This window comes from Enhydra lutris, unplaced genomic scaffold (assembly GCF_002288905.1).
Source record: "Enhydra lutris kenyoni isolate GAN:26980312 unplaced genomic scaffold, ASM228890v2 scaffoldscaffold67, whole genome shotgun sequence".
NCBI classification, from domain to species: Eukaryota; Metazoa; Chordata; class Mammalia; order Carnivora; family Mustelidae; genus Enhydra; species Enhydra lutris.
The window spans coordinates 1,721,295-1,793,383 of NW_019154151.1; the positions used below are offsets into that span (position 1 = coordinate 1,721,295).

Sequence of the window (72,089 nt, forward strand, 5' to 3'; positions counted from 1 at the left end):
CCACACCCAGAGCTCCATGCAATATGTGCCCTCCACAATACCCCCCACCAGGCTGGCCCAACTTCTGACTCCCAACCCCTTCAAAACCCTCAGATTGTTTTTCAGAGTCCATAGTCTCTCATGGTTCATCTCCCCCTCCAATCTGTTTAATGCTAACTTAATAATTCTCATATGTTTCTACATTTAATCTCTTGTGATATGATGTTTTGGTTGAAGTATATGAAGAAAATAAGGCCTCATACAAATAACATAGTTGGAAAAATGAGAAACTTGTAGACCCCCTGGGAGTATCTTGGAGAACCCCATGGATCCTAGTATCCCAGTTTGAGTTATAGTCTTAGAGTAATATCTGTTTGTTGCTATCAGAAGTGTTTATATTTGTCCAATTTGGTCACGAAGTATTTAGAGATATGGATATTTATTCCATAGATTGTTTTAGATTGTCAAATTATTTCATAAAATTTACTCTCATATTTCTTTTATTAATTTACTCTGTAAATTTGAAAGCACTATAGAGATATAAAATTAGGAGCCCAGATGGTGGAATAGAATTTGTTTAAGGAAATTGAGTCTCAGAACAATGATTCCATTGAGGCTAGAGGAATTTAAGCAATGAGGAAGAATACATTAGATGACCAGTTATAGGTAGGAAAATGTGATCAATTTGTAGTTACTTATAGTAGTTATTTACAATTGATTAAATAATTATAATGGTGAGAAAGTGCTAATCATAACCTTTTTTTTAAAAGATTTTATTTATTTATTTGACAGAGAGAGATCACAAGTAGGCAGAGGCAGGCAGAGAGAGAGGAAGGGAAGCAGGCTCCCTGCTAAGCAGAGAGCCCGACGTGGGACTCGATCCCAGGACCCTGGGATCATGACCTGAGCCGAAGGCAGCGGCTTAACCCACTGAGCCACCCAGGTGCCCCCCTAATCATAACCTTTTAAGGAGGATTATTACTTTGCCTGAATAAAATAACCTTTTGTTTTCATCAGCATACCTTTCAAATTTGGTTATTACATATTTTTTAATTTAATTTTTGTTCTGCAACCTAAAACTTACTACCAGTTTAGTGCACAAACTTTAACAAATATTATTTTTAATTTATTTTTGACCAGTGTGAAAGAACCTGAAAAGGAAACAGGGAAGGAGCAGCTAGAATGTGAGAGGAAAACCAAAAGTGTGTTTAATCCAGGAAACCAACTAAAGTCAAAATGTTTCAAGGAGAAGGGAGTAATCCACTCTGTCAATTGATGTTGATTTGTGAAATTAAGATAAAAAATGAAAATCGATCATTAATTTTAGTGACATGGAAGTCATTAGTGACCTGGACAACAAATAGTCCTCGTAGAGTGGTTGAGGTAAAAGCCCCAAACTGGTGTGCATTCAAGACAGAATGGGAGGAGAGGAGTTGAAAACAGTGTATAAACATCCCTTTCCAGAGGTTTTGCTAAAAAAGGACAACAGAGAAATGAAGTACTAGATAATAGGAGAAATGGGGTTAAAAGAGGTGGTTTTCTGTTGTTGTTTTTTTTTTTAATTTTTTTTTTAAATTTTATCTGTTGGTTTTTAAATGAGACAATTAGCATGTTATATGCTAATGTTTTCTTGAAAGCTTCCCTAGTGAACGTAATACACATAGAATCCTTTCCTTATAGAACTCATAGTCTAGTGGAGAAAATGGTTTTAAACAATTACATAAATTAGATAATTATCATTGCAATGTGTATTAAAAGAAACACCACAGAGTTCTATCAGAGTATACTTGTCAGACCTAGCTTTTTCAAGGAAATCAAGTCAAGCTTCTCTAAATAAGTGATTTTCAAGTTCCACTTTCGGAGGGAAAATAGTATCTGCAAAGGTCCTGGGTAGGGTGTGTGTGTGGCATATCAGAGATACTATAAAAGGCCATTGATTTTGAGGTGCAGAGGGGGAGGAAGATGAGTGAGGCAGAAGGTAAGGAGGAAGAGATAAGCAGTGAGGAGATCATTTAGATTGGAGCCTAAAGACTCATGTAAGTCTTTGGTTTTTATGTTAAGGGCATTAAGGAGCCTTGACTTTATGTGTTGGCCACAAAAAAAGTGAACCAGCCAAAATTGAAAAGTTAAAGGTGTAATAGATAGGAAGCAAAATGGAAAAGTGAATTGCATGTTTACTATTTTTACTGCTGTAGACAGGACATATTTGCAGCTTCATAATCAGTTACTTCCCAATATATTCATTTTATTTGGTTTTCAGCAACTGAGTGATTTTTGTCTTACTTATCAAATCACACAGTAAGCAAGTCAAATTTGTTAAGATGCCTAAAAACAATTGATCCTATCATTCCCTATTTAATGTCTTCCAATCACTCACTTTTTGTCCTTTTTCTCTTAAAAAATAACATACAACTTTTTGTGAAATTTTCAAGAATGTAGAAAGCTTGTAAGACTTCTGTTGTGAATACCTATATGCCCACAACCTAGAGTCAAGAACTTTTATCATTTTATTGTGTTTGTTTTCTCTGTTTTGCTGCACAATTTGAAAGTAAGTTACAGACCTCATAATGCTTTAGATGCAAATTTTCAACATGCATCACCTAAAAATAAGGATATTTTCTTCTACACTTTCAATGTTATAATACTAAAGATAATAAAAAATAATTTTCTGATATTACCTAATACCCACCAATATTAGATACCTTCAGTGTCCCCTCAAAATATTTTTTAACAGTTTTTATTGGGGTTATTCATTTTGACTGTGTCAATGATTTACTGCAAATTTGCAAAAGTTGAGTATTCAGTATCACAATTTAATTTTAGAATATTTCATTTACTCCAAAAAGAAACCTCATATACTGTTTTTTTTTTAATTGAACCAGGATAAAATCAAAGTTCACACATGGTATTTAATTATGTCTCCTTAAATAATCTTTTTTTAAAGAATATTTACATTTTCCCCCATGTAATTTCTGGAAAAGACCAGCTGTTTGTTTTATAGACTGTCCCACATTTTGGACTTATCTGAGTGTTTCCTCATTGTGTCATTTAACTTGTTTCTTTATATCCCCCACACAGTGTCTTCTATTAAAGTCTCGATTAGATGCATTATGACATATTTGGAATAAAGCCCAAATTTTTAAATTGCCTTCCTCTTCTAAAATGTATGCCCCATGAAATCATTGACTTGATCTCTCTTGTTTAACATCAGTGCCTGTCTCATGGGTTATATATTTCTGCCATATAGATTTATAAACTATGTATACATAGGGTTATGTATTTCTGCCATATAGATTAAACCTTAGTTTAAGATATTTTAAATTTTAGTATAGTCAGAATAAACTTATGGATCCATGATTTATTTTCTATTTTTTAAAAAGATTTTATCTATTTATTTGACAGAGAGAGAGAGAGCACAAGCAGGGGTGAGCATCAGGCAGAGGGAGAGGGAGAAGCAGGCTTCCCACTTCGCAGGGAGCCCAATGAGGGGCTTGATCCCAGGATCCCAGGATCATGACCTGAGCCAAAGGCCAATGCTTAACAGACTGAGCCAACAAGTGCCCCCCATTATTTATTTTCTGAGCCAGTAATTTGAACCGGTGAAAAGCAGGTTTTCTTCCATTTTAGCATGTCATAAACATTTTAGATGTTCCTCTACTTTTTAAGGTATCAAGTTGATTTCCATGATAAGGAATTTCATGCTCAAATATTTTAAAATAAATTAAGCCCAATAGATTTAAGGTTTTGGTAGGACTGTCTATCATAAGATTTAAGGGATTTCATTAAATAATCGGTACAGTCATATTCAAGGCTGTTGAACAATTTCAGGTTAGATTGACTTTTTCCATAGAGAAAAAGTTATCTGGAGTTATTGAGTTTGGAGTAAATCAAGCAAAGTTACTCGAATCTTCAGATTTCTAATTTAGGCAATTATATAGGCAGATTATTTCAGTGTCACTCAAATGGTAAAAAAGATTCAAGGGAGTCTAGGTAAAAGCAGCTGACTTCCTAGTGTCAAACTTTGCTGTATTTCTGAATACCTGTATGACAACTGGCAATGATATAATAAATAGGCAAAAATAATGATATTAAATGTTGTTATGTGTCAACTTAGCAAATTCTTTGACTCAGGATATATGCCAAAGCAGTAAATAGAGCATGCTATGCCTTTATCCTTTATGGATCTTCAGTTCATGGAGGGAAAAAGAAATTAGAAATGACAATCTATAATGTTCATAGCAGCAATGGCCACGGTCTCCAAACTGTGGAAAGAACCAAGATGCCCTTCAACAGATGAATGGATAAGGAAGATGTGGTCCATATACACTATCAGTATTATGCCTCCATCAGAAAGGATGAATACCAAACTTTTGTATCAACATGGATTGGACTGGAAGAGATTATGCTGAGTGAAATAAGTTAAGCAGAGAGAGTCAATTATCATATGGTTTCACTTATTTGTGGAACATAACAAATAACATGGAGGACATAGGGAGATGGAGAGGAGAAGGGAGTTGAAGGAAATTGGTGGGAGAGATGAACCGTGAGAGACTATGGACTCTGAAAAACAATCTGAGGGTTTTGAAGGGGCGGGGGGTGGGAGGTTGGGGGAACCAGGTGGTGGGTATTAGAGAGGGCACAGATTGCATGAAGCACTGGGTGTGGTGCAAAAACAAGGAATACTGTTATGCTGAAAATAAAAAAAAAATTAAAAAAAATTTTAAAAAGTCAAAAAAAAAGAGAAAAGAAATGACAATCTATAAATACAAATGGCAGAAACATATATAGCTGTGCAAAGAAACAGAGATAAGTGATAAGTAACCTGTAATATAAAAGGAAGAAACTGTTAGTGGAGTTTATCAATTACCCGGGCTGATTTGGATAGTTTCCATTTCCTTTTTTGCTTCTTGTAGTAAACACTGTTCCTTAGGCATCCCCACACTTGCAAGTGAAAAGAGAAGGGAAAACTTGAATCAGTCCATTTTAACTGTTCTGGTAATCATCAGGTTGGGTAAGAAAAGAAATTGAACTTAATATCTTACCTGGTGTTTTTGAGTTTTCTATGCATTTCCAATTTCTCAAGTTATCCTTGTTATCATAAAATTTAGTTGTATCCAGCCACATGGTAATGCAGGAAAAAAAAAATGCTGATTAGTGTAGGCTAGGCTCCCATCCCCACCCCCACCCCAGGAGAGATTTATGCTTCATGTATCTGAAAATTTTAGATTGATTTGACAAATTAGTGGAACTCCCACTTCAAGTTGTTCTAGTTTATAGAAACTTATAGTATCAACCAATTTAAATTTTATTAACAGTAGATTTTTTTCTGTCCTTTGAAGTAAGTACTTGTCCTGCGACCTTCTAAACTTGAGGGATAGAAGAACAGCTACAAATAATAATCATATTTTCTTTTTTTAAAGGATTTTATTTATTTATTTGGCAGAGATCACAAGTAGTCAGAGAGGCAGGCAGGGAGAGAGAGGAGGAAGCAGGCTCTCTGCGGAGTAGAGAGCCCAACATGGGGCTCGATCCCAGGACCCTGGGATCATGACCCAAGCCGAAGGCAGAGGCTTTAACCCACTGAGCCACCCAGGTGCCCCTCATATTTTCTTTTTAAAGTTATTTTATTTTACTGTGGTAAATACATAACATAAAATTTGCTACATTAACCATTTGTAAGCATACAGTTCAGTAGCATTAGTATTTTCTCATTGTGTGCTTCTATCACCACTGTCTATCCACAGAACACTGTTCGTCTTACAGGGTTTTCAAAACATTTTGATGACAGTGATTTTGTTGCAGGCTTTAGTTTTCTCATGAAGCAGAGTTTGAGTTCCTTCTCATTATCTAAAGAATTTATACAACTCAACTCAAACACACAAAAACAAAACAAATAAAAATAAATAATCTGATTTAAAAATGGGCAGAAGACCTGAATAGATATTTTTCCAAAGAAAAAATACAGATGACCAAATGACACATGAAAAAAGATACACAGCATGACTAATCATCAGGGAAATGCAAATCAAAGCCACAAGAAGATATCACTTCCTACCAGTCAGAATGGCTACTATTAAAAAAAAAAAAAAAGAGAAAGAAAACAAGTGTTGACAAGGATGTGGAGAAAAAGGAACCCTTGTGCACTGTTGGTGAGAATGTAAATTACTGCAGCCACAATGGAAAACAGTATGGAGGTTCCACAAAAAATTAAAAATGCATACGATCCTGTAATTCCACTGTTGGGTATTTCACCCAGAAAAGAAAACAAAAACATTAATTTGAAAACATATATGCACCCCTGTTTATTGTAGTATTTTTTACAAAAGCCAACATATGTAAGTAACTTAAGTGTCCGTTGATAATTAAAACGTCCATTAATGGATAAAAAAGCTGTGTGTGTGTGTGTGTGTGTGTGTGTGTGTATGTATGTATGTGTGTGTGTAAAATGAAATACTAGCCATAAAAAAGAGTGAAGTCTTGTCATCTGTGACAACATAGATGGACTTAGAGGCTATTATGTTAAGTGAAATAAGTCAGAGAAAGAATACCATGATTTCACTTACAAGTAGAATCTAAAAAACAAAACAAATGAGCAGAAAAACCAAACAGATTCATAAATACAGAGAACAAACTGATGGTTGCCAGAGGAGAGAGTGTAGGGAGATGGGCAAAAGGGGGATTAAGAGGTACAAATTTCCAGGGGCACCTGGGTAGCTCAGTGGGTTAAAGCCTCTGCCTTTGGCTCAGGTCATGATCCCAGAGTCCTGGGATCCAGCCCTGCATTGGGCTCTCTGCTCGGCAGGGAGCCTGCTTCCCTTCCTCTCTTTCTCTCTGCGTGCCTCTCTGCCTACTTGTGATCTTATCTATCAAATATATAAATAAAATCTTTAAAAAAAAAGAGGTACAAACTTCCAGCTATAAAATAAATAAGCCATGGAAATGAAAAATACAGCATAGGGAAATAATAATATTGTAATAAATTTGTATAATGACAAATATTATCTACACTTACCGTGGTAAGCACTGCATGATGTATAGAATTGTCAAATCACTTGTTATGCACCTGAAACTAATATAACATTGTGTTTCAACTATACTTCAATAAAAATATCCTTTCCTACCTAGAATTCATAATATATATAATTACATTATGGTATGCTATATCACATTGAAATTTTTAATAAAAATTTTAGAAAGCATTTTACTTCATTAGAAAAAAAAGCTAAACAATAATGATTTGTTGTTCTTAATATAAAATACAAAATGTTACTACATCAACATAAATAAGTGGGTGAAATACTCGTTTCTTTAAACAGCTAAAATTTATACTTAGAAATTCTACCTTCTTAAAACCATTCCCTCCTATTTTATCTCTTGCATCTTCAGTATTTTGTTGCTGCTGTAAGCTGTTTGCTATCATCCTTAACATGGCAGAGACTGATATTTTATTATTTGGCAGTTCTATAAAGAAAAGAAAGAGTAGGCAGTATTTCATATTCTGTACCTTTTCTTTAGAACAATGAATGTTCCATGACACAAGTATGCTGGAGGGAATTCACACGAAGAAAATGGTTTCAACACAGTATAGTTTTCTTTTTTAATTTTATTTATTTATTTATTTATTTTATTTTTTGTATGTGTTCCAAAATTCATTGTTTATGCACCTTACCCAGTACTTTATGCAATATGTGCCCTCCTTAATACCCACCACCAGGCTCATCCAACCCCCCATCCCCCTCCCCTCCAAAACCCTCAGTTTGGTTCTCAGAGTCCACAGTCTCTCATGGTTCACCTTCCCCTCCAATTTCCCCCAATTCACTTTTCCTTTCCTTCTCCTATGTTATTCCTTATGCTCTGTAAGTAAGTGGAGCATATACTGACTCTCTCTGCTTGACTTAATCCACTCAGCATAATCTCTTCAAGTCCCGTCCATGTTGATACAAAAGTTGGATATTCATCCTTTCTGATGGAGGCATAATACTCCATTGTATATATGGACCATACCTTCTTTACCCATTTGTCTGTTGAAGGGTCTCTTGGTTCTTTCCACAGTTTGGCGACTGTGGCCATTGCTGCTATGAACATTGTGGTCAGATGGCCCTTCTTTTCACTACATCCATATCTTTGGGGTAAATACCCAGTAGTACAATTGCACAGTATAGTTTTCTATGAGGTTGTTCCCAGTTAAAATAAAGGCAGTAATTCCTCTCTCAAAATAGTCATGTTAAAAATTAAAATTGAATGGACTCATGCTTGAGTTTTACTGAGAAGAAAGGATATCATGTTACATACACTTCCTTGAGTTAGATATTTTCAAGAAATTGTGAAGCAACATTAAATTTCTTCATAAACCCTCTCTCTATCTTTTATTTGGCCTATGAATTAGATTGTTCTGTAGCTGTTCTCTCTATAATATTCGGTGTGGAATGGCAAAACATACTGTGATAATTTAAGATATTGTTAGCATGTATGTGTAGACTATTGTTTTTTTAATACTTTAGTAAATTCAATACTATCTTAAATCCTTTCAGTAACTTTATAAGAGGAATTTATTCCAGTAGCATGTTATTTCAATTTAGTTTAACTAATGTGGACAAAGAATGTAAGTTTATTTTTATTAGAACCTCATCTAAATGTCCAGACCTTTGCAGAAGAGTTGGATGCTTCAGATTAATCCTCAGAGTGATTAGCAACTAATTTGAAAAGGTTTTTCTATTGAAGTACATGTGTCTGTGGTAATTTGTCTGCAGTTAGACATATCACTGAAAATTCAATGAAATTATTTTTAAAATAGAGGAATTCTCTAAAGTAACTAGTTTTGGTGATATTTACAATATAAATTACATTGTGAAACTTTAAAATGTGCATTTAATTAACTAAAATTCATATCGACTTTCACCAGAACATGTTCATTGAAAAATAGTACAGATACAATCACTTTCAAGGAGGAGAAAATGATATGATTACTGATTTTCAGGAGTGTAATAATGTCAATATTTTGCATTGTATTTGGCCTTTTCTTTTTCACTTCAAGACCTTAGCATCTGTTACTCCTTCTGCTTGGAATATTCAGTCAACTTTGGCTTTTTTATTACTCACCTCCTGTTCAACTCTTTCATCTGGCTGGCTCTGATTTATCTATAAGGTCACAGATTATATGTTAGGGTCTGAGAACTGACCTTCAATTCTGAATTAGGTCCTCATTATAGCTTTCACTAGCATCCTGTACTTTTCCTTCATCATTCTAATCATGATTATAATTACATACTCATTTTGTTAAAATTTGTGTAATAGCTACTACTTTACTAGACCATAATCTCCATGACAAATAACATAGTGTCTGGTACATAATAGAAGATCAAAAGGGAATTATTTGTTTATGTTGCAAAATAATTTCTTTATGATTATTTTTTATTTCATTATTTTTATTTTTTATTAAAGTTTTTATTTAAATTCTAGATAGTTAATATATATAGTGAAATTGGATTCAGGCATAGAATTTAGTGATTCAACCCTTACATACAACACCCACTGCTCATCACAAGTGCTCTCTTTAATACCCACCATCCATTTACCCCATCCCCCACCCACCACCCTCTACCAACCCTGTTTATTCTCTATAGTTTTGTCTCTTTTGATTTGCTTCCCTCTCTCTTTATATTTTTCCCCTTCTCTATGTTTACCTGTTTGTTTTGTAAATTCCACATATGGGTGAAATAATATGGTATTTTCTTTATTTGACTGACCTATTTCACTTAACATAATACACTCTGGCTCCATCCTCATCACTGCAGATGGCAAGATTTCAATTTTTTTCATGGCTGAGTGATATTTCATTGTATATTCCATTGTATATTACACACACACACACACACACACACACACACACACCCCACACACATTCCAAACTCCTTTATCCATTCCTTGGTTGATGGACATTTGGGTTCTTCCCATAATTTGGCTATCGTTGATTTGTTAATAATGGCTGCTATAAACATTTGGATGCATGTGCTCCTTCTAATCAGCATGGTTGTATCCTTTGGGTTAATACCTAGTAGTGCAATTGCTGGATCTTAGGGTAGATCTATTTTTAACTTCTTGAGGAACCTTCATACTGTTTTCCAGAGTGGCTGCACCAATTTACACTCCCACTAACAGTGTAAGAGTATTCCCTTTTCTCTGCATCCTTGCCAATGTCTGTGGTTTCGTGAGTTAATAATTTTAGCCATTCTGATAGGTGTGAGGTGATAACTCATTGTAGTTTTGATTTTTACTTCCCTGATGATCTGTGATGTTAAGCATCTTTTCATGTATATGTTAGCCATTTGGATGTCTTATTTGGAAAAAGATCTACTTATGTCTCCTGCCCATTTCCTAACTGGAGTATTAGTTTTTTTTGATATTGAGTTTAATAAGTTCTTTATAGATTTTGGATACTAACCCTTTATCAGATATGTCATTTTCAAATCTCTTCTCCCATTCTGAAGGTTGCTTTTTACTTTTGTTTCTTTCCTTTGCTGTGCAGAAGCTTTTTATCTTGAAGAAGTCCAAGTAGTTCATTTTTTATTTTGTTTCCCTTGCCCCTGGAGATGACTAGTAAGAAGATTTTATGACTGATGTCAAAAAGGTTGCTGTCTGCATTCTTCTCAAGGACTTTGATGATTTCCTGTCTCATATGTAGGTCTTAAATCCATTTTGAATTTATTTTTGTGTATGGTGTAAGAAAGTGGTTAAGTTTCATCCTTTTTCATGTTGCTGTCTAGTTTTCCCAACACCATTTGTTGAAAGACTTTTTCCAACTGGATATTCTTTTCTGTTTTGTTGAAGATTAGTTGACCATATACTTGTGGATCCATTTCTGGATTCTCTATTCTGTTCTATTGATCTATGTGTCTGTTTTTATGCCAGTACCATACTGTCATGATCATTACAGCTTTGTAATATAGCTTGAAATCCAGATTTGTGATGCCTCCAGTTCTGCTTTTCTTTTTTAAGATTGCTTTGGTTATTTGGAGCCTGTTGTGGTTCCATACAGATTTTTAGGATTGTTTGTTTGTTTGTTTTTAAGATTTTATTTATTTACTTGACAGAGAGAGAGATCACAAGTAGGCAGAGTGGCAGGCAGAGAGAGAGAGGGAGAGGCAAACTCCCTGCTGAGTAGACAGCCCGATGCGGGGCTCGATCCCAGAACCCTGAGATCATGACCTGAGCCGAAGGCAGAGGCTTAACCCACTGAGCCACCCAGGCTCCCCAAGATTGTTTGTTTAATTTTATGAAAAATGGTGGTAGTATTTTGATAGGGATCGCATTAAATGTGTAGATTCCTTGGGGTAGTATAGTCATTTTAATAATGTTTGTTCTTCTAATCCATAAGCATGGGAAGTTTTTCTACTTCTTTGTATCCTCTTCAATTTCTTTCATAAGTGTTCTGTAGTTTTCAGAGTACAGATCTTTCACCTCCTTGGTTAGGTTTAGTCTTCGTGATCTTACGTTTTTTGGTGCAATTGGGAAATGGATTGATTCCTTGAGTTCTATTTCTGCTGCTTCATCATTGGTGTCTAGAAATGCAACAGATTTCTGTACATTGATTTTGTATCCTGTGACTTTGCTGAATGGGTATGTGAGTTCTAACAATTTTTTGGTCTTTCAGGTTTTCTACATAGAGTATCATGTCATCTACAAATAGTGAGTGTTTGACTTCTCCTTTCCTGATTTGGATACATTTTATTTCTTTTTGTTGTCTGATTGCTGAGACTATGACTACCAGTACTGTGTTAAATAATAATAGTGAGAGTGGACATCCTTGTGTTTTTCCTGACCATGGGGGGAAAGTTCTCGTTTTACCTCACTGAGGATTATATTAGTTGTGTATAATATAATATAATATATTAGTTGAGGGCTTTTATCAAAATGGATGCTGTGTTTGTCAGATGCTATTTCTAAAATTATTGAAGTTATCACATGGTACTTATCATTTCTTATATTAATGTGGTATATCACATTGATTGATTTGTGAATATTGAACCAACTCTGCAACCCAGAAGTAAATCCCACTTGATCATAGTGAATATTTTTTTAATGTACTGTTGAATTTGACTTGCTAGTATATTGTTGAGGCTTTTTACATCCATGTTCATCAGAGATATTAGCCTGTGATTCTCCTTTTTAGTGGGGTCTTTGGTTTGGGGATCAAGGTAATGCTGGCCTCATAGAATGAGTCTGGAAGTTTTCCTTCCATTTCTATGTTTTGGAACAGTTTCAGAAGAATAGGTATTAATTCTTTGAATGTTTGGTAAAATTCCCCTGGAAAGCCATCTGGCCCTGGACTTTGATTTGTTGATTTTTGATGACTGATTCACTCTTTTGCTGGTTATGGTTCTGTTAAAATTTTGTATTTCTTTGTCTTTCAGTTTTGGTACTTTATATGTTTCTAAGAACTTACCAATTTCTTCCACATTGCCCAATTTATTGACATATTATTTTCATAATATTATCTTATGACTGTTTTCCTGTGGTTTTGATTGTGATCTCTCCTCTTTCATTCATGATTTTATTTATTTGGGTCCTTTCTCTTTTCTTTTTGATAAGTATGGCTAGTGGTTTATCAGTTTTGTTAATTCTTTCAAAGAACCAGCTATAGTTTCATTGATCTGTTCTATTGAGGTGATTTTGTTTCTATATTATTTATTTCTATTCTAATCTTTATTATTTCCCTTCTTCTGCTTGCTTTAGGCTTAATTTTTCCTTCCTTTTGTGGCTCCCTAAATGTATGATTAGGTTATACATTTGAGACTTTTCTTGATACTTGACGTAGGCCTGTATTGCAATATACTTCCCTCTGAGGACCACTGTTGCTGCATCCCAAATGTTTTGGACTGTTGTCTTTTCATTTTTGTTTGCTTCCGTGTATTTTTTTATTTATTCTTTAATTTCCTGGTTAACCCATTCATTCTTTAGTAAGATGTTCTGTAACCTCCATATATTTGTGGTGTTTCCAATTTTTTTTTCTTGTCGAATTTAAGTTTCATAGCACTGTGGTCCAAACATATGCATGATATGATCTCAGTCTTTCTGTACTTGTTTAGGCCTGATTTGTGACCCAGCATGTGATTTCTTCTGTAGAATGTTCCATGTGCTGTCTAAGAATGTGTATTCTGCTTCTTTAGGATAAGGTGTTCTGAAAATATCTGTTAAGTCCCTCTGGTCCAGTGTGTCATTCAAAGCCATTGTTTCTTTGTTTATTTTCTGCTTAGATGATTTGTCCATTGCTATAAGTGGAGTGTTAAAGTTCCCTATTATTTTCTTGTTATCAGTTAGTTTCTTTATGTTCATCAGTAAATGATTTGTTTTATTTGGGTGCTCCCAAGTTTTAGGCATAAATATTTACAATTGTTAGATCTTCTTGTTGGATAGACCCCTTTGTTTTGATATAGTGCCCCTCTCCATCTCTTATTACAATCTTTGTTTTGAAAATCTACTTTGTCAGGGCGCCTGGGTAGCTCAGTGGGTTAAGCCTCTGCCTTTGGCTCAGGTCATGGTCTCAGGGTCCTGGGATCGAACCCCGCATTAGGCTTTCTGCTCAGCGGAGAGCCCGCTTCCCCCTTTCTCTCTGCCTGCCTCTCTGCCTACTTGTGATCTCTCTTTCTGTGTCAAATAAATAAATAAAATCTTTTTAAAAATCTACTTTGTGTGATGTAAGGATGGATACTACAGCTTTCTTTTGATCTCTATTAGCATAATAAATGGTTCTCTATTCCCTCACTTTCTATCTGCAGGTGGCTGTTGGTCTGAAATGAATCGCTTGTAGGTAAAAGATAGATGGGTCTTGTTTTTGTTTGTTTGTTTTTTGTTTTGTTTTGTTTTATCCATACCAATACCCTATGTCATTGGTTTGGAACATTTAGTTCATTTACATTCAGAGTATTGATAGATATGAATTTAGTGCCATTGTATTACCTGTAATGTCATTGTGTCTGGAGATTTTCTCTGTTCCTTTCAAGTCTTTGTTGTTTTTGGCCTTTCTTTTGCACTCAAAGTGTTCTCTTTAATATTTCTTGCAGGGCTGATTTAATGTCACAGCCTCCTTTAGTTTTTGTTTGTCTGAGAAACTCTATCTCTCTTTCTGTTCTGAATCACAGTCTTGAAGGAGAAAATATTCTTGACTGTATTTTTCCCACTCAACACGTTGAATACATCATGCCACTCTCTTCTGGCCTACACAGTTCCTATACAGAGATCTGCTGCTAAGCTTATTTTTTTTTTCCTTGTAGAGTAAGGATTTCTTTTCCTTGTGCTTTCAGGGTTCTTTCCTGATCTCTGTATTTTGTAAATTTTATTATGATGTCTTGTTGTTGGCCTGTGTTTTGTTGATTTTGATGGGAGTTCTCTTCCTCCCCATATTAGGGACATTTTCAGCTATATTTGCTCAAATAAACCTTGTGCCCCTTTTTTTCCTTTCTTCTTTTTCTGGGACTCCTGTGATATGAGTGTTATTATGTTTCATGTAGTCACTGAGTCCCCTAAGTCTACGTACATGATCCAGTATTTTTCTCTCCCTCTTCTTTTCAGCTTCACTTTTCCCATAATTTTATTTTCCATATGGAAGATATGCTTCTTCTTTTCTTGTAGTCATTACATCCAGTCTGTTTTGCAGCTCAGTTACAGTATTTTTTGTTTCAGCTTGACTAATTTTTAGGTCTTTTATCTCTGTGGTAATTGACTCCCTGGTGTCCTTTATGCTTTTCTCAAGCTTAGCTAATATCCTCATGATTGTTGTTTTAAATTCTTGTTCAGACATTATTTGTATCTGTTTAGGTTAGATTCCTGGCCATAACCTCTTGTTCTTCTGGGGTGAATTCCTCCATCTTGGCATTTTTTTGTCTAAGTCTGTGTCTTCTGTATGTTAGGAAAGCCTGTTATGTGTACTGCTCCTGAGAGTAATGACTATATTAAGAAGGGGTCATATACTGTCCAGGGCCTGATGTTTCAGGAAACGTTTCTGGCATATGTGGTGTACACTCTGCTCTTATGTTTTGGCTGCTGTTTCCCTTATGTCTGTCCTCTGCAGAGTTTTTCCTTGCCTGCAGTGGGGAGTGTTTGAACCTTATCTACTGTGTGGTGAGTTTTAACTAGGTGTGTTTTGCTCTGCTTGTTAAAAGAGGCTTGATCATATTTCCCCTAAAGCTGAAGTTTTGCAGTGCTCTATGATGAGTAGACTTGACGAGTGTGGCGGCTGGTGCTATTATTCTGGGGGAGGGGCCTGCTGCTACTCTGACTCTCAGGCACACTTGCCCTAGTAAAAAAGCATCTGCAGAATGCAGGGAGTTGGAGCTTGATGTAAGCAGTTCAAGTCTCCACTGTGGGCACTCTGCTGCTCACTGAAGTCCTTCTGTGCTGGTGGGCAGGGGTAAAATGGCATCAGCTGTGTTTCTCATCCCCAGATCAGGGAGTTTATGCCTGCCACTACTCAGGAAGACCTTGCAGAAGAGTGAAGAATTCATCCCTTTTCTGTCCCAAGCTTCCCTCAGATCCCTGTCTTCTCCCTATTTGTGTCCAAGCCATCTGCCCACAGAGTGCCTCAGTGCTCTTATATTTTATGTGAGGCATGCTAACATGCTAGCTGGGTTTCAAAACTCCAAATTTTAGGGACCTGGCATCTCACAGACCTATGCTGAACTTCTGGGGGAATGCCTCGCTGCAGTGTGGCTATTGTTGACTTGTCCCAAAAGGGCAGTTGCACTAATATGTAGGGCCTTAGAGTTTACAGTAAAGTGCAGCAAAGACCTAGTGTCTAGATTACCTGCCCTCAGCAGCTGCCTCTGCTCCTGTGCTAATGAATTGGGCAGGTCAGTAGTGCCTATCAGCTCTCTTGTCCCCAGAAAGGCAGTGCCACCCCCAAGAAGGGGAACTCTCTCTCCCAGTGTGTCCCAGGGGATCCTCAGACCATGCTTTCCATTCCTAGGCCTCTGCCCTCTTCCACTGGAGCACTTCTACACCTGCCAGGCTCCACCCTGGCAATGGCATGGACTTCTAAAACGTTAGACTTTGAGCTCTGCTGTTTGTAAAAACCTGTGATTATCATCCCCTCTTGTTTTCCCTGTCAGTGGTTTTAGGGAAGTGTTTTTTGTGTGTGTGTGCAATGTCCTCTCTCTCTCTCTCTCTCTCTGTATGTCTCTCTCTTTCTCTCTCTTTCTCTCCTTTCTCCCTGATCAGATCTCCCTCCCCTCTGAAGCACCAGCCATTCTTTTCTCCCCCAAATCCCATCTTCACACCTACCTTTTATGTGGCCTTTTTCCTCCATCTAGTTGTGTATTTTGTTCTCTTACTTCAGATTGATTCCCTGGGTGTTCAGAATAATTTGGTATTTATCTAGCTGTGTACCAGGGATGAGACAACTATAAGGTCCTCCTACTACTCTACCATCTGAACTCCTATCTAGATCAAAAGGGAATTATTTTGACAATGAATGAACATTTAATTATTATAATACTCAAATTATCAGCAGGACTGTCACAATTTGTATCTAATCTCTATACAAAATTAGCATACTTCATACAGATAAATAGAAATTCAGAAAATCAAGTTTCTCTTCTGGAACAGAAACAAAGTATTTTAAATTCTAAAGCAAAGATTATTTGAGCCAAGAGACTTTGTTGGTGTGACTTTTTCTTTTTTCTCAGTGTGCTTAATCTTCTAAGAAAAGTGTATGAAGCCCTCATACACTTATCTGGTATCAGCACCCTCTCTCATTCCCCTCTGCAGTTTTTCCAAATTTTAGTTATTGGTCTCAAAACTTACCTCGACCTACTTTAATTTTAGTAGATGACCTTGTCATGTACCACTGAGTGAAAATGAAGGCCATTATGTGAGAAATACTTCAACTTTTTCCCTTTAATTTCTCCCTCCACAAAAAAGAAAAAAAAAGAAAAGAAAAAGAAAAGCTCAGCACCCATACCATTTCTTTATTCTTTGCCTCTGTTCTTGCAAGAAGAGGCATCTCTTATCTATGACTTTGAGTCCATTCTACTTTCTCTATGGTTTTGCCACATTAATTATTCCCTCTCTTTTCTATCTTCTATTTTTAAAAAGATTTTATTTATTTATTTTACAGAGAGAAAGAGATCACAAATAGGCAGAGAGGCAGGCAGGAGGGGGGGAGGAAGTAGGCTCCCCGCTGAGCAGAGAGCCCTATGTGGGGCTGGATTCCAGGACCCTGAGATCATGACCTGAGCTGAAGGCAGTGGCTTAACCTACTGAGTCACCCACTTGCCCCTCTTTTCTATCTTCTTAAAACTCTCTCATTATACTCCATTCTTCTTATCACCCTGTGAATATGTTCAAGTTTCTTCTACGACAAAAATTTTAAAAAATAAAAACATTTTCTTTAATCCTACATCTTTTTTTTTAACATATTAACCAGACAGCTTTATTATTTAAGGAAATGGCTTGCCCCTTTAGATCCTTCTTGTCTGGTATTTAATCACTGAACCGAGCATTGCTTCAGTGGTAAACTATGTCACGAAACTTCGGTCCCAGAATTTTTTTTTTAATTTTTTAAATTTATTTTCAGTGTAACAGTATTCATTGTTTTTGCACCACACCCAGTGCTCCATGCAATATGTACCCTCTCCAATACCTACCACCTGGCTCCCCCAACCCCAACCCCCCCCCCCCTTCGAAACCCTCAGATTGTTTTTTAGAGTCCATAGTCTCTCATGGTTCACCTCCCCTTCCAATTTCCCTCAACTCCCTTCTCCTCTCTGCATCTTTCATGATAGTTACCATCTTTTCTCTTTATTTTTTCTTCTCAAATGAATATACTCTATATCTCTACCTTCTCACCTCTCATTTAGTCCTTAAAGTCTTTAAACAGTGGTCTTCTGGCTTCTTCCCTCAATGTTTAATTGAAATTCCATTAGAAAAGTTTACTAATGATTTCTTCATAGCTAAATATAATGTATACTTTCAGTTTTTCTCTTACTCAATCAGTCTGCTATATTTAATATTGTCCATGATATCTTTTCTTTTCTGGATTTTTAAAAGTAAAGATGACACCTGCTTATTGTAGAAAATGTAAACATTATAGAAAAACATACAAAAGGAAATGATGCCTCCCCAATATGAAGAGATAACTGTTTACATTTGACAAACTATTCACTCAACAATATGTTGTAGATACAGTATTCCACTGTATATGTATACTATAATTCACATAACCTATTTTTAAATTTTTAATAATTTTATGTATGTATGTATGCATGTATGTATGTATTTAGAGAGTGCATGTGAACAGAGGGAGGGGAAGAGGAAGAGGGAGAGAGAATCTCAAGCAGACTCCAAGCTCACCACAGAGCTCAATCGTAGGGCTCAAATGTGGGACTCAGTCCCTTGACCCTGAGATCATGACCTGAGCCAAAATCAAGAGTCAGACATTTAAATGACTGAACCACCGAGGAGCCCCAAACCTGTTTGTTATTGATGGACATTTAGGCTTTTTCCAAATTTTTTTATATTTAAAAATTGCTCAAATGAAATTCATGAACACATACCTTTGAAGATTATTGTCCTCACCTTGAAACTTTATTCTCCTTCTGTGTTTTTCTGTAACTCTTATTTTTTTTTTTCTGATAGCAATCTGGCTCTTAACATTCTAGCTAATTTTCTGAAGTCTTATTTATAAGCTTCACTCTCTCTGGCAACCTCTTGCTTCTTGTTAAATTGGATCCAATGCTCAAGTCTTTTTTCGTTTGAAATCTCCCCAAGGTAATTTAACTTTCTCTCATGTCTTTAGCCTTCACTCAGTGACTGCCAATCCTACATGGCTAACGCAAGTCACATTCCAGAACGCCAACATCCATACATCTAATTTTCTATATGCAGCTTCATTCAGATGTCTCATAGCCACCTCAAACTTTGACTCCAATACTGAATGTAGACCTTTCCTGAAAGTCTGTGCCATTTCCTACATTATCCAGTCATTTGTATTGCCTTTTATCTAGTCTCACAAGCCTGAGTCTTGTCCTTTCCTATTCTCACCCTTTGTATGCAATTAGTCATTAATTTTAGTGTAATCACATCAACATTTCTCATGTATATTCCCCTCTCTATTCAAAATTCTGCTGATTTTATTTTAGACCCTTTCACTTCCTGTCTGCATGAATACATAAGTGATCTCATTGCCTTCATTCTTACTTGCATCCAATCCAACTTCCATGCTATAAAATTGTTTCATAAACACTCAAACATGGCCATATCATTCTATTTAAAATAAGCATTATCTCCCAATTAACTTCACTTTAAGTCTCATAGAATGAATTCCAACATCCTTAGAATCACATCCAAAGTTTTTATGAACTTCTCTTTGCCTGTCTTTCTAGATGATGTCAGGACTAGGTCGGTCTCAAGGAACTGAAGTTAGAATGAATTATGCTATTCTAAGTGTCCAGTAGCAAGAGAACCAGCAAGCTGAATATGAACCAAAGTTTTTAAGGGCTTTTTATAAGGTCAGGGAAACAATAATATCTGATAAATATTTAGAGTATCAGTCAGAATGAAAATGACAGAAAGAACTAAGAGGAGCTGGACAGAACTGAAAGGGAAGGAGAATAATATCATGAACACAACAATTAAATGCAGGAAACTATCACCAAGAGTCCTTGTAACATCTGTGACGTTGAGCTTATGATGAGTAGATATGTTTGGTTGATTTAAAGGGTCAGAATCAGGATGGAAACTGTCCAGAAAAACTATGATATACCTGATCATCTTTTTCTTTTCTTTAAAGGACTTTGTTGGCTTCCTAACAACTATATATTTTAGAGGGGCTCTGTGATAAGGCTATTTCCTCTCTATGTAGCCTTACTTTTAGCCATTGCTTTTTTTTGAAATTTAGACTCCATCAACATGAACACATGGTGCTCTTTCATATTCCTGTTTTTTTTTTTCCCACATTGTGTTTGCTCTGCCTGGAATGTTCTTCATGTCTTCATTTCCAGGGTGAACTTTTATTCTTTAAAACTCCTGTACAGACATCACCAATTCTAGGAAGCTTCTCTAAATGCCCTTTCTCCCAGAGCCATAAACCCATCTATCCATGTTTTTGTTTATTATTGAACCAATATTTATTGAATACTTAATGTTAGCCACATGGCATGCTAGATACTAGAAGCACCATGGTGAATAAGAAAGATTAAACATGGCCTTTACTCTTCTTGGCCTTATATTTAGTGGTGGACACAAACACACATACACACACACACACACATTCAAATAACCAGACAAATGAAATAATCACCAGTTTGATAAGTGTTGTGCATAAAAGATATGAGGAACTGTAATACAGAATAATGTGTATGGGGAAAGGTACAAAGGCAACATGCTTTAATATAAAGTTGATACTTATGAAGTGGCTGGTATTTAACTGTTTCTGTCCCATATAATTGGCAATTTTATGTAGTTCCACCTAATAGTTTCTTTTCGGAGGAATTGACATTTAGAGACCTGGGCACCTGGGTGGCTCAATGGGTTAAGCATCCAATTTTTTTCTTAAGCATTTTATTTATTTATTTAGTTAGTTAGTTAGTTCAGTTAGCTAACATATTAGTTTTTGATGTAGTGTTCAATGATTCCTTAGTTGCATATAACACCCAATGCTCTTCACATCATATGCCTTCCTTAATACCCATCAACCGGTTACCCATCCTCCCACCCCCCTCCCTTCTGTAACCATTCCCAGAGTCCAGAGTCTCTCATGGTTTGTCTCCTTCTCTGATTTCTTCCCATTGAGTTTTCCCTCTCTTCCTCTTTGGTCCTCTGTGCTATTCCTTATGTTCCACATATGAGTGAAACCATATGATAATTATCTTGCTCTGCTTGACTTATTTCACCTAGCATAATACCATCCAGTTACATGCATATTGATGCAAATTGTAGGTATTCATCCTTTCTGATGGCTGAGTAATATTGTATATATGAACCACATTTTCTTTATCCAGTTCATCTATTGAAAGACATCTTGGCTCCTTCCACAGTTTAGCTATTGTGGACATTGCTCCTATGAACACTGGGGTGCATGTGGCCCCTCTTTTTGCTATATCTGTATATTTGGGGTAAATACCCAGTAGTGCAATTGCTGGATCCTGCAGGCTTATGCAGCCATTTGGGAAAGTGTCCAGTTCTTGATTTCAGCTCAGGTAATGATCTCAGGGTCATGAGATCAAGCCCCACATTGGCCTCTGCTCTGGGCATGAAACCTGCTTAAGATTCTCTTTCTCCCTCTGACCACCCCCCCCTCTAAAAATACATACATACATACATACATACAAATAAATAAATAAATAAATAAGCTGAGACCTGAAGAATGGGGTAGCATGGGCCATGATGGCTAAGCTTGGAGCTTATCATGTTCCAGAAACCAAGAGAAGAAAAGATAGAATTGAGTAAAGGGGTGATGAAAGTAAGAGAGATGGGTACCTGGGTGGCTTAGTTAAGTGTCTGCCTTCAGCTCAGGTTATGATCCCAGGGTCCTGTGATGGATCCCCACATCAGGCTCTCTGCTCAGCAGGGTGTCTGCTTCTCCTTCTCCCTCTGCCTATTGCTCTACCTACTGCTCCACCTACTTGGGCTCTCTCTCTCTCTCTATCTCTCTTTGCCAAATAAATAAATGAAATATTTTTTTAAAAATTTAAAAACTAATAAAAAGAAACAAAATGGATCATATAAGACTTTTATAGGAGTCTGGATTTTATTTTCATTAAAATATAAAACCACTGTATTATTTTAAGACCTACTGGTTGTAGTGTGGGGCTGGAATTGAAGAGAGTAAGGGTAGAAATAAAGGTATCAATTAAGAGGTTGATGTAAAGAGACAATATAGTGTTACGTTAGGTGTTCGGGATTTGGAGTCAGGCTGCCTTGGTTTAAATCCTAGTTTGGACATTTTTTAGTTGTTAGTTTATGCAAGTTACTCAAATTCTCTAAGATTCAGTTTCTTCATCTGTGAAATAGGGATAATAATATAATCATCCTCATAGAATTAGTCTAGAGATTAAATGAGATAATCTGTTACAAAACACTAAGCAGTCCCTGGCAGATAATACTTAATTGATAATAGAGATTAATAGTCCAAGTGAAAGATGATGGCATCTGTACTAAATTGGTGACAATATATTTGGAAAAAAGTGAATAGATATGAGACCTATTGTCAAGGCTTAAACAACAGGATATAGTAATGGATTAGATATAAGACTTGAGGGACAGGATTTTTCAGGTAAGACTCCAGGTTTCTGTCAGAGTGGATTGTACTGCACTTTGTTAAGGTGAAGGAGATCTGCCTCATATAGAATTCAGCTGTAGAAATTTATTTCTTTTTATACTACATAAGGCCAAATGAAAGAAAGAAAAGCAGTATCATATAAAATGAAATATTTATTTAAAAATTAAGTAAGTCAGAACCTTACATGAGGTATAAAAAATACTGTATGTTATATTCATACCACAATATCTTAAGTATGCAAAAGTCTTAAATGTGCATATTCTTTTTTCCAAAGGTCTAAGATTTTGAAAATTTCTACTATACTATACTGATAGGTACTGATGAACAATTGAGTTTATGTGTTTATTTTGTCTCATATTAAAGGCATTTTGTAACCATTCCTTCTGCTTCTCTAACAGAATGGAGCCTGCTTGATATACCAGCAGGTGAAGAACCAAAGGATAGTTTATCTTTACTCTTCTTGGCATTGAGAGTCTGCTCTTGGAACGATCAGGCACCATGGGGAAGCGAGATAATCGAGTGGCCTATATGAATCCTATAGCAATGGCCAGATGGAGGGGCCAGACTCAATCTACAGGCCCAACAATACAAGATTATCTGAATCGACCAAGGCCTACCTGGGAAGAAGTGAAGAAACAATTAGAAAATAAAAAGAAAGGCTCCAAGGCATTAGCTGAATTTGAAGAAAAAATGAATGAGAATTGGAAAAAAGAATTAGAAAAAAGTAGAGAGAAATTATTGAGTGGAAATGAGAGCTCTTCTAAAAAAAAAGAAAAAAAGAAAAAGAAAAAGAAGAAATCTTGTCAGTCTTCATCTTCTTCATCAAGCTCTGATTCTTCAAGCAGTTCTGATTCTGAGAATGAGGAAAAAAAACAAGGAAAAAAGAGAAAGAAAAAGAAGAACCATTCATATAAATCATCAGAAAGCTCTACATATGAATCTGAATCAGAGACCAAGGAATCTGTGAAAAAGAAAAAGAAGTCAAAGGATGGCACAGAGAAAGAAAAGTATATTAGAAGTCTCAGCAAAAAAAGAAAGAAGACTTATCCTGAAGATAAACCCTCATCATCAGAGTCCTCATCAGAATCAGATTACGAAGAGGAAGTGCAAGCAAAAAAGAAGAGAAGACATGAAGAGCAAGAAAAATCGACAGAAAAAGCAAAGAAGAAGAAGAAGAAACAGCGCAAGAAACACAGTAAGAAGAAGAAAAAGAAGTCGGGTTCAAGTCACAAGTCAGGATAACAAGAAAAAAAATAAGATTTTCCTGTTTAATAAAGCAACAATTTAAGGAAATATCAACTGTGAATGTTAGGGAATATTTTAAAAAATGCATGAATTTCCCTTTGTTTGTAGAATTATTCCTGACTGAGTGCCAGTCATATGCCACTGTGCCAGAAAGGGCCATAACCATTGCCTGGAGCATAAATATATAATTTTGTTTGTGTGTGTGTTTTCCCTTCCAATGGTTAATTCTTCTGAGAGCTAAAACCCTGTTGTTCCTACTAGTAGTTAAAACATTTGGAATTGAATTAAAATGTTTTAGATAATAATTTTGAGCCCCCAAATATATCTAATTTTAAAATATCTAATTTGGATATATCTTTTTTTTCCCAAGGTTTTATTTGAATTCCAGTTAGTTAACATACAGTGTAATATTAGATTCTGGAGTAGAGTTTAGTGATTCCTCACTTATGTACAATACCCAACAATCATCACAAGTGCCCTCCTTAATACCCATCACCTATTTAACCCATCCCCTCCCCTCCTCCCCAGAGTATCCCTCAGTTTATTCTCTACAGTTAGCATTCTCATTCCTGGTTTGTCTCTCTCTTTTTTCCCTGTATGTCCATCTGCTTTTGGATATATCTTTAAAATATAATCAGAAATATCCAGACAGCTATAGTTGACATTTTTGAAGCGTATAATTAATGATGTCTCAGAATCCTTACTTTTGAAGTTTAGTTTATTTTACTTCTTAATAAACTTTAGTTTACACGGGGAAAGGGCTTGTGGGGGAAAAAGAGTTCGCTACCACTTTGGCTAGCTGAATAGTGTGCCTTTGATATTTACACATCCTATTTTTGCCAGTGCAGCAGCCATTCTTTTCTTATTTAGTGAAATTCTGGAATGTTGTATGCTGCTTCAAGTGAACAAGAAGACAGGAAGGAAAAGTAAGCCCCCAGTTCTATGAAATTTATCTCCACTTCAACAGTACTGAATAATGTTTAGCATTAGAGTGTTACCTTATTTGAATTAACTTTGATACCCTTTGGAGGGGAATCATTTTAAATAAACCCTGGTATTTTTTGATTAATAAAGATTCCAAAATATTTTGCATGTTTTATACTATTAATTTTTGATTATCCAGGGATATTCTACATAACCAGTAATCCTTTTTATATGATTTATGCTTAGGATACAAGTTTGTAATTTCCTAATCTTACTATATTTCATTACTAGGTTTAATTGCACACTTGACAAAATACTTAGCATGTAAAAAGAAGGTTTTTGAAAAAATATTTAATGCCTTCATATTGAAGCTTGTTTATTGTAAGCAAGTTAAGTGCCAGACCTCTAGTACGCTATGTGTCTTGTTACATAAAACTACTGCCAAAATCTTAGTAAGTATGCTGTTTAAAAGCTCAGTGTGTTAAGCATTAGTATTGGATTAAAATAGGAATTCAATTTAGGACATAATGACACCTTTGATCTTCCTGTGTCATATTTTACTAAGATTTGGTGCCTCATGCTTGTTTACCACTAATGCTGAAATGAGTTGAAAGAATTATTTTTATTTTACATATTGATATATCAGAGTAATATGAATCAATTGATGTCTCAGAAAGAACTACCTGTTACAGAGGATGTGCTAATTGTAATGTCATATTTACAAAGTATTTTGGCATGATGAGAGAATCAATAAATTTTTAATAGCTGATTTCACATCAGCTCCCTTGAATCAAAGGTAAAGTTATTATAAAGATAGAGAATACCAAGTAAATAAATATTGGCTTCCCAAATTTTTGCAGTTGAAATGCCGGAATCTCTCAGAAATGCTCTTGAAACATTATAAATGTAATGTCATGTTAGATCATCTTAAAGTTTCATAATTTTACTTGTTTGCTAAAAAAATAATTGCTGATAAAAATATATTTAAGGGATATTTTATATCCACATAGAGTTTTCCAAAATTGTTTTTCATTAAAATATGAAAAAAGCTTATATTATTTGTAGAATATGGCAAAGACATTAACAGCTTACCAAATATCTGTGTGCTCCCATTCACTTCCCAGCCTCTTGTAGTTAGGCAGTGCCATTTGACTACTTCTAGCATAGGGATTGCAGAAATTGTAAACAGAAATAAGGTATCATTTCATAATGGAGCAGCGAAATGTCCTGCATGACCTTCCAGCTCTCTCAGTGTACTCCAAATGGTATACCTACAAGATGGATGCAGACTGTATCTCTTAAGTTACTGTTTATTAGGGACCAGGCCTGGAGAGTTGATGGACTTGCTGTGAACCTTTAGAGAGTAAGAAATAAACTGTTATATGTAAAGCCACTGAGATTTGGGGTCTTTTTTTTTATTACCATAGCATCACCAAGCCTAATTTACTACCATAGCATTCTAGAATGTCTGTTTTGTTATTTACATAAAATAATTCATGGATCTTCTCTCACATCTTTCTTCAGATTGTTTTAGAGGTGAACATTTATGCCATAGTAGAAGGAAATGTTATTTTGTTTTTTGGTTTTTATGTAATAACTGAGGAAGAGAGAGGTTTAGCATAACATTTTATGCTTATCAGCAATGCTGACTGTTGGAAAGTAAGACTATTTCATTATTTCTCTGATTACAGCCAAAATAATATTCCAGTAAATTGTTCAGGGAGGAATTTTTAAAAGCACTCTTGGGGACTTGGTAAGGAAGAGGAATGCTATTTTTTTTTTGGATATAAGTATAGATGATATGGTAAAGCAATATGGAAATATGTAGAGGACAATAGATTAAATAGATTTATGTGAACACTTAATATGTAGCCTCCATATTGAAAACAAAATAATCTATCCCTTATGTGAAAAGCACTGAAGTTTTTATTAGTGACTTGCTTATATGATTCATAAGAAAGTTAAAAATAGAACTACCTTATCCAGCAATGGCTCTACTACATATTTACCCAAAGGTTACAAAAATGCTAATTCAGAGGGGCATATGCACCCAAATGTTTATAGCAGCATTATCTATAGTAGCTAAATTATGGAATAGCCAAAATGTCCAACTGATGAATGGATAAAGAAGATGTGTGTGTGTGTGTGTGTGTGTATCATATATAATCATTCCATTATATTCCATATATATTCCATATAATGGAATATTACTCAGCCACAAAAAAAGAATGAAATCTTGCCATTTACAATGACATGGATGGAGCTAGAGTGTATTATGCTAAGTGAAATAAGTTGCTCAGAGAAAGACACCCACATGACTTCACTCATACATGGAATTTGAAAAGCAAAACAAATGAGCAAAGGGGAAAAAAAGAGACAAACCAAGAAGTAGCCTCTCAATTACAGAGAACAAACTGATGGCTACCAGAAGGGAGGTAGGTGAGGGGATGGTTAAATAGGTGATGGGGATTAAGGAGTACACTTTTGATGAGCACAGGGTGCTGTTTGGAAGTTTTAAGTTACTATATTTTATATCTGAAACTAATATAACACTGTATGTTAACTAACTGGACTTGGATTTCAAAAAAAAAAAAAAAAGGAATATCTTTAGCCATAATATTCAACTAACTTTGGCTATGGGAAGAGAAACAGTGAGAAAATCAACAAGACAGTAGAGGGGAAAGATCAATACAATCTAGTTTAGGAATGTAATCACGAGCACAAAAAGAATTTTAAAGATCTCAGGCTGAAGGGACGCCTGGGTGGCTCAGTGGGTTAAGCCACTGCCTTCGGCTCAGGTCATGATCCCAGAGTCCTGGGATCCAGCCCTGCATCGGGCTCCTTGCTTGGCGGGGAGCCTGTTTCTCTCTCTGCCTCTGCCTGCCACTCTGCCTGCTTGTGTGCTCATGCTCGCTCTCTCTCTCTGACAAATAAATAAATAAAATCTTAAAAAAAAAAGATCTCAGGCTGAAGACAAGGGATTAGATTGAAATTAAGAAGAGTGAATAAAATGCGTTATCTGGTTTTGGATCTTGTAATAGTTTCTTTGTTTATTATAACTTTTTCTGAGGAGAAATTTGCACCTTTGAAAGTTGCACATTGTAACTCTGTAGTCATTTTCCGTTTGATCTTATTTATTTTACAAAAAAATATTGTAGTGTAGGTTTATAGCTACTTTATGAGTCATGAAAATTGTAGTCAGACATTCAAAAACACATATGTATTTTAGAACTGGACTGACTGCTAATTTTTCCTGAGCTGCAAACAGGATGTGTTCTTCAAATGGCTCATCACTTTTACTTGATTCTTTAATAACACCTTAATCTATCTTGTATTAAATAATTATGTACTTATGGGCTCTAGTGGTTTAAAGCACTGGCTTTTGGCTAAGCATTACTTTGAAATTCTCACTCTTCATTTCTTGATATATGACCCTGAGTTCACATCTTTGTACCTCAATTTTCTTAGATACAGTGTCAGAAAAATAATAACATATATCTCTAGGATTGCAATGAGAATAAGACATAATTACATTTAAAGCATTTAACACAATTCCTGGCATATAGTAAATGCATAGTGAGTATTAATTCCCCTTTTCCTCCTCCTACCATCATGATCATCATCATCATCACTATAGTTATTTTTACTATATCATCAACCCCCTACTGTGTTGTAATCTCCTTAAAGGTAGAGGCTGTTTAATCTTTTATCTCTTGCAATGATGGTGCAATGTGTATTGCATATGACAGATGCCTTATGACTTTCATTGAATTGAATTAATTCATCAGACCCTGGGGGATTGGAGAATGTCAGTGAATGCAATGCAACACTATGAGCAGTTGACCTCGGACAACCTGGGGGTTAGTGGCACCAACCACTGTGCAGTCAAAAATTTGTGTATAACTTTTGACTTTTGACTCCCCCAAAACTTAACTACTAATAACCTACTGTTGACCAGAAGCCTTACTGATAACATGAATACTCGATTAACATATATTTTTATCTTATATACATTTTATACTGTATTCTTACAATAAAATAGATATTAAGAAAAGCATAAATTAAAAAATCTTTTAAAAAAAGCATAAGTAAGAGAAAATACACTGTACTTATCAAGGAAAGTCTGTGTAAGCAGACCTGCACAATTCAAACCCATGCTGTGCAAGGGTCAACTGTCTCACTTTCTAACTGCTTTTATTGAGATGTAACTCACATATGATATGATTCAACTTCTTAGTGTATACAATTCAACGTTTCTAGTATATTTACTGATACATGCAATCATAACTACAATCAATGCTAAAACATTTTAATCATCTCCAAAAGAAACTCCATATCCTCTCCTCCCTACTACCCCCAGCCTCTTTATCCTACCCCGCCCTAAGCGACTACTAAATACTTTTTGTCTCAATAGATTATCCTCTTCTGAAAATATCATATAAATGGAAATACACAATATGGTCTTTTGTGACTGGTTTCATTAATATAACAGTATTTTCAAGGTTCATCGGTTTTGTAATATGTAACAAGAATATTTATTTTTTTAAATTTTTTATTTCTTTTCAGCGTAACAGTATTTAACAAGAATATTTATACCAAGATAAAATGAAAGAAAATCTAGTACATCCTACCAAGTCTCTGCTAAAACCAGAGAAACACCACATTCCATAGACATGCCTGGCATCATTAATATCACTTGCACTGCTTTAAAAATCCTGAATATACAGTATACTATTTGAGGGATTATATTTTCTGGATGTAAAAGTGTTCAAATAAGGATTCATAAGAAGAAGTTGGATCAGTTTTTGTGATGGAGTCTAATAACAATGATACAATATTAGTTTGACTTTGTGCTCAGAAACTTGGGAAGCATAGAATTGTTTTAAGGAGAGCTTGCATATGGTAATACTCCCTCCAATTAGCTACTACTTTGAATGGTTCAATCAAGAATTCTACATAATATTTTTAGATGTCTTTTCCCAGAAGCTGTTTATTAAAATTAAATGATTACATTATTAGTGATATTGCTATTATAAATCATCTAATTTCCAGTTATTTTTAGCAACTTGTTGCTCATGGGAAGAAAGTAAATCTCTTACTTTTTCCTTGCATTTGGGCTGGAATGAAATTTATAAAATTACTTTATACACTACAAAATGGTCACCATGTCCCCTATCTTACTGAGAATTCAAAATGTTATATAGCTCTATGGAAATTTACAAAATAGAAATAGAAATTAACTTATTAACCATTAAAATAACCACTTGTAAAAAAAATAAATAAAATCTTAAAAAAAAACCACTTGTATCACTTGAAATGGTTATAGTAAATCATCAAATATTTACAGACTTCATTTTTCAAAAAATCTTGATCAAATATTTTAGTAATAATACTCTCTAAGAATAGCTAATGAAAATATGGCTTTGTAAAAGCCAGGCTTTATCCATACAAGGAGAAAATTCTGGATAGTTTAAGTCTCTACATTTGATTCGTACATCCTGCTGAGTGACAGGCTCACAGATAATGAGGTCAGCATTCCCTTCATTCAGACTATCCCCTTATAGTTTTAGACTCCTGTGAAATTGCACCAAAGAACATGAGACAATAATGCTTACAACATAGGAGAGCTTTTATTTACCTATTTATTTTTACTAAAGTTGTCAGATTATGTACTACTTTTACAAAAATCCTATTTCACAGAAATAACTCTAAAGGATATCTCTAAAACTGTTTTGTTTATACTAAAAATTAAGGTTTTCTATCTGTTGCCATACCCTTTCCTTTGAAGATTTAAATACATAAGATCCCCACTTATTCTGTGAAGGACTATCATAGACAATCAAATCTTACACTAAAGAAAAGGAACTTTGGGGGCGCCTGGGTGGCTCAGTTGGTTAAGCAACTGCCTTCAGCTCAGGTCATGATCCTGGAGTCCTGGTATCGAGTCCCACATTGGGCTCCCTGCTCAGCAGGGCATCTCCTTCTCCCTCTGACCTCTCCCCTCTCATGCTCTCTCTCTCAAATAAATAAGTAAAAACTTAAAAAAGAAAAGAAAAGGAACTTTGTATGATCTCATCCCCAACTTCATGTCAGGACTGCTGATGCATATGGTTAAAATAAGCTTAGGGACAGGAAGATGACAGTGAGATAGGAGGAACCTAGGCTCACCTCGTTCCACAAGCATGGCTAGATAACTATGAAATCATCCTAAATATCCCAGAAATCAACCTGAAGACTGATGGGGAAAATTACAGAACCAAAGAGAGAGAAGAGGCATTATTGAAGAAGGTAGAAAGTTCAGAGACATGCTTTATGGGATAAAGGAATCCTGGCTGCTGTGCAGGGGAGGGAGCCATGATCACTAAGAAGGGTGAGATAGAAAAAGAGAGGGAGATAGAGGAGCACACAGGGGAATACATAAGAAAAACATTTCCCCATAGCCACTGTCTAGAAAAACAAGAGCGGATGAATTTTGTGAGTGCTTACAACCACTGGGGCTTAAAGCCTAGAGTTATAAAATTCAGTGGGCTTGGCTGGGATAACACCTACAGGGCACTGTGCTGTTCTTGGACAGAAGGCAGGCAAACAATGGGGACAGACAGCATGGAAACAACAAACAAAAGAGTGCCTGGGACACAAAGTGCAGAGATTATTTGTTCTTGTCAGAGCCTATCATTGAGAGGCAGCTTTCCTGGAGATACCTCTCCAGGAACAAAGGACCTGGCCAGCACCATTTCTCTCCCCAGCCCTCTGCATGAACACAGAGCCACCTACAGAAAGTTGTGCAGCTCAGACATTGGCTGCCTAAATTTATTACTAAGCTCCATACTCTGTGCTGTAGTAGAACTACCCTTTTCAGTAAAGCTTACCACAGTTCCAGTGTGGCAGTTCCCTCCTCCAGGAGACTAGAACAAACCCCTTCCCAAACCACATCTCCTGACCAGAGAATTTTGCAGGTCCTTAGTTCAGGTGGAGGCAGTAACATGTTTCATTTCACAAGCAGATCAAAACACACCTAGTTAAAGCTCCCCACATTCAGACCAGGGACCAAACACTGCCCACAGCAGGCAAGAAGAGCTCCTGCAGGAAATTGGCCTGCAGGATAAACCAGCTAGAGCACAACAGAGCACACACAGCCCACAACAGAGACAGTCTCTGAAGTACCAGGCCCGGGGCAGTACATGACCTCCTCTTCATAAGGTCATTATTTCCAGAAGCAAAAGACATAAGTGGCTTTTCTAACACAGAAGAAGGTAGACACTTAGACAAAAATGCCACAATGGAGATATTTATCCCAAATGAAGAACAAGATAAGGTCATGGCCAGAGCTCTAAGGGCAACAGATATAAATAACATGACTGATGGAGGATTAAAGCAATGATCATAAGGATATTCACTGGACTTTGGAAAAGAATGGAAGACATCAGGGATAGCCTCACCACAGAGATAAAAGAGTTAAGAAAGAATCAGAGGTGAAGAGTGCAATAAATGAGATTAGAAACACAATTGATGTAAAAAACAGCAGATTGGAAGTACCAGAGGAATGAATTAATGACCTAGAAGACAAAGAAATGGAAGGTAATGAATCAGAACAAAAGAGAGAGAAATTATGCAAAATAAGAATAGACTTAGGGAATTTAGTGACTCCATCTAATATGGTAACATTCATATTATAGGAGTACCAGAAGAATAGTAGGAAAAGAAGGCAGATAAATATATGAAGAAATAATAGCTAAAAATTTACCTAATATAGGGAATGGAACACATCCAGTAGACATAGAGAACTATCAAAATCAACAAAAGCAGACCAACACCAGTACATATTATAATTAAACTTGCAAACTTCAGTGATACAGAGAGAAATCGTAAAAGCAATGAGATAAAAGAAGTCAGTAAGTTACAAGGGACAGCCCAAAGGGCTAGCAGGAGATTTCTCAACAGAATCATTGCAAGCCAGAAGGGAAGGGCATGATATACTCAAAGTGCTGAATGGAAAAAGTCTGGAGCCAATAATGCTTTATCCAGCAAAGCCATCATTCAGAATAACAGGAGAGAGAACGAGTTTCCCAAACACAAAAACTAAAGGAGATCATGACCACTAAATCAACCCTGAAAGAAATATTAAAAGGGACACTTTGAGTAGGAAGGAGAGACAAAAAGTGATGCCATAATAGTAGGAAACACCAAAGCAGTAAGGTGAAGATTTCTGTAAATAATCAGTCAAGGAACTCACAAAAAAAGATATAAAATATAATAACATATCTGAAATGTGGGCAAGAGATGAGAAAATAATGGGTTTAAACATAAATTATCATCAACTTAACATCAACTTTCTGCTATACACAGAAAAGATTATATACCTAAAGGAGTTAGAAAAGTAACAAGAAACAAAACTTGAACAGAACGAAGGAAATATAGAAACAAACAAACAAAAAAAGAACATATCAATGAAACTAGGATCTGGCTCTTTAAAAAAAAATAAAATTGATAATCTTTTACCCAGACTTATTAAGAAAAATAAAAGAAAGAAAATCACAAATGAGAGAGGAGGACTAACAACTAAGACCACAAAAATACAAACAATTGTAAGAGAATATTACGGAAAATTATGTTCCAACAAATTGGACAACCTAGAAGAAATGGATAAATTCCTAGAAATATATAAATGACCAAAACTGAAACAGGAAGAAGTAGAAAATCTGAACAGACCCATAACCAGCAAAAATATTGAATCAGTAATAAAAAATCTCCCTACAAACAAAAGTCCAGAACCAGAAGTCTTCATAGGAAAATTCTACCGAACACTTAAAGTAGAGTTAAAACTTACTCTTCTCAAACTATTAAAAAAAAGTAGTAAAGGAAGGAAATCATCCAAATCCATTCTATAAGGACAGCAATACTCTGATAACAAAATCAGATAAGAACTCCACTAATAAAGAGAACCACAGGCCAATATCCCTGATGAATATGGATACAAAGATTCTCAATAAAATGCTAGTAAGCCAAATCCAACAATACATTAGAAAAATCATTCATTGGGTGCCTGCGTGGCTTAGTGGGTTAAAGCCTCTGCCTTCAGCTCAGGTCATGATCTCAGGGTCCTGGGATCGAGTCCCACGTCAGGCTCTCTGCTCAGCAGGGAGCCTGCTTCCCTTCCTCTCTCTCTGCCTGCCTCTCTGCCTACTTGTGATCTCTGTCTGTCAAATAAATAAATAAAATCTTTTAAAAAAAAGAAAAAGAAAAGAAAAATCATTCATCATGATCAGGTAAGATTTATTCCTGGGTTGCAAGTGTGGTTCAATATTCACAAAACAATGTGAGACATCACATTAGTAAAGGATAAGAACCATGTGATCCCTTCAATAGGTGCAAAAAAAGAATTTGACAAAATAAAGCATCCATTCATGACAAAACCCTCAAATAAGTACAGTTAGAGGGAGCATGCCTCAACATTATCAAGGCCATATAGGAAAAACCCACAACTAATATCACCCTAAATGGGGAAAAAATGAAACCTTTTCTTCTAAGTTCAGGAATAAGACAAGGATGTCCACTGTCACTACTGTTATGTAGCATAGTACTGGAAGCCATACATTCAGCAGTCAGATAACTAAAAGGAAAAAAATGGCATCCAAATTGGTGAAGAAGTAGTAAAACTTTCACTGTATTCAGGTGACCTAATACTATAAACAGAAAACCTGAAAGACTCCACAAAAAAACTGCTAGGACTGATATATGAATTCAGTTAGGTAGCAGGACACAAAATCAATGTACAGAAATCTATTGCATTTCTACATGTCAATAATGAAACAGCAGAAAGAAAAATTAAGGGAACAATCTGATTTACTATTGCACCAAAACCCATTTGCTACCTAAGAATAAACCTAGCCAAAGAAGTAAAATACCTGTACTCTGAATACTGTAAAACACTGATGAAAGAAATTGAAGAAGACACAAAGAAATGGAAAGACATTCCATGCTAAGGCATCAGAAGAATGAATATCATTAAAATATAATACCCAAAGCAATCTACACATTTAATGGAATCCCTATCAAAATAGCAATAGCATTTTTCACAGAGCTTGAACAAATAATCCTAAAATTTTTATGGAAACACAAAAGACCTTGAATAGCCAAAGCAACCATGAAAAAGCAAAGCAAGGCTGGGGGCATCACCATTCCAGACTTCAAGTTATATTACAAAGCTGTAGTGATCAAAACAGTATGGTACTACAAAACCAGACACTGACTTAAGTATTTAGTTATCAGTATATCTCATTTTCAACCCATCTACTCCACATTCTAATCTTTATTCAATTAGTTTACCTAATTTTGTTTTTAAGTTATATCCCATTTTCTCCTTATCTCAAACTTCACAGGATTAGTTTATCTAGAGTTTCAGATATAATCCACAAGAACACATTTTCCTTTATTATAACATTTTCACTAGGATAACGATTTTACCAGTACAACAAACTTAATAGAAAGTGAAGAATCATAGTTAAAACCTCATTACATCTTTAACAAATGAACAAGAGGGAAACCAATGAATAAAATGCATGACCTAGTATAAATGAAAATAACCTCAATATTTTGGTACACAAGAACAAGATAAAAACAAAAGAATAAATATGAACCCAAATTTTGAAACTTTTAAAAAGACATATTATGGCCATTAGTCACTGCTCCTGTCTGATGCCCAAAATTTCTAGACTTAAGAATCCAATATAAGCTCAATAATTCTTTATAAAATTGCATAAATCTTTAACAATCAATTCTAAAGATGAGTGCAATCAGCTAACAGGACAAAGTTTGATTACCCCCAATATATGTCCATATATGCATGTGATGGCTCATACCCACTCAGCCATAAACAGTAGGCTACACTGCCTGGAAGATGTAGGAGAACCACATGGGGTACTACAATAAACTAGGGCTAGTAACAATTAGCCACTTCTAGGCCTGAAGGGCCTAGAACTATGAAGGTGAGAGTTGCATAGAGGAAACCACCTTGAGCTGAGCATGGTCACAGTCAGCCTGAGTTGATATTTCAGGGAACAAATACCCTGATCTTACTTCCCTCCTTTCTTCTGATCTCCTATCCTGGTTCCTCATTACCTGAACTCATCTGGGAATCAGAAGTCATGGGATCTCATTGATAAAGCCCATATAAGTCAGCTCCCAGAGCACAGAGCCAGTTAAAGGGCAGTGGAGAGTAGAGCTTCAGGGGCAAATAAGATACCTTACTGCCCACCCCCTTTTGCACCTCAACATCTATGTTTGTCCTTCTGAGTGAAAATTTCATGTCTGCATCCTTGCAGGGTGATGTCACTTTGGTTATACTCCATCTAAAATATTAGCCACTATTGACATTATTCATTAATATAGTGGTGGAGGTAGTGGGGGAAGAAACACAAAGCATAGTGTTACATTTTTCTCCTGTGTAACTATTCATGAAACTAAATTGTTAACTATGGCTGCCTTTTCTCTCTCATTCTATGCTCCCCTTGCCCTCTGCCAACAACTAAATGGATGAGACTCTTTACCTTGTTGAGTGTAACAAACCTTTATTCCTGAAGGATCTGAGTCCTGTGGTTCTTCACTTATTGGGTTGCAGCAGTTTTCAGTGATGATGACAGTTGGGCAAGGGAGTATTAAGAGAGTGCCTCTTGTTACTCTCTTGCCAAACTGTGAAGTCCCTGGATTTTAAGCATAACCTCTCAGTCCCAGCTTCTAGCAAAAACCCAATTCTTCCCTAAATTTAGAATCAACTGCCTAGTCCAATACAGTGATTTCCTTCTTTGTCTTCTGGTTTAGGGGCATGAACAAGTCAAAAACAGTCATGAAGTAGTCTCTACTTCCCACCCATCATACCTATGAACTTATTTCCTAGTGGGAATTCTTCCCTTGTGCACTCGGATTTCCAAACCTACCATGCCCAAGACTACGGGAATTGAAGCAAAAGTTCTTCAAGAATATTATGATCTTTAATAATAGGATGGTCCTCTCCCACCCACAACCTAGTTCCTGGTTATGGGAGAAATTGCACTATTTACTGACCACTGATTTAAGGCATATATTGCACATTTTAGGACAACACACCAAACTTGCATATTGTTTCTCCTATTTTTCATAACAAATGAATCTTCAGCAGACCACATGAGACACATAATAAACCAGTGAATTCTTTAGGTATAAAACCATTGCTATAAAATGTATTCCCTAGTTGGAGATAATATCATGTGGGATACCATGGTGATTGATAAAGGCATACTATAAATCCATGAACAGTGGTGCTGGTAAAATATTTCCAGGCAGAAAAAGGAAATCAATATCCAGTATATGTATCTATACCATCAAGGACAAAGTGTTGCCTCCTCCATAAGAGGAGGGGCCCAATTATATTAATCTGACACCAGATAGCCTGCTGGTCTGTTGGAGATGATAACATATTAGGAGGTCAATGTTGGCTTCTGCCATGAGCAGGCTGGGCACTTAGAATTGGTGGTAGCCAAATCAGCTCTGGCAATGGAAAGACACACTATATTATTGAACCCATGCATTGAATCTACCCCTGTCACCATGTATACTTTGTACATAAGCCTATTGAATAAGCATGTGTGACTGGGGAAAGAGGCTGACTAACCAAAAGAGTAGGTCATCTTGTCCATGTGATTATGGAGAATCTCCCCTGACATGGATGCCCCCTGGTTGGTATTTGATAAGATATGAATGCCTTCATACTCTTAGCTCATTTGAAGAGGTCTGTCCAAATGCCTCCCCCCTCCCAGACTTTCTTGTCACTGATTTTGCAATTCTGGTCTTTCTAAATCCCTAACCAATCCATTAGACTTTGCTCATAAATTTATGTAGATACTTCAGGCCATCTTTATTTCCACTGATGTGCAAAGTCAATATACTACCAAATATTCTGCCTACTGGAAGACTTTCCCTTCAGCGATTTTCACAGCCATTTCTTCTAGGTGGTATTTTCATACCATGAAAATCCATCTATAAATCAGTTCTATGTATTTCCCTCCTCATTAACTATTCATAAGGAACTCCTCATAAGCTAATGGGTGTGTTTGAGAGAGAAATGGTAAAGCAGTACAACCAGGTACTTTGAGAATCTGAAATATCTGCTCATAATTTTAATAGACTTTATTAATAGAGAATTTTAGGTTCATAGCAAAATTGAGTAGAAAGAACAAATGTTCACATATTCCCCCCATATGCATAGCCTCCCCTATTATCAACATCCAGCACCAGAGTGGCAAATTTGTTACAACTGATGAACTTATATTGGTAGATTATTATCACCCATAGTTTACATTAGAGTACACTTGGTATTGTATAGTCTGTGGGTTTGGACAAATGTATGATAACATGTATCCACCATGTATCCACCATTATAATTTTATAAAAATAGTTTCATTGCCCTAGAAATACTCTGTGCTCTGCCTATTTATTTCTCCTTTTCCCTCAACCCCTGACAACCACTGATTACTGTCCCCATAGTTTTGCTTTTGCCATATGCCATATAGTTGGAATCATATAATATATAGAATTTTCAGATTGGCTTCTTTCACTTAGTAATATGTATAGTAAGTTTCTTCCCTGTCTTTTTGTGGCTTGGTCATTCATTTCTTTTTAGTGCTAAATAATGTTCCATTGTCTTGATATACCACAGTTTATTTATCCATCCACTTACTGAAGGACATTCTGATTGTTTACAAGTTTTAGCAATTATGATTAAAGCTGCCATAAACATTCATGTGCAAGTTTTCACATGGACATCTTTTCAATTCATTTGGCTACATACCATGGAGCATGATTACTGAATCATCTTCTCCTAATATTTCTTTTTCCTTCCAGATCTGCTTACTTCCATTTTATTGTGATATACGGCTATGCACATCCAAATTTATGGGTATGCGAATCATCATCAGTTTACAATGAGCAATACAATCTCTTCTAGGGTCCATTCTTAAACCAGGAACTGTTTTTTTTTTTTTAAAGATTTTATTTATTTATTTGACAGACAGAGATTACAAGTAGGCAGAGAGGCAGTCAGAGAGAGGAGGAAGCAGGCTTCCTGCTGAGCAGAGAGCCCGATGCGGGACTCGATCCCAGGACCCTGGGATCATGACCTGAGCTGAAGGCAGAGTCTTTAACCCACTGAGCCACCCAGGCGCCCCCCAGGAACTGTTTTTTAAATGGTGAATAGAATAAGGTAAGACCTTTCTCCTCAACCAAAGTGTTCTGTGCTATTATCTTCCCTTTGTGGTCTGGAAGAGGCTCTCTTTCTGCTGCAGAAACTTCCCATACCTTTGGGACCTCTAGTTCATAAAGCCTTGGTAGTGTAACATACTGCACTATAGCCTGGAATGGATGGAGAGCCCATTGATTTCTAGAACCCAATTAAAATCAGAAGCTTTAGACTACCAGTGACTCTGTCAGAGCAGCATAACTCTTTTACGTTGCCTCCCAAACCAAAAAGATCCACCAAGCACTATGTTTATTTGTGTGTGTGTGTGTGTGTGTGTGTGTGTGTGTGTGTGTGTTTGTGTGTGTGGTGAGTGGTAAAATGTGAAGCAACTTGTCTGTTGTTTTGGAAAGAAATATTCCAATATATCCAAGACCAGAGGACTCCTAGAAGCCTTACTAATGTGGCAGGTCCTAAACTTTTGCATAGTTTATCTCCTACTTTCTATTTGCCAGACATATGAATATATGTCTTACTAAGACATAGAACCCAGCCAAAATGAACCTCAAGGATGAGATTTATATAATACCAGAACAAAGACAAATACACAGAAACACTGACAGAAGAAAAAGATGGGAGGGTGGTTATAAATCCTCAATATGGGCGAGGAAAGTTATTTTGATTCTTCCTGGGTGTACTTGATATCTTTGTTAAGACTCAACTTTCCAGAGCTAAAGGGAGATTAAAACTGGTTTATATATAGGGGTAGTATTGATTAGGGAAAGAGGATTACCTTGAAACTTATATCTATATGTATATATAAAAAAATAAAATAGAAAAGAAAAAAGAAAAATACAGGTATATGTATGAAAAACAGTTCAGGTTAAAAGGTTATTATGGAATATGTTGTATTAAACCTCTAGCTGTAATAGTAAGTAGGTTAAAAAATTTAAAAGAACAAGAATAGTGAGAACAAATTTAAAAAAATGTATCTATGAAATATAGCAGGTTCTAGGCCAATACCGGGAGCTTAATATATTGTTTTCCCCTGATATTGGGATTTTACATTTTTATGGGGACCCTGTGGTGGTTGGCCTCCTGTTCTTTTGGCTGGCTTTCTGGGGGAGGGGACTGCCACATTGTTTTTTCAGTCAGTCTTGCTTGGGTTGGGTCCTCCTGCCTCCTATCAAGGGGCTGGGCTCTGTGGAAACTGGTTTTTCAAGGTTTGTTCCCTGGAGGTTTTTGATCTTTGGCAGATTTTTGTGTCTTTTTGGAGGTTTAGTGGAAAGCAGACTGCATCCAGACCTCTGTCTCAGAGAGAAGCTTCAGTCTGCTCCCCTTTGAGTGGCCCAGTACACACAGACTCCCCCTCTGCAAACTCCGCTGAGCTGTGCAACCTCCCACAGGCAGTGCACGTCCCCAGCCACCATCTCAGGGGTCGCCCAAAGTGCCCGCCTCTCCCTGCACCCCCGTGCCAAAACCGCGAGTGATAATGGTCCAAGGAGCCTACTTCCAGTGGCTGCCTCTGCCAGGACTGCTCTCTGGGGTAGTTCCTTCAAGTCTGGGCTGGGAGTGTTCAGACTCTTGTCCTTGAGACCAAGGGCTAGCGCCTGAAGGGAGCACTCTAAGGTGTGTGCGGGTGGGGAGCAGCACTTCAGACCCTGGTCTTGTAGTGAGCGCAGAGTGCAAAAGGCTGTGGTTCAAGAGAGCACCCACCAAACTCCCTCAAGGCACACAACCCTGGGGGCTCCAGGACCAGGAACTGGAGGCTCCGATGCTGCATCCTCGCTGGCATGGTGGTCCTGGGCGGTGGCTGTCCTGGGTCCATGGGCCCATGTCCATGACCATCTGATTCCATCAGTTGCCCTTTAAGATCTTTTGCTTTTTTATGGCCACAGTTGCCAAACTGTGGAAAGAATCAAGATGCCTTTCAACAGATGAATGGATAAAGAAGATATGGTCCATATATACAATGGAGTATTATGCCTCCATCAGAAAGGATGAATACCCAACTTTTGTATCAGCATGAACAGGACTGGAAGAGATTATGCTGAGTGAAATAAGTCAAACAGAGTCAATTATCATATGGTTTCACTTACTTGTGGAACATAAGGAATAACACGGAGGACATTGGGAGATGGAGAGGAGAAGTGAGTTGGGGAAAATCGGAGGGGGAGACAAACCATGAGAGACTGGGCTCTGAGAGACATACTGAGGGTTTTGGGGGGTGGGGGGGTGTTGAGCCTGGTGATGAGTATTGTGGAGGGCACATATTGCATGGAGAACTAGGTGTGGTGCATAAACAAAGAATTTTGGAACACTGAAAAAATAAAATTAAATTTAAAAAAAGATTCAAGATATAACATATATTTATTACTATAGATTTGAATAAAAAAAACTTGAAAGTTTGAATGCCAGTAGGTTATATGTCCATAGATCTTTGAGTTTTGATATGGCCTTTCCCAAAGGTAATGGGATGAAAGGCAGAGACTGTGTTTCAGACTCCTCTGATATGGCCAGGTCCTTATTCTACATGACCATCATATGTATGGTGTGCTTCTATGAGGCAGTAGTAAGTAAAGGGGGACTTATAACCACCAACTCGTTTGTATCCTAGGTGAGCCTGGCTCACTAGGGTCCAGAGGTGCTTTGTGTTCCAGAAGCCCAGAGATTTTCTTCCTAAACAACTGTTGGTCAGAACCCAGGGCTGATAAGTTTATAGAACTAACTTAAGGAGAAAATGGCCAGCTGCATGATGTGGTATGAAAAACACAATGTTAAACAATATACCCTCTCAAAAGTCTTCTTTTGGAATCCAATTATTTCTAGGAGGATACTAAAAGTACTTGATATATAGAACTTCTTTATTGGTAATCTTTAGTATATATGATATTTCTTTTTCTGGAATAGAAGAGCAGTAAGTGTAACAGGAAAGCGCTTGATAGCTAAGAAATAAGAGAAATAAGTTTAACAAATATTTTAATAGATAAGAGGTGGGTGGTAGATGAGTTAAATAGGTGATGGGGATTAAGGAATGCACTTGTGATAAGCACCAGGTATTGTATGGAAGTGTTGGATCACTATATTGCACATCTGAAACTAATATTACACTGTATGTTAATTACATTGAATTTAAATAAAAATTTAAAAAATAAAGTATAAACGGCTATTGAAAATCAGGCAGTATGGTTAATAAGATGTATAAAATAAAAATTTCCTACCCTTCTTTCAAAAAAATGATAAGATACACTGTGTCAAAAGTCACTGTGACATAATTTATATTTTTATCCAGAACCAGTTGTAAAGATTGTTCAATGGATTTTCCTGATGACCTAGTGACTTTTGCTTTGGCTCATAGTCATACAAACTAGCTATCTTTAAACAAAAATATCTGCTTTGGATTATGTGGGAATAGCATATCATTCTCTTTCACTCTCTTCTTTGAGATAAGTGAAACCATTACACTGGCATGGAATAAGAATTGCTTATACTTCCAAGCACGTAACCACATATTTTGCCAGACAGTGCAAGGCATGCTGCCCCACAAGACCAAGTAAAGTCAGGCTTCCCTGAACCACCTCAAGGTGTTTGTTGGGATACTGCTACCCTATGACAATAAAAAGTGAATGGTGGTTTCTGCTGCCCTCAAGGTTGTGCATCTGAAACCTACAGAAACGTTTGCTTACCAGGGCCACCTGGCTCATGAGGTTTCCTGGAAGCACCAGGCAATAATAGCCACCCTGGAGGAGAAGAGGAAGGAAAAGGCCAAGAGCCATTACTAGAAGAAAAAGCAACTTGTGAGGCTATGGAAACAGTCCAAAAAGACATGAAGAAAATTGACAAGTACAGAGAAGTCTTCAAGACCCACAGGCTTCTGGTCTGAGCCTGAAAAAAATGGACTGTTTATTATTAAAAAAATGGAAAAAATAGAAAAAATCTAGTCAAGCAAAAACCTTGACTATTTCTAGCTTATCTTATTATAATGATACTGATTCAATATATGAAAACCTTATGTTATTACATTGGGTTTATGCTTATCTCCTGAATTAAAAGCAAATCATTCTGATAATGTGTTCTTCTGGGTCCACCTAACTCTAAATTACTTAAAGATGACCAATTTCACTGATCCCATGGTACTAAGCTACCTAAGAGATGGCAACTGCTTTTCCTGAAGTGTAAGCTCCTTTAGGGCAGGAAGTAGATATAATTCCTTTCTGAACGCTCAGTGCCCTGTGCAGTGTCTGGCACAATGGAAGGGAGCAAGAATTTTTTTTTAAACTAACTGTTTTAACTGCCTTATGTGAGCTTACAGAGGGAAAGAGGGATAAAAGGGAATAATAATATCTAAAAATGAGTTATGTCCAGAGTAGATTTTAGTGAAAAATTGTTAGGGAAAAGAGGACTATTTTAATTCTTAAGCCAAAACAGAAAAACAACAAAAACAAAAACAACAAAAACAAAGAGAGAGAGAAGGAAGAGCATGAATGGTTAATTTGTTTCATCAGTACAAACTGAAGTGTGCTGTTTTTCAAGAGGTTCTGGGACAACATATTGAAAAGGAAAATGCACTTGCAGTATAATGCAAATGCGAGGGTCATTTAAATGAGCTGCCCTCTCATTAGGTGGCTAGGGTGGAGAGCACTGGAGTTGAGAACTGCTGGCAGGACACATGCTACCGCTGTTTCTTTATTGTGTAGGTAGTCATGGTGCTGTATGATTCATTCATGCTGTAAATACAGAAAGTGGGATAGGAGAAAGAAAGGAGGTGTGTGTGTGTGTGTGTGTGTGTGTGTGTGTTTAGCGTAAAACCAAAACCATTCACAAACTGATTTACTCTTGATGTGTTATATATTTTTTCCAAACATTCATAAAGGCAGTTTGGTTCCTCTACCTTTCCTTCAAAGGTAAACAAATAGACAAAAATTGCAACAATTCCACTCATACCCTACAAAATGAGTAACTATACCTGGACTTGAGGTTTTGAGTTGTCTTGCAAAGTGATTGCTCAAAAAGATGAGTTCTCAGTGTGAGGCTGCAGGCGAATATGGTCTTGAATTCCTATGGAAACTACACTGAAGTCCCTTTTTTAGACAAAATCTGCCTTGTAGGCAGAATGAGGTTCTTCTGACCAAAAGATTCATAACAGTTTTGTTTCAGTTTCAAAAAGGAAAGAAAACTGTTATTATCACAGAATCCTAACAGAAACAGAAGAGGAAAGGAATCTACACATAGATGAAGGTAATAGTAGGCAATAAATAAGAATAAGGCAAAGTGACATCAAATCGGATGGGTACTTTCAACATCCAACCTCATCAGCTGGAAAAGCCCGTGGAGACAGCCAAACTGGAGTCCCAACTTAGAGGCCTGGGCAGTGTGTCCTTCCTTCAGGTGAGACTTCCCACTGACCATCCCCATAAGGGCCATATTTACAGGGCAAATAACAAGGTTTGAAATTACACATTTGTTCATTAACATGCATTTTGTAGTGAGCTGCATTTCCATGTTATTATGTTTCTATAATTTCAAGGAACCTGGGCTATGTGTACCTTCCTTCCCTCCCGGATTCTATTCTGGCGGGCCAGCCCAGCCTAGAGCAGGAGGGGATATGAGACAAGATTTGTAGCTCTTGGCATTCAGAAAGGAAGGTTCAGCTCTGACCTGGAGACCAGATATATTTCAAATATATTTCAAACAACCACATTCCCAAGTTTATTTACACAGCTTGAGTCTCACAAACAATATTCCTTAGCCTGCCTGTGTATATGCAGGCCTGGGTGGTCAGTTATGCAGGACAAATCACAAAAACATCTATCCATACAGAATAGAGTACCAGCACCATTTCTTGTTCAAGTTTCCTACAGAAAAGCTATTGAAGGTGAAGAGAAAAAAACAACCAATGTAGAGGCTTTAGAAGTCAATTAACTCTTTCAGGTCCTAGAAAGCCTTAAAGCCTAGGATATAACAATAATGGCGATATTTTGGCATACTGACAGGGTGACAGGCACTTTTGCAATGGTTCAACATAGTTTCTTTAAATCATCATAAATATTAGTAATTTTCTAAACAAAGAACAAAATTTAGGTAATCTGACTCCAAACTCTGGGTCTAAAGCCCCATGTATACTGCCAGATATATAAGCCTTGGGTTCAGACAGCTCTAGATTAAAATGCAGCCTTTGTTAGTTCCCAGTCTCATTATTTTAGGCACATAACTTTATCGAGCTGCATTCCCTCATTTGTAAAACAGGGAAAACAATACATGGATCGCAGAATTGTCATAAGGCTTAAGTGTAATGAACCTTACACTTTGCATTTTGCAGTGTCTAACACTTAGTAATTCCTCTACACGTGGTAACAATTATTATAAGCAACTGAATGTTGTTGATCATGTATTTATTACACACATATTTATTAGATATCTGCATAGAGAATGGTGATGAAGTCAGAGTGATAGGCAAAGGCCAAAGGAGAAAAGACCTTGTCCATTTTGCTCTCTATGGAGAATCTTATGAATATATTTACCTTGTTAAAGGATAATTCTGTAGCACACTAAGTGGAGACTGACCTTTGAAGTAAAAAAAATCAGAATATTACAGCAATGGTCTACGGGAGAAATAAGGACTTAATGTAAGAGAGTAGAAACATGAGAAAATAGATAAGAAATTTTCACCCTTGTAGTACTGAAATGACCTAAGAATTGCTTGGATATGTGGGCTAAGGGAGATGGAATTGATAAAGATATCACCCATATTTTTGGCTTGAACAGATAGTGGAATTAAGTTTTCATTGACTGAAATAGGGAACACGGGAAGAGGAGTAGGTTTGTAAAGGAATAGCTTTCCTTGGGAAAACAGGAAAGTTATATTTTGGACATGCTGAAATGCAGTTATTTGTGGGACATCTGGAAAACAATGTCTAATGAAAAACTGAAAATTCCTGAAAATTGAAAAATTGAAATTAAACAATTGAAAATTAAAAATAGTTTTTTGCTCTGGGAAAATTTATGATCTAGAGAAATACATTTGAGATTTGTCAGTACACAGTTGAAATATTAGATGTGACTGGGATCAAACTAAGGACCACATTTTTAGACAAGTAGGCTGAGGGCAAAATCCTAGAATACACCCATAAGTGTAGGAAGAGTTAGGAAGGAAAAAGAGAAGATCGCACACACACACACACAAAAATCAAAAAACAATCAGGGAGGTCAGAGATATTAAAGGACAAAAATGCATAAATCATTGGAAGGGAGAATTTTAAAATGATTAGAGGAAACCACAGTGTCAAGCAGAGAAAGTAAATTATCATATGGTTTCACTTATTTGTGGAGCATAACAAATAGCATGGAGGACAAGGGGAGATGGAGAGGAGAAGGGAGTTGAGGGAAATTGGAAGGGGAGGTGAACCATGAGAGACTATGGACTCTGAAAAACAATCTGAGGGTTTTGAAGGGGTGGGGGTAGGAGGTTGGGGGATTCAGGTGGTGGGTATTGGAGAGGGCACGGATTGCATGGAGCCCTGGGTGTGGTGCAAAAACAATGAATACTGTTACGCTGAAAATAAATTTTAAAAAAATATTGCAGTTTTCAAATAAGTTTAAAATTACAAGGTGGTCATTGGATCTGAGAACATGGATGTGCTGTCTTCTGTAGACCTCTCCAGAGCCACCATTCATCCTTCTCCACTGCACTCTAATCTGTTCCTGGGAAACTGATGTGTATGAACTTCATTAATGGACTTTGATTTAGGTTCACATGTTGGGGAGCCCTTGCAGGAGATCTGAAGGAAGGAGGAATGTGAGGTTTGGATATTTATTCACCTTACTTCCTCCCTGTGGTCAGCATATACTAGATTTTTCCATAACAGAAAAATTATGGAAAAATCACAGCTTCTGCCCAGTGTCTACCTTTGGACAGTTTTCTCCATTTCCAGGTTTTAGGAGCTGCTTCCTTCTCTTGCTCCTTTAGCCTGAAGGATGGTAAAGTGATCCCACTGTTTCTAGCCCTAGCATTCTACAGTTGCTTCCTTTCATCCAGTCTACATCTTTATAAATAATCCCTTTATTACATTATCATTAAATCATCAAATTTTAGGATGCCATCTCTTTCCTGCTGGGGCCCTGACTGATACATTGGAAATGGTTGGAGCAGGTTTGATGTAGTAGTGGATACAACAGCTGGACTAGATAGAAATAAAACCAAATGAAAAGTGAGGGAATGTAAACTGTGAGTATAAAAAGAAAAAAAAAACTTTTAAGGTTAACCATTAAGGAAAGTGGAAGGAAATTAGTAACTAGAAAAGAGAAGGGCCAAGGGCTTAATATTTTTGGTGTGCAAAGATTCTGAAATATTTATAGACCAAAGTTAACCAGCCAGAAAATAGAGGATAGATTGAAAATATAGTAAATGAGAAAAGTAGTTAGAGCAAGATTTCAGAGGAGACAAGAAAAAATAAAGCCCAGTGCATGAGCAGAAACATTCAACTTTGAAAGAAAAAAGACTGAACCAGTAGAAATAAGGTTATACATACGTACATATAAGTCTGCAGGTCAGAAACAGGAAATTGCAGTAATTTTTCCCTTAAGACATCTATTTTCTGAGAAAAATAGTGAATTGTGATGATTTCTACTCTTCTCTGAGATGAGTAGAAAACTACAAAGAATAGATTATGTGGGGAATGGAAGAAGGATCTTCCTGGGGACACTTAAACAAATTAACCTGCTTTGCTGAGAGCGCAGCTGTGGTTGGAATCTATAAATTTGTAGTTGTACCAATATTGACATTTTGGTGAGATAGCCCATCTCGGTGACCTAAGGTAGGATTGAGGGAGTTACTAGGTTGGATTGATCCAGGTTTTGGAATTTGAAGGTCAATATCAGTGCAAACACATGGAAACAAGGGAGCAGAGTTTGTTAATAGGAGAGTAAAGAGATGGATCATAGGGTCAGAGTTAAATAGGGAGGAAACTGAGATTGGAAGGGAGCTGATGGCTTGAAGAGAAAGGAAAGGATGAAGGGACCAGAGAGCTAGATTAGCTCAAAGAACAACTACAGTAGAAGTAAGGAAATAAAAACACCCAAGGCAATATTGGTAAGTTAATTTTCAATGAGTCAGCCCTGAACAATAAGGTCCAAGGTATGGCAACCAATAGGTAAATGAACTTGATTTACAAAACATACAATTTAGTGTTATGTTAGCTTATGCTTCCTTGATTTCTTCACATTGTTCTGATACTTCTATTTACCAATTCATATTTTTTTATTGTTTTCTAATTGGAAAATATTTATATGATTCTCTCAAGAGCTTTTTTTCCCTCAAATTCAGAGTATTTATAAAAGCTTAGAAACATGTCATAGGAATGTTGATTAATGATATCAAATGCCACTCGTAATAGTTCGAAAGTGTAAAATATTTTATTAATAGGTCTTCCTTTTTCAATTTTGAGATTGAGCAGATTATTTTATTATGTATAACATTAGGCAGGTTTCTTTTGCTGTTAGCATTTTGTACCTTGGCCAGCATCAGTTATCTCTCTTGATTATTCATGATTAATGGCTGACTAATTGGTAGTTGAAAGAAAAATAGCAAGTCTGACTTGAGATTCTCAAATAATAACATAGATGCATAATAATTGTCATTTATGTAATCTTTAGCTAGTGATTGAAGACAGAATCTTTTTATTGGGGGAGAACATTTATTCTCTACCTCTTTTGCTTTCTTCCATGTTGAGGAAACTCCATTGGAGAGGGAACTGAGTGTGTGTGTAGTTTAGTGATGACCTCACCTATCCATTTTGGGATCTGTCTGCATCTGTTTTGTAGTAAGGCCAAGGCCCTCTGTGCAAGGCCTAGATGTTCCATGGCTGCTTGTTACCTGGGCATGATTCTGATGAATTAGGGGTTCAGTGCTAAGAATCATACTTTTCCTCTCATGGAGGCCATAGTCTTCAATATCAGTTTTAGAATTTATAAAAGGGACCTTTATTTTCCTTCATTTTTTATTTAAAATATAGTTGGCTAATATACAGTGTAATATTAATTTGGAGCATAGAATTTACTGACTCATCACTTACATATAACACCCTGTGCTCATCACTACTAGTGTCCTCTTTAATGTATTACCCACTTAATCTATCCCCCAGCATTCCTCCCCTCCAGTTACCATCATTTTTCTCTTTAAAGTTAAGAGTTTGTTTTCTGGTTTGACTCTGGTTTTTTCCCCCCCCATATGTTCATATATTTTGTTTCTTAAATTCATATGGTGAAATCATATGGTATTTGTCTTTTTCTGACTGACAGACTGACATAGAGTATCATGTCATCTGCAGAGAGTGAAAGTTTGACCTCTTCCTTGCTGATATGGATGCCTTTTATTTCTTTTTGTTGTGATTGTTGAGGATAGGACTTCAGTACTATGTTAAATAATCGTCACAAGAATGTACATCGCTTTTTCCTGACTGTAGAGGGAAAGCTCTTAGTTTTTCCTCATGGAGGATGATATTAGCTGTGGGTTTTCCATGTACTGTCTTTCATATGTTCAGGTATGTTCCATCTACTTGTTGAGGGTTTTTATAATGAATCAATGTTTTAATTTGTCAAATCATTTTTCTGCATCTGCTGAGAGGATCATATGATTCTTATCCTTTCTTTTATTAATGTATGTGATATATTCTGGATAATGTCCCTTACACACTTGAAAAGAATGTGTATTCTGCTGCCTTAGGATGGAATGTTCTGAATATATCTGTTAAGTCCATCTGGTCCAGTGTGTCATTCAAAGCCATTGTTTCTTTGTTGATTTTCTCCTTAGATGATCTGTCCATTGATGTAAGTGGGATGTTAAAGTCTCCTACTATTACTGTATTCTTACCAAAGAGATTATGTATCTCTTACCAAAGAGATATTATACCCTTCTTCATCTCTTGTTACAGTCTTTGGTTTGAAATCTACTTTGTCTAATATAAGTATTGTTACTCTGGTTTTCTTTTGATATCCTTTTGCATAATAACATGCTTCTCTATCCCCTCACTTTCAATCTGTGCATGTCTTTAGGTCTAAAATGAGTCTCTTCTAGGCAGGATATAGATGGGTCTTGCTTTTTTTTTGTCTGTTTGTTTTGTTTTGTTGTTGTTGTTGTTGTTGTTGTTTTTCTTAATCCATTCTGACACCCGGTGTCTTTTGTTTGGAGCATTTAGTCCATTTACATTCAGAGCAGTTATTGATAGATATGCATTTAGTGACATTTTATTTCTTATTTTGTTGTGTTGTGGTTTCTGGAAATTTTCTCTGTTCCTTTCCAGCCTTTGTTCTTTTTGGTCTTTCTTTAGCACTCAGAGAGTCCCCTTTACTAGTTTTTATATGGCTGGTTTAGTGATCAGAAGCTCCTTCAGTTTTTGCTTGGGAAACTCTTTATCTCTCCTCTCTTCTAAATGAGAACATAATTAAATAGAGCATTCTTGGCTGCAGATTTTTCGCATCCATCACTTTGTACATATCATGCCACTTACTTCTGAGTAGCCAAATTTCTGTGGAAAGAGCTGCTGCTACTTTATTGGTCTTCCTTTGTAAGTTAGGGACTTCTTTTGTCCTGCTGGTTTCAGGATTTTTTTTTTAAATCACTGTATTTTGAAGATTTAACTACCATATGCAGTAGTGTGCTATTTCCACTAGAACTGAAGCTTTGCAGAGCTCTGATTTCAGTGGACATGATGTATGTAGAAGTTTGTATTAGTCTTCTGATGAAGGGGCCTGTTGTGCTGGTCCTTAGGTACACTTTCTCAAGAATAGCAGAATCAGCAGAGCACAGGCGCATGGGACTTGGTGTAACCAGGTTAGTCTACCAGTGTTGGCATTGTGCTGTTTACTGAATTTTATTATGCTGCGGGGGAGGGGTGGGGAGATGGTGCCAGTGAGCTCTTTTGTCTTAAGAGGGGAGTCCGTGCTTGCTGCTCTCAGGGAAGCACATTCAGAGGAGGGAATAATTTTTCACCATGTGTCCCAGGTGTTTTTCCGATTGCTGATTTCACACTGTCTCTGTGTCACTTGTCTGCCTAGAGCAGTGCAGCACACCTTGGGGTCTATCCCATCAATGCCTGATGACTTTTATAATTCCAGACTCCAGGAACCTCATGTGGTGGGGACCTACAATGGTTCTCTGGGAAAGGGTCTCTCTGTACTGGGGCTGATGCATGTTTGACCTAGAAGGATAGGTATGACAGGAAGTACAGGTGTAGGATTTGGAGCAAGGAAGGTTAAACAGCCAGTGTCTGCCTTAGCCACCCTCAGCAGGTACATATGCACATATGCTGAAGGGCAGGGGAGGGAAATGATTCTTTTGTTCCTAGAGAGGCAATGCCATTTCTTATAGATGGGCTCCAAAAGGTATGAAAAATCTCTCCCTGTGTGCCTTTGCTGATCCACAGATTGTGCAGTCTGCCCCAGAGTCGCATACCTGCCTCCTCTCTAGGAGTAAAACAACAGCCCAATTTCTCCATCCCAGCCAAGCCAAGGGTCTTCTAAAATTCCAGTAGTTGAGCCAAGCTACACTGGTTGCAAAATAATCGCAAAAATCAGCCCCTGTCATTTTCCCAGCCAATGGCTTTAAGGATGTGGTGTCCTTGTGTGTTTACCTGTGCACTCCCATGTCTCTTGTCTTTCCCCTGATCAGGTCTCCTTCCTGTCAGTTGCCCCTGCAATCCATTCCTCCCCCAAACCGTGTCTCCCCTCATCCTACTTTCCTCTATGAGCCCTCTTTTCTCCCTCTAGTTGTGCATTTTGTTCTATCAGTTCTCAGGTCAATTTCTTGGGTATTCAAAATGATTTGTAGTTATCTAGCTCTGTTGAAGGAAGCAGGCAAGCCTAGGTTCCTCCTACTATGCTTAGCTTCTAAAGGAGATCTTTTGATAACCATCTACTACACCTGACCACCTCTATTTCTTAGTTAGCTTTGATGCTGACAGTAGCTCTGCAATGGAAACATGGCATAGTGGTTAAGAGTGGGATGTGGAGTTAAACTGCTAGACTTTGAATGTCACTGATACTATATGCTAGCATTGTGATTTGAGGATTTTACTTCATTTCTGTGTCTTTAATTTCCTACTCTATGAAATGAAGATTATGATAGTATCTATCTCATGCAATTATAAAGACGAAATGAGGTCATACATTTAAAATACTTAGATCTGTGTCTGGAACTTTAAAGTACTAAGCTGCTATTATTGTCTCTTCTTTAGAGATAAAAATCAGCCATTCAGAAAACGTATGTGTCTTGCCCAAGGTGACTGGGTAGTAACTAGAACCAGAATTTTAACCTAGATCTTTTGAGTTCCAAAGCTCCCACGTTTTTCTATACCTGTATCTCCTCTTGGGAAGGCTTGATTCATCTATTTTTATTTTGAGATTGTATTTCATTATTTTCCTAGAGGAAAAGCGTGAAACCAAAAGATCTGATCCACTTGGAAGAAAGCCCACCTCTGTGTTATGTATGATAAGAAAACCAGGAAGTATATGGAGTATATGGATGGACTTTTTGTCCATATGCTTGTATTATGACCTACATTTGTCTTCACAGCACTTAATATTACTTTCTACTCCATTGTCAAAATTGTCAGGATCAGTAGCATACTTGAGAATTTGTTAGAGATGCAGAATTCCAAGTCCCACTCCAGATTGAAACAATCTGCAATTTAATACGACGCAGTTGATTCATATGTACATTACTGTATAAGAAGTACTGCTGTGGTCATTCAGTAGAAATTAATTAAATGGTGTTTTAACATGTTACATTTTCTGCATATTTACAGTCAGATTTTAATAAGTCTGTCTATCCTATTTATTTAGTCAGGATTTAGGCAATATTTAATGTTGCCTAAGCATTTGAACATCTAAATAATAAGCTAGATATTTATTTTTAAGAGAAAAGGGAAGAGTCAAAAGAATTAGAATTTCTGCATGGCAACTCAGCTCCAAATCACTACAGTTCTTAATTTTTCCTGAACATCTGTGAAGTAAAATTATAATTCGCCATACTTTGAATAGTAATTGTTTATGTGCTATTAGAGTGTTAGGAAAAAGCAAATCAATAATATGCAAACTCACTTAAGAACCTTGCCAAATGTTTCAAAAATTTATTTTAGATTATTCAACTAAGGAATTCATTACTAATAATTGTCTCTTACTTTCTCCAGCAAGCAAGCAATTAATTCCATGATAGATGCTGAAAGAGGAAAGCAGAAATTTTGAATTAGGGGTGAAGTTATGTACCAGTAATTTTCTACAGTAAAATTATCCCGTAGTTCTGAATATTTCTGAAAATCTCTCTGAAATCCAAATGATGTTAATAAACCTTTGTGGAGTTACTTATCATGAAATTTTTAATCATTATATTAGAAAGATGTGGCAATATTTCACTAAATATGAAAGACTGCAAAGAGAAATTTCAGATTCCATTTTTTTAATTCAGAGGTATCTTGAGAGTAATGCTCTTGGTTTACAAATAAAGCTTAGTGATTAATAAAGTAACATTAAAAGTGACTGAGAAACCACAATTTAAATGAAAGGAATTTCCATAATAGATAAATATGGACTCATAAACTAAACAAAGTGAGATTGACTTTTGAGCTGAACCTCTTGGAATTTTGTTTTTATCTCTTCTATGACCTTACTTATTTTTAAGTGTTGGACAGATTTTGACCACACTGCATGTATTATGGCCATGAGGAAACACCGTCAGTTTTAACTTATACTTTTTGTCCAAAAAAATGGCAATAAATATATTTTCAAATAGATTGCATTTTCAAATGAATATATCTTATATAGACTTTGATAATACTTGCTTCTTGAAATATATTTTTTGATTAACAATGGGCTTTCTAGCATATCTTGAAATGTAGTCTCTATAGTTTATGACATAGAAAATTTCCTGAAACTTAGTTCATTTAATTAAACCTATAAATATGTTAATGAATATATCAATATTTTAATATATTATAAGAAATATATAGATACACATATTAGTTTCAATGCTTTAAAAATTTTACATATTAGAACAAGTAAATGCTACATGTTATAGAACAAGTAATTGATTGTATTTCCAGAGAGCCAAACTGGGATACATAGTGAGTTTATGTAATTGAAATTAAAATCCTTTCATCAAGTAGTATAGTCTTTAATGCAGGTGAAGAGTAGACAGTGACAAGAGACAAACATTATATGCAAAGAAACAGTGAAATATAGTACAAATTAACTGCTGAACAGAGATATATTCAGGCCGTTAATGTCTCCCATCTATGTGGCATGAAAATGATTTCCCATACATTATTTCCTTATCTTTCTTGTAGAGATGCTAACTAGACACATGATATAATCTCCATTTTGCAGAGGAGGAAGGTGAGATTTAGGAGATTAACAGATTTGTATAGTCACATAACCAGTAAATGGCAGACTAAAGTCAAATTAGGATTACTTAAATCCCAATATAGTACACATTTCCATTATATTGTACTGAATTTCTGGAGGCTGATTGTGAAGATGAGAAGAATACTATAAACAATGCTTTATTTTGTTTGCTGAGGACCCGAAACCAGTATTTTTATGGCTCCAAAAAAGAGAATAGGTATGTGTTTACTTTCCTCTTCCTCCAAATTTTTATAAGAATATAAGAGGTTATTTCTATGGATAATAACAGCTTGATGGGTTAAAAGTTGGTCACAAAACTTGCAGCATTGCTGCAAATGTCAATTAAAAAGCAACGTATTTATAATGTTGCTCTGAGCACAAATAATATATTCCATAGGAAGGAAAAGAGGAGGAAGTTTGAAAGGAAATAATAAGTGCCTATTGTGTGCCAGACACAATGCTAGCCACCTATTGATGCTGTTTCATATTTTCATTGTTCTCCATAGGTATCAGGAGAAGTTGTTTGAAAAACTTTCATTTTACTGATTTCACAGATGAGTAAATTAAGGCACAGAGACAAAGTGACTTGCGTAAGGTCATGCAGTGAATGGAATCAGAACTGAAATCATGATCTGTGAACTCCTAGTCTGGTATTCTGTTAAATATCTTCAAGATGAGTCTCAAGACCTTCCCATAAATAAAGGAGAATGATAAGTCACAAGGAAAATCCAAGATGCCCAATCATCCTGAAACACAATGATATGCAGGCTGATACTAGAATAATTAAATATTGGCATCTAGTACAAGCATTGGTGAAGTAATGCATTTTAGAAAGTGAAACATCTAATATGTTGGCATAGGATTAATTCCTTGAACAAATAGTTATGGAGCTTCTACTATTGCTAAGGTACTATTCTAGCCTCAAAGACTACATTAGTGAACACAACAAAGACACTGCTCTCATGGAGGTTAGTCTGGGCCATGGAGGGTGTTTGCAAATGGATAATAATCAAACCAAAAAACAAAATACACTAGATCATTAGCTTTTCACTTACAGAGGATGATAAAACTATTTACAACTACATAACTAAGAGATTTCTGAATAGCCAAATCAATTTCATATAGGGCTATTTTCAGATGAGATTCTTTTATTTTAATTCCAATTAATTAACATACACTATTATATTAGTTTTACATATACAATATAGTAATTCAGATGATTTTTGTTGGGGGAGAGGACAGTTGGAGAGGGAGAGAGAATCTTAAGCTGGCTCCACATCCAGTGCAGAGCTTGATGCAGGGCTCAGTACCACAACCCTGAGTTTATGACTTGAGACAAAATCAAGAGTTGGACACTTAACTGACTGAGCCATCCAGGCTCCCCAAGATTATTTTTAAAAGCAGTATCTTTATGGAATTTTAAAGGAAATGATTGTACCATAAAGTATATATTTTGATGCTTCTCTAACAAATGTTTCTTAAAATGGATCAAAAGGGAGAACTGAAATCAGATTCTGGGACAGTGGGTATTCAAGACTTGCCTAGGTACCACTTTCATTACAGTGTGAATGGATTTCTTATTCTGTATGTTAAATTCACTCTATTTGCAACTTATAGATTTGTTGATTATGAACTGTTGGCACCAAGTAATTTATGTCACTTCTTCCCTTACCACCTTATTACTGAATGTTTTTAATTAAAATTCAAGTACATGCCAGCATCTTTTTCATGCATGTAAGATATATTCTCCCAAGTCTGTTAATAAATCAAGTAGAGAAACCACAATGAAGCTAATTAAAGATTATTTCTTTTATGGGAAAAATGTTCATAAACAATCTCAGTTTTCCATGTGAAAAATGTATGCACTTGGATGAACACTTCTTCAGGCGATAGACTCTGAAATTTTTCAGATAAATGAATAAAATGATTGTTACCAAATGAACTAAACGGAAAGTTTGGAATTTTGTATTCATGTGCTATTTAGACACCTGGTCATGTGAATAGGGTAAAACTTCATGTAGTTTCAGTAACTTACTGGTGTATAGTAATCATCAGGTTATGCAAGTTATCTCTAGCCCCATGTATTTTTATTTCCATATTTTATCAATGGCATATCCAAAGGTGCCTTAAATAAATGCTGGTACAAAGAAGATGCTCAATAACTATTTATTAAACAAAATAGTTACAAACCATATAATTTCTGCTGCACTGACAAATATCTGAAAAAAAATGGACTTCATTCTCTGAACATGTTTTCAGTAACAAAAATATAGTAGTAGTAGTAGTAGTAGTGATAGCAATAGTGTTTTGAACATTAATTATGTCATGTCCCAGGCACTTATTACATGGAACAGATAATCCCATCCTCACAACAACCATATAGGATAGGTATAATAATATTCTTATTTCCATTCTGAAGTTGAGGAAACACATACATAGTTGTATATCCCTCTACAAACCTAGCACGTGAAAAGATCAGGTCTCAGTTGAAGTAACATGGGTTTAGAGTAAGACCCAGGTTTGAACCTTGCCTCTACCACTTATTAGTGATGAGAACTTAGGTAACTTCTACTTAATTTCTCTGATCCCTAATTTTCTCATGTATAAAATGGAGTTTGTATCTATTTTATAGGATTGATGTGAAGATTAAAGTAGATAATGTGTGTAAGTATGTAGATGTCCAACAAATGTTAAATTCCCCTTTCCTCCTTTTACAATGCTCTTCCTTCCCCAAAGTTAAAAAAAAATAGAGACTGGAAAAATAAAATGAAATTTTGAAAAGCATTGCTGTGTTTACTAGGACCAGACACTGAAAGGTATGAGAGTTAAATTGGTAGTGAAACTCCACAAAGCACAGCAGAGATATTTAAGCAAATGTATATTGGTAACAATTGACCTTTTTTTAATTTCCAAAATTTCCATTCAGTAACATGGTGTTTTTCCCCAATAAAGACTTTCAATTAATTATGGTGTGTCTTTACTTAAGACCTATGTATTTCTTGTTTAAATTCCAGTATTTTTGTGAATGGAATCATTCCTTCCCCATTATAATTAGAAATGTCTATTTGTAGCAAATTTTTAAAAACCTGTTTTTAGTTTGCTTTATTTTGCATTTTCTTTATGGCCACCTTACTAAACTCTCTTATTAGGCTTGATTGTTTTTCAGTTGATGTTCATGGATTTTCTGGATATACAATAATATCATATACAAACAATTTTGCCTCTTCATTTTCAATAGCACTACCTCTCCATTTCAATAGAAATGCAGGGTTTAACTGCCTCTGCTAGAATTTGGCAAAACAGACTCCAGTATATAAAATAATATAAATGTATGTATCTGGGTGCCACTTTTGCCTGTGATTTTTATTTTCATAGTCATACTTTTCAATATTTTCTACCTATTTTCTTCTAAAAAGCATTTCCTTTATAACCAGAAAAAAAAAAACACTGTAGTTTTTTGCTTTGTTTTGTTTTAATTCTGTTTAGTTTTTAATCTGGTAATACCAGTTACCTTTCATAGTCCTTAGCCAAATTCCTAGGGTCTACCAAGATTTACTTCACATGTCTCTGTCCCTGCTGTGCCTGGTTCTCTCTTCAGACAGAAGTCAGCTTCCCCCCACCCCGCCCCTGCAGCTCTGAAACCATGTGTATTTTTTTTTGTTTTGTTTTTTAGGGGTTTTTTGTTGTTGTTTTTTAGGGTTTTTTTGTTTGTCATTTGTTTGTTTGTTTGTTGTTTTTTTTTCCCCTGGGCAGAATGAGTGCATGGAAAACTACAACTTCCAATGAACAAAGCTCCCAAATAATTTCTATCCCTTCCTATTAATGAATGTATGACCTCACAGTCCACAATGCAATGTGACAAATGTAGACTTCCACCAGGGGCCAGGTTACATTACTGGGATGTGTAGTCCAAGAATTAAGGTGGACACTGAAATGGAGTGTAGTCCAAGAATTAAGGTGGACACTGAAATGGAGATAGGGGCAACTATGGAGATTGGAGTAAAACTACTGTTACAGACAGGTGCACCTGCACAGTAGAGGAAGGTAACTACAGTTCTTTGAATCAGGAAGGTTAATTCAACGGTTCTTACACTTTTTGCTTGCATGTTTCCTAAAAGAGCTGTGACACTATAAACTCCTTTGAATATTTTGATGATTTCTTGATTTTTTTTCATTGTGAGTTTAAATAGTTGCAAAAGATTTGATTCCCAGGGTTCTGTAAATATACTATTGTATTTTATTTGTTGTGGTATTAAATATAATGAAGTCCAGAGATCTTAAATGTACTGCTGGATGAATATGCATACTGCCATGCAGTCCTGCTAATTTATTTATTGAAGGTATTTTCATATTCTTTAAAGGCAATGTACCTCCTAGACCAAATACCCCAGAGGTAATCATTATTTTGACTTTTATCACAACTGATTGGTTTTGCCTATTCTTTTTTTTTTTTTTAGTTATTAGTTAACATTTTTTTTAATTTTTTATAAACATATAATATATTTTTATCCCCAGGGGTACAGGTCTGTGAATTGCCAGGTTTACACACTTCACAGCACTCACCATAGCACATACCTTCCCCAATGTCCATAACCCCATCCCCCTTCTCCCAACCCCCCTTCCCCCATCAACCCTCAGTTTGTTTTGTGAGATTGAGTCACTTATGGTTTGTCTCCCTCCCAATCCCATCTTGTTTCATTTACTCTTCTCCTACCCCCTTAACCCCCATGTTGCATCTCCTCTCCCTCATATCAGGGAGATCATATGATAGTTGTCTTTCTCCGATTGACTTATTCTGGTTTTGCCTATTCTTGAACTACATGCACAACAGTGTATAAACAAGCATACAGCTAACAATATTATAGATGTACTGAATGGAAACCAAATACTGGAGGGAAACCCATTATTACACATTTAAAGTTCATGAAAAATCTCTTAACAGTTGAAAATTCTACATAGTTTTTTTTTCCACCTGAACTTCTACTTCCCATCTCTGACTCCAACATAACTTTATTCAATGTTATTTTACTATGCTCTCATGTTGGAAAGGATTTTGTTGATTACCATATCATACTCTGTGCAATAAAATATGTAAATAGGCTGACATTTGATTGTTTTATATATCTTCTCATTATAAAGCTGTAGGTTACAACATTTTTTTTTCTAGATTGGGTTATTATCATTATTCATAGAATCTTGATCAAAGCAACCTAAAACATATAATTTTTATTAATAACTATTAAACATTAAAACTAAATATGCAATTTGAAATGCATTTCTAAATGTAATGGAGTTTGTCATTAATTTATATATAATGCATTAATATTACTGCTGTCATGAGACAATTTATCAACAAACCTCTATCTCTTTTATTTGTAAATGCAAGTAATGAGGAAATTTACTCAGTACATGAGAATGCAAGATTTGTTATAGCAATATCACTCAATTCTTTAACTTCCTTCAGCATTATATGCCAAAAATAACATAGTGATCTATCATCAAGAATTATTTTTAATGACCTACTGGCTGATAATTGGATTGAGTACCCTTTCAATTTTGTTGAAAGCAAAGAATTGGACATCACTTGGTTTGTAAATGGATTTGTTCCCAATCATTACAGTCCAAGTAAACAATTTTATTTGGCTCCTTGGAGTTTCTCCTCCCAACAGATTCATTGGGGCACAATTTACATATCAAAAATTCACCCATCATCATGTACACTACAATGATTTTTAGTAAACTTGTAGAATCATGCAATCATCACCATAATCTAGTTTTATTTATTTTTTTAAGATTTTATTAATTTATTGGATATATAGAGATCACAAGTAGGCAGAGCAGTATGCAGAAAGAGAGGGAGAAGCAGGCTCCCCACTGAGCAGAGAGCCCAATGTAGGGCTTGATCCCAGGACCTTGAGATCATGACCTAAACTGAAGGCAGAGGCTTAACCAACTAAGCCACCCAGGTGCCCCACAATCTAGTTTTAAAACATTTCCACCATCCCTATTTTTTTTTCTTATACCTGTATGCCATCAATCACTACTCCTTAACCCAGGCCCAGGCAACTGAGTTTATAATTAATTCATTTATAAACTGACATTCTCTTAAAAAATTAGGAAGTCCTTTAAGGAGAACTTTTCTATCAATTATTTGATTACCTGACATACAGTTTATAAAATAAAGTCAGGATAAATGCTTGATTCCTCTTCTTCCACCAGTTTTTAAATTTTTAAAAAAATTTTTACTATTATGTTTTGTTAGTCAACATACAGTACATCTTTAGTTTTTGATGTAGTATTCCATGATTCATTGTTTACATATAACATCCAGTGCTCCATGCAATATGTGACCTCCTTAATACACATCACCAGGTTAACCCATCTCCCCACCCTCCTACCCTCTAAAACCTTCAATTTGTTTCTGGGAGTCCATAGTCTCTCTTGATTCATCTCCCCTTCTGATTTCCCCACCTTCATTTTCCCCTTCTTTCTCCTAATGTCCTCCATGCTATCCCGTATGTTCTACAAATAAGTGAAACAATATGATAATTTACTTTCTGTGCTTGACTTATTTCACTTAGCATAATCTCCTCCAGTCCCATCCATATTGATGCAAAGTTGGGTATTCACCCTTTCTAATGGCTGGATAATATTCCATTGTGTATATAGATCACATATTCTTTATCCTTCATCTGTTGAAGGGCATCTTTGTTCTTTCCACTGTTTGGCTATTGTGGATATTGCTGCATGAACACTGGGGTGAATGTGGCCATTCTTTTCACTACATTGTATCTTTGGGGTAAATACCCAGCAGTATAATCACTGGGTCATAGGGTAGCTCTATTTTTAATTTTTTAAAGAACCTCCACACTGTTTCCACCAATGCTGGAAGAGGGTTCCCCTTTCTCCACAGTCTCTCTAACATTTGCTGTTTCTTCCCTTGTCAATTTTTGTCATTCTAACTGGTATAAGGTGGCATCTCAATGTGGTTTTGATTTGAATTTACCTGATGGCTGATGATGATGAATGTGTTTTCATGTGTCTGTTAGCAATTTGCATGTCTTATTTGGAGATGTGTCTGTTCATGTCTTCTGCTCATTTTTGACTTGATTCTTTGTTTTTTGGGTGCTGAGTTTGAGAGTTTGAGAATTTTGGGTGTTGAGTTTGAGAGTTTGAGAATTTCTTTATAGATCTTGAATATCAGCCCTTTGTCTGTAGTGTCATTTGTAAATATCTTCTCCCATTCCATGGGTGGCCTCTTTGTTTTGTTGACCATTTCTTTTGTTGTGCAGAAGTTTTGTTTTTTTTTTTTTTTTGTTTCTGTTTGTTTGTTTGTTTGTTCTTTTCATCTTGGTTGAAGTCCCAAAAGTTCATTTTCATTTTTGTTTCCCTTGCCTTTGGAGACATGTCTTGAAAGAAGTTGTTGTGGCTTATGTCAAAGAGGTTACTGCCTATGTTCTTCTCTAGGATTTTGATGGATTCCAGTCTTACATTGAGGTCTTTCATCCATTTTCAGTTTATCTTTGTGTATGGTATAAGAGAATGGTCAAGATTCATTCTTTGGTATAAAGCCCTCCAATTTTCCCAGCACCGTTTATTGAAGAGACTGTTTTTTACCACTGGATTTTTTTTTCCTTGCATTGTTGAAGATTATCTGACCATAGAGTTGAGGGTAATTTGTAATAATATCTGGGCTCTTTATTCTATTTCACTGGTCTATGTGTCTGTTTTTGTGCCAATATCATGCTATCTTGGTGATCACAGCTTTGTAATATAGCTTGAAAACAGGCAACATGATGCCCCCAGCTTTGATTTTCTGTTTCAACATTTCCTTCCAATTTGGGGTCTTTTCTTTTTCCATACAAATTTTAGGATTGTTTGTTCCAACATCTTGAAAAATGCTGATGGTATTTTGATCAGGATGACTTTGGAAATATAGATTGCTCTGAACACAATAGACATTTTAACAATGTTTATTCTTACAGTCCATGAGCATGGAATGTTTTTTCCATTTTTGTGTCTTGTTTGATTTCTTTCATGAGTGTTCTGTAGTTCCTAAAGTATAGATCATTTACCTCTTTGGTTAGGTTTATTCCAAGGTTATCTTATGACTTTTGGTGCTATTGTAAATGAAATCAATTATCTAATTTCCCTTTCTACTGTTACGCTGTGAGTGTATAAGAAAGCAACTGATTTCTGTGTACAAATTTTGTATCCTGCCATATTACCGAATTGCTGTATGAGTTCTAGTAATTTGGGGGTGGAGTCTTTTGGATTTTCCATATAAAGTATCATCTCATCTAAGAAGAGAGACCTTGACATCTTCTTTACCAATTTGAATACCTTTTATTTCTTTTTGTTGTCTGATTGCTGTTGCTAGGACTTCTGGTATTATGTTGAACAATAGTGACAAACGTAGCATTCTTGTTGTGTTCCTGATCTTAAGGGAAAGGCTTTCAACCTTTCCCCCATTGACAATGGTATTCACTGTGGGTTTTCATAGGTGGATTTTATAAAATTGAGGAATGTTCCCTCTATCCCTATACTTTGAAGAGTTTTAATCAGGAAAATATGCTGTATTTTGTCAGATGCTTTTTCTGCATCAAATAAGAGGACCATGTGGTTCTTGTTTCTTTTCTTATTTATGTATTTTATCACATTGATTGATTTGCAAATGTTGAACCACCCTTGCATCCCAGGGATAATCCCACCTGGTCATGGTAGAGAATCCTTTTAAGGTAGTGTTAGATCCTATTAGTTAGGATCTTGTTGAGAATTTTGGCATCCATATTCATCAGGGATATTGGTCTGAAATTCTCCTTTTTCTTGGGGTCTTTGACTAGTTTTGAGACCAAGGTAATGTTGGCCTCAGAATGAGTCTAGAAGTTTCCCTTCTGTTTCTGTTTTTTGAAACAGCTTCAGGAGAATAGATATTATTTCTTCTTTGAATGTTTAGTAGAATTCCCCAAGGAATCCACCAGGTCCTGGACTCTTGTTTTTTTCAGAGGTTTTGATCACTGCTTCAATCTCATTACTAGATATTGGTCTATTTTTGTTGTCAATTTCTTCCTGTTTCAGTCTTCATAGTTTATAGGTTTCCAGGAACACATCCATTTCTTCTAGGTTGCTTAACTTATTGGCATATAGCTGTTGATAATAATTTCTGGTGATTGTTTCTATTTCCTTGGTGTTAGTCATGATCTCTCCCCTTTCATCCATAATTTTATTAATTTGGGTCCTTTCTCTTTTCTTTTGAATTAGTATGACCAGTGGTTATCGATCTTATTAATTCTTTTGAAGAACTAGCTTCTAGTCTCATTGATGTGTTCTACTGTATCTCTGGTTTTTAATTCATCGATCTCTGCTGTAATCTTAATTATTTCCATTCTCATGCATGGGTTAGGCTTAATTTGCTGTTGAATTTCCAGTTCTTTAGGGTGTAAAGAGAGTTTGTGTATTTTGGATTTTTTTTTTTTTTTTTTTGTAAGTGAGGCTTGGCTGGCTATGTGTTTCTGTATTTCTCCCTTATGACAACCTCTGCAGCCCATAGGTTTTGGACTGAGTTGTGTTAGTTCTCATTCATTTCCAAGAATTGTTTAAGTTCTTCTTTGATTTTCTGGTTAACCCAAACATTCTTGAGCAGTATGGTCTTTAGCTTCCAAGTAATTGTGTTTGTTCTAAACTTTTTCTTGTGATTGAGTTCCAGTTTCTAAGCATTGTGGTCTGAGAATGTGCAGGGAATAATCTCAATCTTTTGGTATCAGTTGAGCCCTGATTTGTGACCCAGCATGTGGTCTATTCTGGAGAAAGTTTCATGTACACTTGAGAAAAATGAGTATTCTGTTGTTTTAGGGTAGAATATTCTGTATATATCTATATAGAGATAGTCCAGTGTGGACTGGTGCAGTGTGTCATTCAAAGCTCTTGTTTCTTTCTTGATTTTCTGCTTTGATGATCTGTCTGTTGCTGAGAGTGCAGTGTTAGGGGCCCCTACATTTAATGTATTCTTATCAATTTGTCTCTTTATTTTGATTAACAGTTGGCTTATGTAGTTGGCTGCCTCCATGTTGGGGGCATAGATATTTATAATTGTTAGGCCTTCTTGTTGGATAGACATTTTATGAATGATGATAGTGTCCTTCTGTATCTCTGACTACAGTCTTTAGCTTTAAATCTAATTTGTCTGATATAAGAATTGCTACCCCAGCTTTCTTTTGTGATCCATTGGCATGAAAGATGGTTCTCCATCTTTTTACTTTCAGTCTGGATATATCTTTAATTTCAAAATGAGTCTCTTGTGGACTGCATATGCATAGGTTCTGTCTTTTTTATCAAATCTGCAACCCTGTGCCATTTCATGGGAGCAATTAAGCCATTCATTTTGAGAATGATTATTGAAAGATAAGATTTTATTGTCATCATGTTGTCTGTGAAGTCCTTGTTTCTATAGATTATCCCTGTATATTTCTGTTCTATATCACTCTTGGGGTCTTTCTTCTTTTATAGAATCCCCCCTTAATATTTCTTACATGGCCAACTTAGTGGTCATATATACTTCCAATTTTTTGCTGGTAGAATCCCAATTAATATTTATTGCACGGCTGACTTGGTGGCCACATAATCTTTTAGTCTTTGCTGGTCTTGGAAGCTCTTTATCTCTCCATCCATTCTGAATATCAGCCTTGCTGGATTAAGTACTTTTAGCTGCATTTTCTTCTCGTTTAGTACCCTGAATATGTCCTGTCAGCCCCTTCTGGCTTGCCAGCTCTGTGTGGACAGGCCTGATGTTATTCTAATATTCCTGCCTCTGTGTATAAGGAATCTCTTCCCCCTAACTGCCTTTAAAATGGTTTCCTTGGTTCTAAGATTTGTGAGTTTTACTATTACATGCTGTGACATTGGCCTATTCCCTTGCTTTTGGGAGGGGTCCTCTGTGCCTCTAAGACATGAGCACTTGTTTCATTCTCCAGATTAAGGAAGTTGTTGTCTATGATTTGCTAAAATAAATAAATAAATAAATAAATAAATAAATAAAAATTCTTCTAGTCCCCTCTCTCCACCCCCTCAGGGATCCCAATAGTTCTGATATTGGAACATTTCATGGCATCATTTATTTCTCTAATTCTGTTTTCATGGATTTTAAGCTATTTGTTCCAGGCCTCCTCTTGTTCTTTCTATTCTTTTATTTTGTCTTCTGAATCACTAATTTGTTCTTCTGCCTCATGTACCCTAGCTGTTAGAGTATCTAGATTTGATTGGATCTCATTGATAGCATTTTTAATTTCTGCCAGATCAGCTCTCATTTCTGCCCTTAGAGAATCTATGTTGTCATTAATAGTTTTCTCCAACCTAGCTATTATCTGCATAATCGTTACCCTGAAGTCTATTTCTGACATCTTGCTTATATCCCTATCCATTAGTTCTCTGGCACAGGTCACAGTCTCTGAATTTTACCTGTGTTGGGTGTTCCTCCTCTTAGTCATTGCGTTGAGGAGTGGTTGAAGGAATGTACGGAGTCCAAAATATTGACCACAACCCAGGCAAGATGTACCAGCTTTATAGGGACTTCAGGGTTGTTGGCCACTTGTTCTTCTAGCCTGTCTTCTGGGGGTGGGGTCTGCCATGCTATTACTCAGGCAACTCTGTTTGGACAGAGTTTTCCTGTGCCCTGTGGGGGGATGGGCTCTGTGATAACCAGTTTTAGGGGGTTTTCATTCTCTGATGGCTTTCTCTGGTGGCTTCCCATGTCTTTTCCAAGAATCAGAGTGGAAGTGACTGTATCAACTTCTGTCTCAGAATAGAGAGATCGCAGAGTGGTCTCCAGTGAACTCTACAGGCCACGCTGTCTCCTTTTCTGTTTGTGCTGGTAAAAACCACAGCCTCCTGGGTTGTGTGCCCCAAGTGCACTCCCTGCCCTTGCTTCCATGTCCAGGCATGTTTCTGAACTTTGTGCTTCTAAAAGTTCCTTGAGGCTCCTGGGTGACTCAGTGGGTTAAGCCTCTCCCTTCAGCTCAGGTTATGATCTCAGGGTCCTGGGGTTGAGCCCTGCATCAGGCTTTCTGCTCAGCAGGGATCCTGCTTCGCCATCCTCTCTACCTGCTGCTCTGCCTACTTGTGATGTCTCTCTCTCTCTGTCAAATAAATAAATAATATCTTAAAAAATAAAAAAATAATAAAATAAAACCACCAGCCACTCACAGTTTACACCCACATCCCCGCAGCTCCACGTTTCAGTCTGGAGGTCTTCCCTACAGTTCAACCCCACCACTACTGATCTGTGAGTCTGTGCCCAGTCTCCAGTGCAAGAAGCTTTTGTGCTCCTGTGGTGCAAGATCCTGGAAGCTCCCTCCCCCTTCCATTTATCTTCCAATATCTGCCCACAGAATCAGGACTTCCCACTTCATACCTTGAGACAAACCACCAGAGATATTCTGTTTGTAGAGATCCAGATACACCTTCTTACATTCCAGGCTGATTTCATGAGTATTCAGAGTGGTTTGGTTGATATCCAGCTCAATTCAGGTGACCAGTTGAAATAGGGTCCCCTACTCCTCTGCCATCTTTCCTCACCTCATAATTTTTTTCAAAGAACATGATCTTGTTTTCATTGATCTGTTCTACTGTTTGTTCCAATTTCTATATCATTTATTTCCACTCTAATCATTATTATTTCCTTCATTCAACTAGCTTTAAGCTTCATTTATTCTTTTTCTAGCTTCCTTCGGTTTAAAGTTAGCTTATTTTTTTTTCTAGATTTGCCTCCTTTTTTCAATATGCTTATATTAGCACGTGCTTCCTCTTAGGACTGCTTTTGCTAAAACCAAAAATTGTGCACAATTTTGTTTTCTTTTTCATTTGTTTCCATTTATTTTCTTTATTTTTTCTTTGATTTCCTGGTTGACCCATTCATTCTTTAGTAGCATATTCTTTAACCTCCATGTATTTGTTGTCTTTCCAATTTTTTTCTTGGGTTGACTTCAAATTTCATTGCATTTGTGGTCAGAAAATTTGCATGGCATGATCTCAATCTCTTTGTATTTGCTGAGGCATGATTTTTACCTTATATGTGATCTTTTGTGGAGACTGTCTGATGTAAAGATTGTGTATTCTGCTGTTTTAGGATATGTTGTTCTGAATATATTCATTAAGTCCATCTTGTCCAGTGTGTCATTAAAGCCGTTGTCTCTTTGTTGATTTTCTGTTTAAGTGATCTGTCCATTGGTATGAGTGGAGTGTCAAAGTTCCGTACTATACTGTGTTATTATCAATGAGTTCCTTTATGTTTGTTGTTAATTGTTTTATATATTTTGGTGCTCCCATATGGGTGCATTAATATTTATAATCATTAGATCTTCTTGTTGGATGTTCTCCTTAATTATACGGTGCCCTTCTTCACCTCTTGTTACAGTCTTTGTTTCAAATGTCTATTTTGTCTGATATATGTATTGCTACTCTTGCTTTCTTTTGCTATCGATTTGCATGATAATTGTTTCTCTATCCCTTCACTTTCGATCTGCAAGTGTCTTTAAGTCTAAAATGAGTCTCTTGTAGGCACCATACAGATGGGTCTTTTCTTTTTTTTTAAATCTATTCTGACACTCTATGTCATTTGATTATAGTATTTAGTCCATTGCATTCAGAATAATTATGGATAGGTATGTATTAATGCCATTTTACTACATGTTTTGCCATTGTTTCTTGACATTTTCTGATTCTTTCTTTGTCACTTTTGATATCTCCTTTCATAGATCTTTCATAGATCTTGTCCCCTTTCATAGATCTTGCAGGGCTGGTCTTGTGGGGTGGTCACAAACTCCTTTGATTTTTATTCATGTTGGAAACTCTTTATCTTTTCTTCTAGTCTAAACGATAGCCTTGGTGGATAGAGTACTCTTGGCTGCAGATTTTTCCCACTTAATACTCCAAACATATCATTACACTGTTTTCTGGCTTGCCAAGTTTCTGTTGAGAAATATGCAGCTGCCTTATAGATCTTCCCTTATAAATTGAGGACCCATTTGGGCTTGCTGCTTTTTTTTTAATTTTATTTTTTTCAGTGTTCCAAGATTCATTGTGTATCCACCATACTCAGAGCTTCATGCAATACATGCCCTCCTTAATTCTTGCTGCTTTTAAGATTTTTTCTTTATCACTATATTTTGTAAATTTAATTACATTATGTATTTGTGTTGACCTGTTTTTGTTAATTTTGATGGGAGTTTTCTGCACTTCCTGGATCTAGATGTTTGGTTCCTTCCCCAGATTAGGTATGTTTTCAGCTATTGGGTCCTCAAGTAAGTTTTCTGCCCCTTTTTTTCTCTTATTTATTCTCTTATTTTTCATTATTTTTTCTTCTGTCACAAGTTCATTCCTCTGCTTCTTCCAGCATTCTGTTTATTGTATCAAGCCTGTTTCCAATCTCATTCATTGAAATCTTCATGTATGACTGATTCTTTTCTAAACTCTTTTATCTCTGTGATAAGGGCTTCTCTGAAGTCTTCCATTCTTTACTCAAGCCCAGCATGTATCATTATGATTGTTGCTTTAAATTCTCTATCAGCAATGTTACTTACATGTGTTGCACTTAGATATCTGACCGTAACCTTATCTGGTTCTTTCATTGGGATGAATTCTCTCTTGGCATTTGCCTAAGTCTCTGCTGCCTTCTGTGTGATAGAAAAGGCAGTTATGTTTCTTGTTTCTGAGAGTAGTGGCTTTATGAGGAAGCGATCATGTATTATCTAGGGGCTAGTGCTTCTGGGAGTGTCTCTGGCATGTGTTGTGTGTACTCTGGTGTTGTATTTTGGCTGTTTTATCTTTCATGGCAGTAGTCTGTAGAGGCTTTCCTGGCCTGCAGTGGGCTATGTTTGGTCCTTGGTCAGAATGTGGGAGTTTTAACTAGGTGTGGTCCAATCTGCTTGTTAAGTAAGACCATGTTAGACATGAAGCCCTGCAGAACTCTCTAGTCAAGAGTGGTGGCTGCTGTCAGCATGTATTTCTGTTGTTCTTTTGGGGGATGGGTCCACTGCACTGGGACTGAGGCAAGTTTTACTGAGAAGGGCAGTCCTTCCAGAGCGCAGGGTTGTGGGACTTGGTGTAAGCATGTTGGAAAACTGTCTGTGCTGAGCTTCTTCCTCCAGGTGGCTCTGTGTTTATGCTGAGGGATGGTGGAGGAAGATGCCACAGGCACACAGTGGGGATAGTCCTAGATCTTCTGGAGTACTTCCCTTAGAGACAGTGTTAATGGAAAAGCTTCTCTAGGGACAGAGGGACTGGCTGTCACCATGTTATTCTTTTAAAATAGTTTCATATACTTAGATTCATACAGTATAGGGAAGACATGTAACACACACTTAAGATAAATGATCTCTGTACAGATTAAAATCTTTTGTACATTTCACCCAGTTTTTAACTTAGTTTTTCCTAATGATAAATGCAATCTACAGGGTAAGTGTGGAATAATTGTTAAGCATTAAAATGTATGTAGAAACAAAAGAAAAAGAAAAGCATATTCCATCTCTCAGAGAGATCAGGGTGTTTTGTTTTGTTTTGTTTTCATATTTCCTTCTGGTCTCTTCTCTTTATTTTGAAAGAAGCATATTCTAAACATATAGGAACGTATTGAGAATAATATAACAGTTATTCATTTAATCAGCTACCCAGCTATAACAGGTGTTAACAATTTGCCATAAAATAACATCATATTTTGGGGCACCTGGGTGGCTCAGTGGGTTAAAGCCTCTGCCTTCGGCTCAGGTCATGATCCCAGGGTCCTGGGATCGAGCCCCGCATCAGCTCTCTGCTCAGCGGGGAGCCTGCTTCCACCTCTCTGTCTCAGCCTGCCTCTCTGTCTACTTGTGATCTCTGTCTGTCAAATAAATAAATTATTTAAAAAAAATTAAAAAAATAACATCACATTTTTTAAAAAGTAAATAACATTTAGCAAAGAGATTAATGACATCGCCCAAACTATTCTTCTTCTGTCAGGTAATTACCATCTTGAAGATGATTTTTATATGGTCCATATTTTATACTTTTACAATCTATATACATATTCATAAATGATATAAGATATTATTTTGTATTTTAAAAATTTACAAAAATGGCATGTCACTGTGCATATCTTTTTGAAACTCACATTCTTAATTTACTATTATATGTTTTAAAAGATTGTTTATGTAGATACATATAGATCTAATTGTTTCATTTTAACTGCTAAACAATATTGCATTGCATGTGTATACAGGATTTTATCCATTTTCCTATTAATAGATATTTCAGTTATAACCATTAAAATTTTTAAACTATTATAGTGAAAACCCTTATCCATATGACTTTGTACAAGTGGATGAAATTCAGTTATAACCATTAAAATTTTAAAACTATTACAGTGAAAACACTTATCCATATGACTTTGTACAAGTGGATGAAATTTCTCTAGTGTATACATCTAGAAGTTGACATAAAAGGTTATGTTTGTTAGCTTTGTTAGATAAAATGAAAATTTCTTTCACAGTTGCCATAACAATTTAGAATTCCATTAATGATGTGTGAGAATTTACCTTTCCCTACATAGTCATGAACACTTGGTTTTGTCAGTCTTTTGATATTTTGGTCCATCTGATGACAGTAAACTGATATTTGCTATTCATTTACCTGATTTCTAATGAGTTAGTGTATTTTTAAAGGGATATATTGGTCAATATAATTTCTTCTTTTGTGAATTTTTTGTTCATTTTTGTATAGGTAGTTTGTCTTTTACAATTTGTAGTTCTTTACATATTATGATTACTGTTGTTTGTCAGTTATGTGTGTTGCAGATATTATCTAGTCTGTGTTTTCTCTTTTAGCTTAGTTTATGGTGTATTTTGATGTAGGGGGAAAGGGAAGCCCACTCCAAAATGTGCTACTTTGGCATATTGATTATTTTAAATAAAATTTACTTGAGACAGCCTGAGAGAAAAATGACTCTTAAACCCTCCTCTGTCACCCTGAAAGCAGAAAATAAATCTCTTATGTGAAAAATTCCCTCCCTGTACCAGATAAGAGACATTCTTACCACCAGAGATAAGAAATTCATGGCGGAGAATATTATATAAACTACTACTTTTTTTTTTTTTTTTTTTTACAAATTTTCCACCCCAACCCAAATTCTGTTTAGAATTCCTTACTAATCGAAGGTCTTAAAGTTACGTTTTCTCTCTCTAGTCAATTACTCACATATTTGTTGTCCCTTTTTATGAAAAGTATAAAAACTGCCTGCCTTGGTCATTTCTTTAGACCTCAATTTCATTATTAAGCCTCCATGCACAAGTAACAAACCTTTTTTTTTTCTGTTAATCTGTCTCATATAAACTTAATTCTTAGTCCACTTGGAAGACCTTGTAGGTTAGAGACTTTTTCTTCCCTACAATGTATAGATGCTTTTAATTCTAATGTAGTCAAAGAAGAGATGATGGTGAGCACAATTCCTTTGCATTGATAGTTTACTTATTTAGTTGTAAGTCAACTTTTTATTGAGCATCAACTATGTGCCAGGTATTGTTCTAAGTGCTGTGTATACACAAAAAAACTCACCACCCATTGAAGTCTCCAAACTCATGGGAAATATTAGTGGGTGAAATTGGTAATTAAAATGCAAATATATATCCATGTAAATTAATGCCACAGTGACAAATATTGTAGAGATAAACAAAACAGGGCAAGGGGGTATAGAATGATAGTCGTGGGCTATTTTAGTTAGTTAGGTCATGTGGGATGGCACTTCTTAGAGGGATCATTTGGACAAGGAGCTGGATAAAGTGATAGAGTGAATCGCACCTGTGAGTGAATGTTCCAAGACAATTCCCCATGAAGAGATATGTGTAGAGGCTTTGAAACTATAGTCATCTTGGGATATTTGAGCAAAAACAAGGAGGGGCCAGTGTAGCTGGAGTGCAGTGAGTGAGAGATGAGGATGAGAAGGTAAAAGTTAGAGGGATAAAACTAAAGATTGAGAGATAGCGATCTCCTTTAATCCTCTTTTTTTGTGTGTGCTTATTTTTCCCTGATTACATTTTTTATGGTTGG

The 72,089-nt window shown here is 36.2% G+C and overlaps 1 protein-coding gene and 1 pseudogene across 1 annotated transcript; both read left to right on the forward strand.

The window, feature by feature from the left end:
- Positions 1 to 22,750: 22,750 nt before the first annotated feature.
- Positions 22,751 to 23,494, forward strand: LOC111159236 (family with sequence similarity 133 member A). Its single transcript, XM_022521674.1, has one exon. It carries the CDS (start codon positions 22,751 to 22,753, stop codon positions 23,492 to 23,494), a length of 744 nt encoding a protein of 247 aa, XP_022377382.1.
- Positions 23,495 to 28,227: 4,733 nt separating this feature from the next.
- LOC111159193 lies at positions 28,228 to 42,510 on the forward strand (annotated as a pseudogene).
- Positions 42,511 to 72,089: the final 29,579 nt, after the last annotated feature.

Bases quoted from the DNA above. Each gene is read 5' to 3' on its own strand.
- LOC111159236 (XM_022521674.1), top strand. From the start codon at position 22,751: ATGGGGAAGCGAGATAATCGAGTGGCCTATATGAATCCTATAGCAATG.